The following is a 72,089-nucleotide window of genomic DNA, read 5'->3' on the forward strand; positions in this document are numbered from 1 at the left end:
GGTGTTCCCGGTATACGGAGGCTCCTGTGGGGTGTTCCCGGTATACGGAGGCTCCTGTGGGGTGTTCCCGGTATACGGTGCTCCTGTGGAGTGTTCCCGGTATACGGAGGCTCCTGTGGGGTGTTCTCGGTATGCGGTGGCTCCTGTGGGGTGTTCCCGATATACGGCGACTCTTGTGGGGTGTTCCCAGTATACGCAGGCTCCTGTGGGGTGTTCCCAGTACACAGAGGCTCCTGTGGGGTGTTCCTGGTACACGGCTGCTCTTGTGGGGTGTTCCCGGTTTACGGTGCTCCTGTGGAGTGTTCCTGGTATACGGTGGCTCCTGTGGGGTGTTCCCGGTATACGGTGCTCCTGTGGAGTGTTCCCGGTATACGGTGGCTCCTGTGGGGTGTTCCCGGTATACGGAGGCTCCTGTGGGGTGTTCCCGGTATACGGAGGCTCCTGTGGGGTGTTCCCGGTATACGGTGCTCCTGTGGAGTGTTCCCGGTATACGGAGGCTCCTGTGGGGTGTTCTCGGTATGCGGTGGCTCCTGTGGGGTGTTCCCGATATACGGCGACTCTTGTGGGGTGTTCCCAGTATACGCAGGCTCCTGTGGGGTGTTCCCAGTACACAGAGGCTCCTGTGGGGTGTTCCTGGTACACGGCTGCTCTTGTGGGGTGTTCCCGGTTTACGGTGCTCCTGTGGAGTGTTCCTGGTATACGGTGGCTCCTGTGGGGTGTTCCCGGTATACGGTGCTCCTGTGGGGTGTTCCCGGTATACGGTGCCCCTGTGGAGTGTTCCCGGTATACGGTGCTCCTGTGGGGTGTTCCCGGTATACGGAGGCTCCTGTGGGGTGTTCTCGGTATGCGGTGGCTCCTGTGGGGTGTTCCCGATATACGGCGACTCTTGTGGGGTGTTCCCAGTATACGCAGGCTCCTGTGGGGTGTTCCCGGTATACGGAGGCTCCTGTGGGGTGTTCCCGGTATACGGTGCTCCTGTGGAGTGTTCCCGGTATACGGTGCTCCTGTGGGGTGTTCCCGGTATACGGTGGCTCCTGTGGGGTGTTCCCGGTATACGGTGCTCCTGTGGAGTGTTCCCGGTATACGGTGCTCCTGTGGGGTGTTCCCGGTATACGGAGGCTCCTGTGGGGTGTTCCCGGTATACGGTGCTCCTGTGGAGTGTTCCCGGTATACGGTGCTCCTGTGGGGTGTTCCCGGTATACGGTGGCTCCTGTGGGGTGTTCCCGGTATACGAATAGCAAAAAAATACCCTTAATTTATCAGAATAACAGATAAAATACAGAATTTATTATTAATCCTCTAAAAACATGAAACAACCACAAACAGTTATACACAAACAACACTTGACCGTGCACTCTATGCCACCCTAACTCCAAATTGTCCTATACTGAATTCTACCTGTCAGCGGAGGTTGGCACCCTAAACATATAATACGAGAATGGCGCCCCCACTCCTCGACGGCTTGCCCTATGACTCCTTGCTTGCGCACTAATTGTAGTGTTTCAGACAAGAATACAGTCATGCATGACAGGAAAATATTTGGGACAACAAGACCTTTGTTTGATAAGGCAAAATAATGGAGGGTGCTAGAACACGGACACAGACAATGGTGCAAAACTAAAAAGTGCTTGTGAAAAAACAAAATGTGACAAAAACTGATGCTGTCCACTATTTGTTAGCCTGCCTAGCCTGTGGGGGTTGGCACCCTACTTGTCAGCGGATATGGCGCCCCCACTCGGCGGCGGCTGTCCCTAGGTTGACCCTACTGATAATTAGATGTCAACTGACCAGAGATATGTACGGTTATGCTCAAAGTGAAGTTTTGAATAAATATCACACTTTGGCCATATGGACCGAAAAAACAGCAATCAAATGATGATATCTTAAACGGCAACTAACTATATACATAGCTTGACAGCAAAAGATATAGGATGATACTTATGGTTGATGGGAAGTAACACGCCTCGACGCGTTTCACCTAATTGGATCATCAGGAGGCCATGATATGTGGATGCTGCATGGAATCAGAGTTTATCCCCTTATATACATCCAGAAATGATAAAGTGGGCAGTGCTAATAGAGAAACAGCAGAGCCAGATCACAGCCGCCATTTTGTTGTGGTGCTGGAACATATACTTAATTAGTGAAGCCCTTACAATGAAGGACACATAGAGCTATAGCCTTATGGGCAAAGGAATACTCTGGCGTCGCATTATCACGTGCCTTAGATACTGCAGTGGTTCGTCTATATAACACACATGATGATACCGGAACTGCTGCCGGCGTGCTTGTCAGCTGAACCGCACGCCGGGACGCCCATGCTGACCACAGATTCGCGCTCAGCCAGAGCGCTGTGTATGGATTCCGCATCAGGGTGCCGGAGGGAGGGAAGTCAGATGACTGCGCGTCATCATCCAGATGCGCACGCCCCCTACAGCCCACTGCGCATGACATTAACGCTCCAATGCCCGTCCCCGGTCCCAATCAGGAGCGCAGACATCACCTAGCAACCTGGGAAAAACAAATAGCGTGCGTATCAATCAGCCCGCACGCTGATGCGCATGTCAGCGCACATAGATATGCTAAGCATAAGTTACAGCTAAGAACGCTATTGTAGCCAGCGTGCTATGATTTTATTGTTCATATTTAACCATAGATGGAACGAATAGCAATACAACCACAGGCTGACTCACATAATTTTAATTTAAAGAAACTCAAATGTATATGTGATAAACAAAGCACCTAGATGTAAGCGAATGATCATGTGATTTAGCGGCTAGATAAAATAATGCTCAGGATAATAACGATAACCCACATTTGGAAGGGGGGATGCATATAAATGAGGAATACAATAATAAAAAGGAAAAGATGTAATTAAATTGGGAAACCCAAAAATGATAATAAATGATGATAACAGTCAATGCTGCAAGTCCCTATAACAAAAAGGGACGTAAACAATGAAGCATGGCTAGCTCTGTTACCAATACCCAATGATCGGTGCCCCAATGGAAAAACACCCTAAACAATTGAGGAAACACAACCAGCATTTATAAAAAGCAGGCATACGACACATTTTCGTTTAGACCCAGCGGGGCAATGCAATTAATGCGATGAATCCAAGCACATTCTTTCTGCAATAAGAATTTGTCAAAGTTTCCCCCTCTTGGGTTTGGAGTGTAAACATCTATGACGCAGAAGGAGATCTCATCCACCCTGCCACCATGAACATCATTTATGTGTCTAGCTATTGGGGTGTCCCGTTTGTGCTTAATGTCCCCCGCATGCTCGCCAACGCGCCGCCTCAACTCTCTTTTGGTCTTGCCAACATAGTCCTTGGGACAACTGCATGTGGCAATGTAGACGACCCCACTGGTTTTGCAGTTGGCGAAATCACGTAGGTAGAACCTCTTACCAGTCGTAGAGCTGGTAATATATTTACCCGGTCTCATAAGTTTACAGTTGACGCAGCCACCACACCTGAAAAACCCACATACTCTTCTATCAAGCCACGTACCTACCGACGTAGTACGTCTCTTGAAATGGCTATGCACCAAGTTATCCTTCAGCGATTTACCTTTTCTATATGTGACACGCGGGCTAGAGCCAACAAAGTCACTCAGATCAGGGTCATTTAGTAAGATGTCCCAGTATTTAGATAAAACCTTAATGACCCTTTCATTTTGGCAATCAAAAGTACCAATAACTCTAATAACATCATTGTTGACAGCAGGTGGCCTAGTGCTGGTTTGTAGCAGAGTAGTTCTATCTAATGATAGGGCATGTTCGTATGATGTCTCAATGACAGCTCGTGGATAACCCTTATCCAAAAATCTCCTCCTCATATCGAGGGATTGTTGTTTGAAGGTGTCTGCATCTGAACAGTTTCTTCTGAGCCTCATAAACTGCCCTTTGGGGATACCGCGTTTTAGAGGTCTCGGGTGATGACTGTCCCATCTCAAAAGGCTATTTGTGCTCGTTGGTTTACGATAGATTTGAGTTTTTAATGAACCATCATCTCGTTTCTCAATGAGCACATCCAAAAACGACAGACGTTTTTCATCAATTTCAAAGGTAAATTTCATGCCAATGTCATTGTTATTGAGTTCATGGACAAAATCAATAAATTCTTTCTTGCTCCCTTGCCATATGACGAACACGTCATCAATAAATCGATACCACACCCCCACAAGGTGATGCCACCATCTACTGTCATCAGAAAAGACCATGGTTTCCTCCCACCAGCCCAGGAACAGGTTTGCGTACGACGGGGCACAGGGGCTCCCCATCGCAGTGCCCCTGAGCTGGTGGAAGTACTTCCTGTCAAAAATAAAAAAGTTTTTGGTGAGTGTGAAGTATAGCAAGTCAATGACAAATTGGTTATGAGCCACATATTTAACTGCTCTTGATCTCAAAAAATGCCCCACTGCCTGTATCCCCAAAGCATGTGGAATGTTACTATATAAGGCTTCTACGTCTATAGAGGCCAGAAGAGAATTGTTGTCCAGATGCATCCCCTCGAGTTTTAAAAGTAAATCGGAGGTATCCCTTATATACGATGGAAGACTTAGTACAAATGGGTGAAGAATTTCATCGACATAAATGCCACAGTTTTGTGTTAGAGACTCAGATCCAGATACGATAGGACGTCCCTTTAATGGTTCCAACCCCTTATGCACTTTGGGAATAGTATAAAAAGTCGCAATAAGGGGATAAGTGGGCAATAAGAAATCAAATTCATTCTTTGATATAAGCTCATTTGTACTGGCTGTGTTCCTGGTATACGGTGGCTCCTGTGGGGTGTTCCCGGTATACAATGGCTCCTGTGGGGTGTTCTTGGTATACGGTGGCTCCTGTGGGGTGTTCCCGGTATACAATGGCTCCTGTGGGGTGTTCCCGGTATACGGTGCTCCTGTGGGGTGTTCCCGGTATACGGTGCTCCTGTGGGGTGTTCCCGGTATACGGTGCTCCTGTGGAGTGTTCCCGGTATACGGTGGCTCCTGTGGGGTGTTCTCGGTATATGGAGGATCCTGTGAGGTGTTCCCAGTATACAGCGTCTGGTGTGAGGTGTTTCCGGTATTCCGGCAGCTCCTGTGGGGTGTTCCCGGTATACGGAGGCTCCTGTGGGGTGTTCTCGGTATACGGAGGCTCCTGTGGGATGTTCCCGGTATACGGAGGCTCCTGTGGGGTGTTCCCGGTATACGGAGGCTCCTGTGGGGTGTTCCCGGTATACGGAGGCTCCTGTGGGGTGTTCCCGGTATACGGAGGCTCCTGTGGGGTGTTTCCGGTATTTCGGCAGCTCCTGTGGGGTGTTCTCGGTAAGCGGTGGCTCCTGTGGGATGTTCCTGGTATACGGAGGCTCCTGTGGGGTGTTCTTGGTATGCGGTGGCTCCTGTGGGGTGTTCCCGATATACGGCGACTCCTGTGGGGTGTTCCCAGTATACGCAGGCTCCTGTGGGGTATTCCCAGTATACAGAGGCTCCTGTGGAGTGTTCCTGGTACACGGCTGCTCTTGTGGGGTGTTCCCGGTTTACGACGCACTGATGCGGTCATATGACGTTACACATGAAACTTATTAGCTTTCGCTGTTGAACATAGTGCGAAATGTAAACCTGCTTCATGGCACTGCCGGACAGTCACCAGCAGAGGGCGGGCGTGTGCACAGAGGAGGGAAAGGAATGATGGGAACTGTAGTTTTCAGGGTATAGGAAGCTGGAAACTGAAACTAAACGTTATGTTGTCCATTGTCCACACCTCGTCTGGAGAAAGAAGAGCAGGGACAGGTAGGAAAACAATGTCCGAGGGTTACCGAACTCGCTGAGGTTTTATAGCCAGGTCCTGGCCCAACTAGAGGATAAGCTGCTGCCAATGTGCCAGATACAACAGGATGCCTTCACAGGGGAAGTCCTGGCCTCACCAGGAGGCAAACATGCACAGTATTAGGCCGGCGTCACACTAGCAGTATTTGGTCAGTATTTTACCTCAGTATTTGTAGCCAAAACCAGGAGTGGAACAAATAGAGGAAAAGTATAATAGAAACATATTTACCACTCCTGTATTTATCACCCACTCCTGGTTTTGGCTTACAAATACTGATGTAAAATACTGACCAAATACTGCTAGTGTGATGGCAGCCTTAGGCAGGTGGTTTTAACTCTTTAATGACCTGTGACATGCGTGGTGTGTGGAGTAGACTATGGAGATGAGCCTTTTCCATACCGGGCAGACGCCGGCTGTGTGATACAGTCACGACCTACCCGTAACATCAGCCAGCCATTGCAGCTAGGCCTCTATATAACATATGAATCTTTAAGTATCCCTCGACTGCTATGACAACCCATTTGCATCCTGCGATCGCGTTACATGGCGGGTCTGTGAGCATCGGAAGTGATTACCACTTCCTATTCTCTCACGGAAGGCTGCATCTAAGAGGTCAAACTGTTGCAATCGGAGATAGCTAGCAGTTACTCCAGAGTAATGCCTGTATAACACAGGTGGCACCCATGCTGTATAGAGTGGGTTCAAGAACTAAGACCACTCCATACAGTTCACACAGAAAAACCTACTGCAAATACTCAGTTTGTGAACAAGCCATTAGGGCCTTCACCTATGGCGGATGTCACCAATGACTGATTAGGAGTCACCAAAAGTTTAGACTCCCCGATATCCATAGTTCTCCCACATTGGACGGTCACCTGGTCACTGTGAAATTGGGGGGGATCTGACTACTTCAATCCAATGTGTTTGAGGGTCTATACAGTGCCACGGTAGTTCCTGCATACCCAGCCAGGCGATGCAAACCTTTGCCTATTTGCGTCATGTGTGTTAGGTCGTAAAAAGGACATCATGCCAGACGTACTAATCAAAAGAGGAGTTGAGTCCAACTATAGAGGTGGCCGCTGGACCAGAATCTTACAAATCTTTTTGCCTAAGGCCGGGGTCACACATGCGTGTTTTACGGACGTAAGAGCGCAGAAACTACGTCCGTAAAACTCGCATTACATGCGGCACAATTATTCTCAATGGGGCTGCTCCTATCAGCCGTATATTACGGTTCAGTATTATACGGCTTTCTACGGCCGTACAAAATCGCAGCATGCTGCGTTTGTCAGCGTATTGCGCAAAAAAAATCGCCAATGAAAGTCTATGGGGGCGAGAAAAATACGGATTCCACACGGACCAGCAGTGTGACTTGTGAGAAATACGCAGCGGTGTTAGTGAAAAGTCGGTAATTCAATTGCCGGCTTTTCATTTCTCCTGCACAAACCCGACAGGATATGAGACATGGTTTACATACAGTAAACCATCTCATATCCCCTTTTTTTTTGCATATTCCACACTACTAATGTTAGTAGTGTGTATGTGCAAAATTTCAGCGCTGTAGCTGCTAAAATAAAGGGTTAAATGGCGGAAAAAATTGGCGTGGGCTCCCGCGCAATTTTCTCCGCCAGAATGGTAAAGCCAGTGACTGAGGGCAGATATTAATAGCCAGGAGAGGGTCCATGGTTATTGGCCCCCCCGTGGCTACAAACATCTGCCCCCAGCCACCCCAGAAAAGGCACATCTGGAAGATGCGCCTATTCTGGCACTTGGCCACTCTCTTCCCACTCCCTGTAGTGGTGGGATATGGGGTAATGAAGGGTTAATGCCACCTTGCTATTGTAAGGTGACATTAAGCCAGATTAATAATGGAGAGACGTCAATTATGACACCTATCCATTATTAATCCAATTGTTTGAAAGGGTTAAAAAAACACACACACACATGATTTAAAAGTATTTTAATGAAATAAACACAGCGGTTGTTGTAATAATTTATTGTTCTCTCAATCCATTTCCAGGCCCTCGCTTGGCAAAATAATAAACGCACAAGATACATACCTTCTGGTGAACCGTCTCGTCCCACGAAGTAATCCATCTGAAGGGGTTAACTAATATTACAGGCAGGAGCCCTGCTAAATGCAGCTGTGCTCCGTGCTTGTAATTCCCCGGCGAATGAATGAAATGTAGGTCATTGACCTACATTTCCTTCAGTCGCGGTGATGCGCCCCCTGGTGGATGTCCTCATATGACCTGGAGCGTGGGAAAAAGTTCCCAGGCTGCAGTTCATGAGAACATCCAGCAGGGGCGCATCACCGCGACTGAATGTAAGTACAGATCCAGCTTTCCTTTCAGCACCCGGGGATTACAGGCACGAGCGAGTGGTTTATCGCAGCTCCTGCCTGTAATATTAGTTAACCCCTTCAGATGGATTACCTCGTTGGACGTGATAGGACATCAGAAGGTATGTATCTTGTGCGTTTATTATTTTGCCAAGCGAGGGTGTTCCTGATGGATTGAGAGAACAATAAATTATTACAACAACCGCTGTGTTTATTTCATTAAAATACTTTTTAATCATGTGTGTGTGTTTTTTAACCCTTTCCTACAATTGGATTAATAATGGATAGGTGTCATAATTGACGCCTCTCCATTATTAATCTGGTTTAATGTCACCTTACAATAGCAAGGTGGCATTAACCCTTCAATACCCCATATCCTACCGCTACAGGGAGTGGGAAGAGAGTGGCCAAGTGCCAGAATAGGCGCATCTTCCAGATGTGCCTTTTCTGGGGTGGCTGGGGGCAGATGTTTGTAGCCACGGGGGGCCAATAATCATGGACCCTCTCCTGGCTATTAATATCTGCCCTCGGTCACTGGCTTTACCAGTCTGGTGGAGAAAATTGCGCGGGAGCCCACGCCATTTTTTTCCACCATTTAACCCTTTATTTTAGCAGCTACAGCGCCCACATTTTGCACATACACACTACTAACATTAGCAGTGTGGAATATGCAAAAAAAAAGGGGATATGAGATGGTTTACTGTATGTAATCATGTCTCATATCCTGTCGGGTTTGTGCAGGAGAAATGAGAAGCCGGCAATTGAATTACCGGCTTTTCACAGATATCGCGCTGAAGTAAATATAAATACAGAATATATATATATGTGTCTCAATGACATATATATATATATACTGTATATATGTTTTCCCTAACATTTGAGCACATAAATCCATTAGATGTCGGTTTTGCAAGCCTGCGCGAAAATCTCGCAGTACGGATGCCATACGGATTACATACGGAGGATGCCATGCGCAAAATACGCTGACACACCCTGACTACGGATCAATATTTTGGGAACATTTCTCCGTATTACGGCCGTAGTACGGACGTATAATACGTGGCGTATTGTCTTACGCCAAGTGTGACCCCAGCCTAACTCTGCTTTATTATGTCTTCTCACACCACCTTGATAGCAAAGCCTCCTCCTGCTCCAGTCCTGAGCATCTATGCAGATGGAGTGCTGTGAACAACTGCTATGAAAACACATGAGCGCATGCGTTCATTTCTGGATGTCCAGGACCTACGCAGGCGCAGATTTAAGCTTGATTGTAAGTTGATCGATTCATTTTATTTGCACTTGTGCAGGTACGGAACAACTAAAAATTGGCGCATGTTCAGTCAGTTGGCATGGAAGTTTTTGACTAACGTGTCATGGTGTACTGTGAATCGTAGAGAGTCCATGTACTAGTGCAGTGTGTTGGGTTGGAAGTGGCTGAAGGACATGTCACATCATGTCAGCCACCATTTTCAGGACAGGAGCTGAGTTCCCGAGAACAACCTAAGTTGATAGAGGCCAACTCCTTTATGGTGACACAAAGACTGCTGTTAGTTGTTAATGACTTGTTGTTCGCAGATCATTTTAATCAGGAATCATTATTTCAGGTCTGGCTACTGTGGATCGTGTTCGGGAGAATTGACGCAGCTGAATGAACGAACAGGTGCCAGAGCTGTTGAGTCTTGCTTCAACGGTCGTGTAAATAGTCTTGGATACATCTTACAGGACTGAATTGTGGTAAAATTGCATCAACAAGTCTTATAAGTTTTCATTGACACCTGGACAAGTCGAGCGACTTACAGCTGAATACTGTCTTCACAATGGCTTTGGCTGATTTCCGAGAAGAACTGAACTGCTCCATCTGCCTAAACATCTATACAGATCCCGTCACCCTGAGATGTGGCCACAACTTCTGCTGGGTCTGTATTGACCGTGTACTGCTTACCCAGGAGGCATCCAGTGTTTATTCTTGTCCCGACTGCAGAACCGAGTTTCCTGAGCGTCCAGCGTTGCACAAAACCATAGCACTCCGTAACATAGCTCAGAGTTTTCAGTCTAAACAGGAGGTTGAGGAAACTTGTGGCATCTTGTGCACTTACTGTGAGTTCTCCGTACCTGCCGTTAAAACCTGCCTACATTGTGAAGCTTCTTTATGCAACAAACACTTAAAAAAACACAGCAACTCGAACGATCACGTCCTAGTAGAACCCACCACGACTCTGGAGAATAGAAAATGTACTACACATAAGAAGATGCTAGAGTACTACTGCGCCGAAGACTCGACCTGCATCTGTGTCACCTGCTGCCTAGTCGGAAAACACAAAGGACATGAGGTAGAACCAATTGACGAGGCATCTGAAAAAAAGAGAATGAAACTCCGAAACATCTTGGAGAAACTGACCTCAAAGCGAGTGGAGACTGTGAAACAAGTCCAAAACCTAGAAGGTCAAAAACAGAAAGTAAAAAAGAAGGCTTCCCGAGAATCGGAGAGGGTCAACTCACTCTTTAGAGAGATTGAGAAGCTTCTTGTAGAGCTAGAACAGAATGTTTTAGGTGAGATCTCAAGGCAGATGGATCAGGTGGAAACTGCAGTCTCTGAGCTAATCCAGCAGCTCGAATCACAGAAGGAAGAGTTGTCCAGGGAGATTTCCCACATTGAGGAGCTGTGTCTCCTGGCAGATCCACTAGCTCTCCTTCAAGAATATGAGAAATATGATTTACGTGGAGCTGCTGAAGAAGTTAATGAAGACCAAAAAGAAGACAGTAAATTGTCTGAATATGTGGGTGATCTGGATAAAAATGTAACCTCTTTGACATTACATACAGGTTTGGCAGATATAATGGCACATTTCAAGAAGGGTCTCTACATTGTGGAGGTTTCAGACCTCCTGCTAGATATCAACACAGTCGCCAGAGATGTTTGCATCTCAAGCGACCTGAAAACCGCTCGTTATTTGAGTAATCAGAAACATCCAGAATCTCCCGAGAGGTTTGAGGACTGTCAGGTTTTGAGCACCAGAACCTTTTCATCAGGCCGCCATTTCTGGGAAGTTGAAGTTAGCAAATCGGGGTACTGGATGATTGGGGTGTGTTACCCTAGTATAGGCCGAAAAGGGGATCAGTCGTACATTGGGAACAACGAGAAGTCCTGGTGTATATCCAGGTCCAAGTCAAAGAAGCATCATTATTCAGTGATGCATCACGGCAAGATTATCCATTTGCCTTGCAAGTTTTCCAGTCAGAGATTAGTGATATATCTGGATTACGAGGCTGGACAGTTGTCCTTTTACGAGCTATGTGAGCCGGTTAAACACCTGCATACTTTCACTGCCGCTTTTACCGAACCCCTTCATGCTGCCTTGTACATATGGACTGAATGGGTGGCGATCAGGAGCTAGATGGAAGGCTTTATTATAGAATTCAGGACTACAAAAATTTTCAGTCAGAAGATCCCTTCAGTGGTAAGCTCCACACTTTACGAAATCCCAAGGGAACCGGACACTTTGTGAAGAGACTGAAACCTCTAAAACTAGGCTGAGGTGCCCATTACTATCAACACAAAAGTGATACTAACCCTCAACGTCACATTTGAATTCGGAGAAATCGCTTGAGATTTGCGTTACAGATTTCCATCAATGGAAGAAATGGACACACAATGATGTCATCTTCTGGCGTGACTTATAAGTAGATATCTTGGATTGTTGATGTTTTCTTCCATAAACGTGATATACAGTGGGTACGGAAAGTATTCATACCTCTTTAAATTTTTCACTCTTTGTTTCATTGCAGCCATTTGGTAAATTCAAAAAAGTTCATTCTTTTCTCATTAATGTACACTCTGCACCCCATCTTGACTGAAAAAAACTGAAATGTAGTAATTTTTGCAAATGTATGAAAAAAAAGAAAAACTGAAATATCACATGGTCATAAGTATTCAGACCCTTGAGCTACTACAGCCATGAGTCTTCTTGGGAATGATTCAACAAGTTTTTCACACCTGGATATGGTGATCCTCTGCTATTCTTCCTTGCAGATCCTCTCAAGTTCCATCAGGTTGGATGGTGAACGTTGGTGGACAGCCATTTTCAGATCTCTCCAGAGATGCTCAATTGGGTTTAGGTGAGGGCTCTGGTTGGGCGAGTCAAGAATGGTGACAGAGTTGTTCTGAAGCCACTCCATTGTTATTTTAGCTGTGTGCTTAGGGTCATTGTCTTGTTGGAAGGTGAACCTTCGGCCAAGTCTGAGGTCCAGACCACTCGCGAACAGGATTTCATCCAGGATATCTATGTGCTTGGCAGCATTCATGTTTCCTTCAATGACAACCAGTCGTCCTGTCACTGCAGCTGAAATACACCCCCATAGCATGATGCTGCCACCACCATGTTTCACTGTTGGGATTGTATTAGGCAGGTGATGAGCAGTGCCTGGTTTTCTCCAAACATACTGCTTAGAATTATCACCAAAAAGGTCTATCTTTGTCTCATCTGAAAAGAGAATCTTATTTCTCATAGTCTGAGAGTCCTTCATGTGTTTTTTAGCAAACTGTTTGGGCTTTCATATGTCTTGCACTGGGAGAGACTTCCATCGGGCCACTCTGCCATAAAGGCCTGACTGGTGGAGGGCTGCTGTGATAGTTGACTTTGTGGAACTTTCTCCTTTCTCCCTACTGCATCTCTGGAGCTCAGCCACAGTGATCTTGGGGTTCTTCTTTACGTCTCTCACCAAGGCTCTTCTCCCATGATTGCTCAGTTTGGCTGGATGGCCAGGTCTAGGAAGACTTCTGATGGTTCCAAACGTCTTTCTTTTAAGGATTATGGAGGCCACTGTGCTCTTACGAACCTGGAGTACTGCAGAAATTCTGTTATAACCTTGGCCAGATCTGTGCCTTGCGACAATTCTGTCTCTGAGCTCCTTGGCCAGCTCCTTTGATCTCATGATTCTCATTTGGTCTGACATACACTGTGAGCTGTGAGGTCTTATATAGACAGATGCATGTCTTTCCAAATCAAGTCCTATCAGTTTAATTAAACACAGCTGGGCTCCAATGAAGGAGTAGAACCATCTCAAGGAATTTCACAAGGAAATGTACAGCATGTGACCTAAATATGAGTGTCCGAGCAAAGGGTCTGAATACTTATGACCATGTGATATTTCAGTTTCTCTTTCTTATTAAATTTGCAAAAATTACTACATTTCTGTTTTTTTTTTCAGTCAAGATGGGGTGCAGAGTGTACATTAATGAGAAAAAATTGAACTTTTTTGAATTTACCAAATGGCTGCAATGAAACAAAGAGTGAAAAATTTAAAGGGGTCTGAATACTTTCCGTACCCACTGTATACCTATCCACATGGGCGCTGGGGGCCTTACCACTAAGATGGAGGATCCTAAAGTACCCTGTGTGAATGGAGCAGTAGTGAGCATGTGCGACCACTGTCTATAGGAGTGGTGGTCACACATACTCACTATGGCACATTGGGGTCCCCGTTACTGGATCAGTAGGGATCTCTGCAGCAGGAAACCAAGTGATTACACATTTAAAGGGGTTGTCCGGCCTTGGGTTACAAGTCTGTAATCGTTCTACACTGACGAGCAAAAGGGTAACAATGCTTTGACCAGATGACTTTTAGGCTCCATATCTCACCATCCACTATTGCTTTGAACATGAGACCACCATCATTTTATAGACAATCATCTTGGCTATCTCACACATAAATGTGACTTCTGTTCTTGATCAGTGTCACGAATCCCTCCATGCTGCCACTATTTTGTCACGTACCCGCTCTCAGCACGCGACTTGGGGTTGCGCCTGCAAGTTTTAATCTAACTCCCCTCTCTCAATCCAGCTTTCAACCTCTGTCCTATGCTGTAATGGGAGCATAAATCACACACCGACCCAGGCCACACACCTGCTCAGACACGCTGCCACCACTCACCGAACACACGGGCTTCTGCACCCTGAGGGGGGGGGTGAATATGAACTGGATCACATCAGCTAGGCTATCCCTCAATCTGTGAACACCCCCCTTTGGGTGTAGGTCTAATTTATAGAGTCACCCTGGAGGTCAGATTTCTAGATCAGCCCCTCTTGTTGATATTTTAATTGCTTGTCTCTGATTGGACCATGGCCACTCCACCAATGAATATTTTCTTTTCTTCTGGGATTCCCTGTGTCAAAGTTTCTCACAGATAGATGTTGTTAGGCTGTAATTGACATCTCTCTTCAAAAGAGCCAAAGGTGTCAAGCGCTTCCTCTCCTTCCTGGTCCATAGCTAGGCCCCCTGGCGAGATTGGAGACAGAAGGCTGCTTTCTCAGGATAATACATATTAACACCTTGGTGAGACATGCAGCCTTCAGGGCAGATGCTATACCACTGTAAGTTACACATGTGAACCTATACATATTTCACTGCACACATATATATTTATACATATTTCACTACAATCAGATTCAGGCATGTCTCGACAGAAATCTGATGCCAAGTCTCTTCTGCCTGTTCCCAAAGTTGGTGCACACTGGTTGCCTCACTTGGGTATGTGTACAGCTGTTTCTTCACCTCTCCCCACTAGGGTTGGACCAGGTTGAGGTCTGGGGACTGTGGGAACAATCCAGCACCTCTGCTTCATTGTCATTGAGCCATTTCTTCTCCAATTTCGATGTGTCCTTCTGGTTGTTGTCCTGTTGGAACACTATGTTGCCCTTTTCAAACCCATAGTACTCGAGTGTATGAAGTAACTCGTAGGATACTCACATATAGCTCAGCAGTGAGACCACCATCAATCCTGGTCAAGTATCCAACGCCTTTGGCTGTGAAACAACCCCATTTCATCAGGCTTCTTCCACCAAACTTGACAGTTCTTACAATTTCTCAATCTTTCAGCCCCTTTTTGCCTTGCTTCTTCCAGATTTATCAGAGTCTCGTCTATTGATTTTCAGTTAATTGCTCTAAATCATCTGTTTCCATTCTTCTACTGTCCACTTTTCGTACGTTTTTGCAAACTCAAGCCGATGCTTGTTAACCCCTTCCCGACCTTTGACGCATACGCTGCGTCATGAAAGTCGGTGCCAATCCGACCTGTGACGCAGCGTATGCGTCATGGAGGGATCGCGCTCCTGCAGATCGGGTGAAAGGGTTAACTCCAATTTCACCCGATCTGCAGGAATCAGTGAAGTGGTGCTTCAGCCTAGGGGGGGTGGCTTCACCCCCTCGTGGCTACGATCGCTCTGATTGGCTGTTAAAAGTGAAACTGCCAATCAGAGCGATTTGTAATATTTCACCCAAAAAAATGGTGAAATATTACAATCCAGCCATGGCCGATGCTGCAATATCATCGGCCATGGCTGGAAAACCTAATCTTTCCCCCCCACACCCACCGATCTCCTCCCCAGTGCTCCGTTACGTGGTACGCCCCCCTAAGTCGTCCTGTCCGCTCCTCCGTCCTCCTGTCCGCTTCCCCCGTGCTCCGGTCCCCCCTCCCTGTGCTCCGGTCCCCCCCCCCGTGTTCCGATCACCCCCCTTCATACTTACCGGGCCTCCCGGTGTCCGTCCGGCTTCTCCGTGGGCGCCGCCATCTTCCAAAATGGCGGGCGCATGCGCACTGCGCCTGCCGAATCTGCCGGCTGGCAGATTCGTTTCAGATGTATTTTGATCACTGCGATATAGCCTATCACAGTGATCAAAATAAAAAAAATAGTAAGTGACCCCCCTTTATCACCCCCATAGGTAGGGACAATAATAAAAATAAATAAAATATATTTTTTTCTTTTTCTACTAGGGTTAGGGTTAGAACTAGGGTTAGAATTAGGAGTAGGGGTAGGGGTAGGGTTAGGGCATGTGCACACAGTGCGGATTTGGCTGCGAATCCGCAGTAAATTGCCGCGGATCCGCAGCGGATTGGCGCGGATCCGCAGCGGATTGGCCGCTGCGAATTCGTAGCAGTTTTCCATCAGGTTTACAGTACCATGTACACCTATGGAAAACCAAATCCGCTGTGCCCATGGTGCGGAAAATACCGTGCGGAAACGCTGTGTTGTATTTTCCGCAGCATGTCAATTTTGTGCGGTTTACGCAGCGTTTTACACCTGTTCCTCAATAGGAATCCACAGGTGAAATCCGCACAAAAAAACACTGGAAATCCGCTGTAAATCCGCAGGTAAAACGCAGTGCCTTTTACCTGCGGATTTTTAAAAAATGGTGCGGAAAAATCTCACACGAATCCGCAAAGTGGGCACATAGCCTTAGGGTTAGGGTTGGAATTAGAGTTAGGGTACCGTCTCACAGTGGCACTTTGATCGCTACGACGGTACGATCCGTGACGTTCCAGCGATATCCATACGATATCGCTGTGTCTGACACGCAGCAGCGATCAGGGACCCTGCTGAGAATCGTACGTCGTAGCAGATCGTTTGGAACTTTCTTTCGTCGCTGGATCTCCCGCTGTCATCGCTGGATCGTTGTGTGTGACAGCGATCCAGCGATGCGTTCGCTTGTAACCAGGGTAAACATCGGGTTACTAAGCGCAGGGCCGCGCTTAGTAACCAGATGTTTACCGTGGTTACCAGCGTAAAAGTAAAAAAAAAAAAAAATTGTACATACTCACATTCCGGTGTCCTTCAGGTCCCTTGCCGTCTGCTTCCCGCTCTGACTGTCTGCCGGCCGGAAAGTGAGAGCACAGCACAGCAGTGACGTCACCGCTGCGCTCTGCTCTCACTGTACGGCGTGCCTTCCCTTCCGAGCCATGCCGTGCGCCCAAACAGTGGTTTACCCCCACATATGGGGTATCATCGTACTCAGGACAAACTGGACAACAACATTTGGCGTCCAATTTCTCCTATTACCCTTGGGAAAATAAAAAACTCCGGGCTAAAAATCATTTTTGAGGAAAGAAAAATAATTTTTTATTTTCATGGCTCTGCGTTATAAACTTCTGTGAAGCACCTGGAGGTTTTAAGTGCTCACTATGCATCTAGATTAGTTCCTTGGGGGGTCTAGTTTCCAAAATGGGGTCACTTGTGGGGGAGCTCCAATGTTTAGGCACACGGGGGCTCTCCAAACGCGACATGGTGTCCGCTAAAGATTGGAGCCAATTTTTCATTCAAAAAGTCAAATGGCGCTCCTTCCCTTCCGAGCCCTGCCGTGCACCCAAACAGTGGTTTACCCCCACATATGAGGTATCAGCGTACTCAGGACAAATTGGACAACAACATTCGTGGTCCAGTTTCTCCTTTTACCCTTGGGAAAATAAAAAAATTGTTGCGAAAAGATCATTTTTGTGACTAAAAAGTTAAATGTTAATTTTTTCCCTCCATGTTGCTTCTGCTGCTGTGAAACACCTGAAGGGTTAATAAACTTCTTGAATGTGGTTTTGAGCACCTTGAGGGGTGCAGTTTTTATAATGGTGTCACTTTTGGGTATTTTCAGCCATATAGAACCCTCAAACTGACTTCAAATGTGAGGTGGTCCCTAAAAAAAATGGTTTTGTAAATTTTGTTGTAAAAATGAGAAATCACTGGTCAAATTTTAACCCTTATAACTTCCTAGCAAAAAAAAAAATTGTTTCCAAAATTGTGCTGATGTAAAGTAGACATGTGGGAAATGTTATTTATTAACTATTTTGTGTCACATAACTCTCTGGTTTAACAGAATAAAAATTCAAAATGTGAAAATTGCAAAATTTTCAAATTTTTCACCAAATTTCCGTTTTTTTTCACAAATAAACTCAGAAATTATCGACCTAAATTTACCACTAACATGAAGCCCAATATGTCACGAAAAAACAATCTCAGAACCGCAAGGATCCGTTGAAGCGTTCCTGAGTTATTACCTCATAAAGGGACACTGGTCAGAATTGCAAAAAATGGCAAGGTCATTAAGGCCAAAATAGGCTGGGTCACACTATATTGAAGTCAAGCAAGGGTTCTTCACATTTTTGTCGGGCCACTATTCCAGACTTGTTGCAAGTCAAATTTATGTATATGTATGAGATAGCCAAGATGATTGTCTATAAAATGATGGTAGTCTCATTTTCGGAGCAGTAGTGGATGTTGAGATATGGAGCCTGACATTCAGAAGGTCAAAACATTGTTACCCTTTTGCTCATAAGTGTATGTGACTGCAGACTTGTGAATACCTCACATTGTGCTGTAAGGATTCTCCGGGAGCAGGCGGTCTTATGACCACAAGTATAGAGGAAGGACTTGCCCACCTGGTTGGCACGTGACCGCATGTATTCCAATCACATACTTGCGGTCACATTCCCAGCACTGGAGAATCCTCACAGCACAATTTGAGGTTTCACAAGTCTGCAGTCACTCTAAAGCTGGAAAAACCCTTTAATAAATATGATAAATGTTGGTTATGGGACAACCCCTTTAAAGAGGACCTGTGCCTTGCGCCAACAATTGAGTTAGATACCTTGTAAAAAATCCCTGAGCTCCCCTGGTTCTTCTGCTCTTTTCCATTCTGCACTGTGTCGCTCCATTGAAGAGCTATTCACATTTGTTTCTTCTGGAGTACACTATGTGAAATCTCTGCTTTGCAGTCCAACTGGGCGTATGTTCAGAGTCGTCTTGGGAAACCTGCACTTTCACCCCTCCAAGACACTGCTAATCAAAGCTTGGCAGCTGATTTAGGGGTCTTATCAGAAGGCTCTGAAGAACTTCCCAGTTGGACTGCAAAGCAGAGATTACACATAGGGCGCTGCAGAAGAATCAAATGTGAATATCTCTGCAATGGTGTGACACAGAGCAAAAACGAAAAAAGTGGCAGAATCGGGAGCTCAGGAAGTTTTACAAGGTATTTAATTCATATTTTTAGAAATTGATTTGTTCTCTATAAGTAAGAGTTTAGTCATTAGCAGCTTGACAGGTCTATATTTCGGACTACTTTGGTGGATTCTTGGTGGTGGTTTTTAGGATGCTGTCATAATATGTACAGTGAGGCAATATTGGACCATTTATTTACCGTTAATTGGGTGAGGTTCGGTTTCTCAGTTTAGATAGTATTCTTTTACTTTTTTGGGAGTGGAACCACTTTGTTCTTTGAGCCCAAAAAGATATATCAGATATTTTTCTGAAAATCACAGTTAATTGCCTAGGACAACTACAATATCGGACTCTTTCTCTTCCGATAAGTGGTGTCAGAGGTGTCTGGTAACTGATCGTCTCTCCAGTTGTATAGAAATGCATTTTCTTAAGAGTATTTGAGACCGATAGTGAATGAACATGGCCAAAGATACCGTTGTAGTTACTCTTTAATAAAGTTTATTTTCATGCATCATGGTTTCATTTAGAGGGTCTTCTACCACCTTGGAGTCTGAAGGAGTGTACTGATAAGATGACCTATACTCTTCAAATATGCTATTGTTCTTTGAAGCCCTAATGTCATGCTGTGACAGTCTTTGGTAAGGAAGGGGGGCCTCAAACTGTCCCTGTAACTGGGACCCTAACGATCCCTGTCCCACGGGTACTCTTGAAGGTAGAGAGGTCCGAGTCATTTACAGGGTCCTCTACCACCTACCTGGTGTTTGTTGGGAGCTTGGGGTGCATGCGGTCCACATCTATCTGATATTTACTAGTGGTGAGCGAATATACTGGTTACTCGAGATTTTGCGAGCATGCTCGGGTGACCTCCGAGTATTTTTTAGTGCTCGGAAATTTAGTTTCATCGCCGCAGCTGAATGATTTACATCTGTTAGTCAGTATAAGTACATGTGGGGGTTGCTTGGGAATCCCCACATGTAATCAAGCTGGCTAGTAGCTGTAAATCATTCAGCTGAGGCGATGAAAACTAAATCTCCGAGCACTAAAAAATATTTGGAGGTCACCCGAGCATGCTCGCAAAATCTCGAGTAACGAGTATATTCGCTCATCTCTAATATTTACCTATCCTATAAATTGATGATAAACGTCCATCTTGGAAAAACCTCTTAAACAGTTCAAACAACTACGGAAAACTTTGACTACAATTTTTGGAATGAGCCAAATCATTACCTCTTCATTTATTACACTGATGTTACACTAAATATGCCAGATTTTGACACGATTTGTTAGCCAAGACAAAATATTTTTTTTTTTCAATGTCTTGGACTATACAGTTCCCTCTTGTAACTTTTATGTACAGATTTTTGTTTTACTATCTGCCTATGATAATGTGTACAAACTGTAAAGCGCTGCGTAATATGTTAGCGCTATATAAAAATAAAGATTATTATTATTTTATGATCCAATACTTTCAACTCAAGGTCAGACTGACCTTGGAATCTGATGGAGTGTACTGATAAGATGACCTATACTCTACAAATATGCTATTGCTCTTTGAAGCCCTAATGTCATGCTGTGACAGTCTTTGGTAAGGAAGGGGGGCCTCAAACTGGAACTGGGACCCTGAGGCCATGTGCACACGTTCAGTATTTTTCGCGCTTTTTTCGCTTTTTTTCTCTATAAAAACGTGATAAAAACGCGAAAAAAAACGCTAACATCTGCCTCCCATTATTTTCAGTGTATTCCGCCTTTCTTGTGCAAATGTTGCATTTTTTTCCGCGAAAAAATCGCATCGCGGAAAAAAAAAGCAACATGTTCATTAAATTTGCGGAATTGCGGGGATTCCGCACACCTAGGAATGCATTGATCTGCTTACTTTCTGCATGGGGCTGTGCACACCATGCGGGAAGTAAGCAGATTATGTGCGGTTGGTACCCAGGGTGGAGGAGAGGAGACTCTCCTCCACGGACTGGGCACCATATAATTGGTAAAAAAAAAAAGAATTAAAATAAAAAATAGTCCTATACTCACCTTCGATGTCTTCCCGCCTCTCAGCGATGCATGCTGCCGCTTCCGTTCCTATAGATGGTGTGTGTGAAGGACCTGCAATGACGTCGCGGTCACATGACCGCGATGACGTCGCGGTCACGTGACCGCGACGTCATCGAAGGTCCTGCACACACACCATCTATAGGAACGGAAGCCGCTGAGGAGATCGGCTGTCTGCAGGTGAGTATAACCATTTTTTTTAATTTTTTGTAAACACTATCTTTTACTATTGATGTTGCATAGGCTGCATCAATAGTAAAAAGTTGGTCACACTTATCAAGCACTATGTTTGACAAGTGTGACCAACCTGTCAATCAGTTTTCCAAGCGATGCTACAGATCGCTTGGAATACTTTAGCATTCTGCAAGCTAATTATTCTTGCAAAATGCTAAAAAAAAACGGGAAAAAAACGCAAAAAAAAAAAGCTGATTTCTTGCAGAAAATTTCCTGTTTTCTTCAGGAAATTTCTGCAAGAAATCCTGACGTGAGCACATACCCTGAGGGTATGTGCACACGTCAGGATTTCTTGCAGAAATTTTCGGACATTTCTGCCAGAAATCCGCATGAATTTTTTGCGTTTTTTGCGCTTTTTTTTTTTGCGGAATTTATGTGTTTTTTCCGGACACTCCAATTTCATGGGAAATCCGAAAAAAATCCGCAAAAATAATGAACATGTTGCTTCTTTTTCCGGAATGCGTTTTTTTTGCGGAAAAAAACCCGCAACATTTGCACAAAAAATGCGGAATGCATTCTAAATGATAGGATGCATAATGTATGCGTTTTTTTATGGGGTATTATAGCGTTTTTATTGGGGAAATCCGCAAAAAAACCGCAAAAAATCCTGAAGAAATCCTGACGCGTGCACATACCCTCACGATCCCTGTCCCATGGGTACTCTTGAAGGTAGAGCGGTCCGAGTCTCTGACCTTACTATGCTCCTGTTAAACCCTGATCTGTCCTCTCCCCGATCCATGAGGCATGGGACAGAAATGTAAGGTAAACAAGACACAAAGACAAAACAGGGATAACGGAAAACCTCTGTCATACAAAAGCACTAGCTATCAGTAGGGAGGAGGATAGGGACAGGGAGGAATAAACTAAATGGGACCAGGAGATAAACGCACACGTACTACAGTTACCACAGAGCATTACTACAACAACTCTACTCCAATCACGTAGCTTTAGCACACAGCACAGGAAGATGAATCTTTCACTGGCAGGAACAATAAGGTAATGACCAGATCAGATCAGAAGCAGCTGAAATGGAGTTGCATGTTTCTGACCAGCATAGAAAGGGTCATTAACCTCTTCAGCACCAGAGGTAACCACATCCATTTTGTATGGGACACAACTCACACCATCTCTGAAGAAGACCTGCAATTCAGTACCCTGATGTGACTGTCTAACTCCAGGTCTTCCAGGAGGACGTGACACCTTTGTGACGCCTAATATAAAAGAACTAAAACTTTAGCTGTTTGAACTTTGACTAGTGATAAAAATAATAAAGCCAAAGGCTTAATATAAGACTTTTTTCCTCTGTGTCCAGGAAGAACAGTTAATGTATGTCCTATATATAGAGGGTATTGTCCCTTCTGATTTCCAGACACCTTGGGGGTTATGTTTCCAACATGTAAAGCATCATTACCATCTATTTAGACAATAGGTGATAATTTTCAGATCCGCGGCGATCCGCAAGTTATCCAAAAATGGCATCTGAAATCTGCATGGGCGCCAACGCTCCTCTCTGTCTATGGACATGGTCGGAGGATCTTTCGACATTGCAAATCCCTAAATGCTATAAAACTGCATGGATTACTTCTTGTAGGGCCCATATATTGTTGTCTTTCCTATACACGTATTAGCAGTTGAATAGGTACGTATAGTACTCTTAATAATACTAGACAAATAAGCAAAGGAGCTACAGAGGTAGCATATGAAGGTGTCAAGGCCCTTCTGCCACATAAGACATAGCTCCCAACCGTCCCTCATTGTGCGGGACTGTCCCGGTTTTCAGCCTTTGCCCCGCTGTCCAGCACGGGACGCTCTGATCCCGCAGACAGCAGGAGAACGAGCCGACGCGCCCCCTTGTAAGCCATGCCCCGGGGCCCTTACCCTTCCGTATGGCTGCCTGCTTTCTGTGCACAGGACCTGTGATGAGGTCACAGGAGGGGAGGAGTCAGGGGTCACATGATCGGGACCTCCGTGGATTGCAGGACTCGGCTGCCTTTGCTTGTTGCCAACTTGCTACATGGTGCTGCAGCCGCAGGATAAGGTAAGTAACGCCTTGTGTGGGGTCAGGAGGTGTACAGTGTGGATGTAGCAGAGCCGTGTGTGTATGACCTGTATGGAGTGGAGCTGTGTGTGTACGATGTGTATGGAGCAGAGCCGTGTGTGTATGAGGTGTATGGAGCGGAGCCGTGTGTGTGCGAGGTGTATGGAGCGGAGCTGTGTGTGCGAGGTGTATGGAGCGGAGCCGTGTGTGTGCGAGGTGTATGGAGCGGAGCTCTGTGTGTGCGAGGTGTATGGAGTGGAGGCGTGTGTGTATGAGGTGTACGGAGCGGAGCCGTGTGTGCGCGAGGTGTATGGAGCGGAGCCGTGTGTGCGCGAGGTGTATGGAGCGGAGCCGTGTGTGTATGAGGTGTACGGAGCGGAGCCGTGTGTGCGCGGTGTATGGAGCGGAGACGTGTGTGTGCGGTGTATGGAGCGGAGCCGTTTGTGTATGAGGTGTACGGAGCGGAGCCGTGTGTGCGCGAGGTGTATGGAGCGGAGCCGTGTGTGCGCGAGGTGTATGGAGCGGAGCCGTGTGTGCGCGAGGTGTATGGAGCGGAGCCGTGTGTGCGCGAGGTGTATGGAGCAGAGCCGTGTGTGTGCGAGGTGTATGGAGCAGAGCCGTGTGTGTATAGTGTGGATGTAGCAGAGCCGTGTGTGTACGAGGTGTATGGAGCAGAGCCGTGTGTGTACGAGGTGTATGGAGCAGAGCCGTGTGTGTGCGAGGTGTATGGAGCGGAGCCGTGTGTGCAAAGTGTACGGAGCGCAGCCGCGTGTGTAGGAGTAGCTATGTGTGGCCATTATATGGTACGAAGTATCATGTGCGGCCAATATACAGTATGGAGCATCATGTGTGGTCATTATACAGTATGGAGCATCATGTGCGGTCATTATACAGTGTGGAGCATCATGTGCGGTCATTATACAGTGTGGAGCATCATGTGCGGTCATTATACAGTGTGGAGCATCATGTGCGGTCATTATACAGTATGGAGCATCATGTGCGGTCATTATACAGTATGGAGCATCATGTGGGGTCATTATACAGTATGGAGCATCATGCGCAGCCAATATACAGTATGGAGCATCATGTGCAGTCATTATACAGTATGGAGCATCATGTGTGGTCATTATACAGTATGGAGCATCATGTGCGGTCATTATACAGTATGGAGCATCATGTGCAGTCATTATACAGTATGGAGCATCATGTATGGTCATCATACAGTATGGAGCATCATGTGTGGCCATTATACAGTATGGAGCATCATGTGTGGTCATCATACAGTATGGAGCATCATGTGTGGCCATTATACAGTATGGAGCACTGTGTAGCCATATTTTTTTGTTTTTAATTATTGTATATGAAACAGTGTGATCAGCAGTGTTAAATGGGTGTGGTTGGGACGTGGATATGGGTGTGACTAATTATGAATGGGTGTGGTCAGAGGCGTGGCCTAAAATTTGCTGCAGCGCACGTTGCGCGCCGCAAACTTTGTCCCTCTTCCCCATCTTCAAAAGTTGGGAGGTATGAGAAGATCCAGTATTTTTAATGTCACATGAAGATTGAAGTGACTTGGGTGAGATTTTGCATTGTGGCCTGATAGATGAGCCTCAAACCATAAGGTAAATATTCCATGATTCTGTTCTGCTCTTTCCCCCTCAGAAAATGAAGTCACTTGCAAGCCTACAGTCAACAACCTTTCGTAACCCACTAGCACCTTTATGTGCTGACTTTTGTAATTTCATGAACAGCGTTGGAGGATTGACCTTTTTCCTATTGACAGGAACAGTATATCTCGCATACCTTGTCTATCAAGACTAATATGTGCCTAAACTCCTTGATATAACCAGGAACGCCCTCATTCATTCCACCTTCTAGAACGATGGAAGCCGTAGATCTGAAGGATGAGCTGACCTGCTTCATCTGTAAGTCCATTTTTAAGGACCCTGTCTCGCTGAGATGTGGACACAAGTTCTGTCGTGAGTGTGTCGATCGTCTGCTGGGTGAACAGGACTCCACTCGGAACTATAAATGCCCTCACTGCAATGAAAAATTTAGTGAGAGGCCATCGCCACAGGGGAACGTCACTCTCAGCAGCATAGCAGAACGTTTGTTGTCTACCAATCAAGAGCAGAAAGAGGTGGAAGAGGTGATCATCTGCGATTACTGCTTTCATTCGTCTGTAGCTGCCATTAAGTCCTGCCTACTGTGCGAAGCGTCTCTATGTGAGAATCACCTAAGACTCCACAGCAAGGCCCCAGAGCACATCTTATGCAATCCCACCTCATCCCCAAAGATCAAAAAATGTCCTATTCACAACGAAATCTTTAAGTATTACTGCTCCAAGGACAACGACTGCATGTCTTGCTCACTGGTCGGAAATCACAAAGGGCATGAGTTAGAGCTCCTACCTGATGCTGCATATAACATGAAGACAGAGCTACAAGATATCCAGGAGAACCTCTCTAAAATTAAAAATGAGGCTGAGGACAAACTCAAGATCCTACAAGACCGCAAGACAAAACTTCCAGAGAGAGCTGCTGAAATAAAAAAGAGACAAACGGACATCATACAAAACAATCGAAATCAGCTCGACCTGCTACAAATCCAAGTTCTAAGTGAGACCTCGTGTCAAGAAGAGAAAGCGTCGTTATCACTCTCTGATAAGATCCACCAACTAGAAGAAGACAGGGATGACCTGTCCACTGAAATGAGCAATATCAAGGAGATTTGCGTTATCACTGATCCATTAACAGTCTTACAAGAAGGTGCCTCCCATTTTCAGACTGAAGATACAAAAGATGAGGACAGTACCAATACAGATATCCATTCAGTTGCAAACTTGGCACCTACCCCTACCAGAAAAGTACATTCTAGGTCACACCGAACCAACAATGGGTCACATGAAAAAAACTATAAACCCAAGGTGGTCCTGTTAGGCCATGGCTTCAAGTTAACCACATCAGCCCACTATCCAGATATCCATTCAGTTGGAAACTTTGATGAAGGTCTGATCTGTGAGATGTTACACACTACGCTATCGGATATAGTGATGAGTATAAATAATGACCTTTACTGTCGTGAAGCTACTGGTTTGACACTGGACGCTCAAACGTCTTCTAATAATGTTTCCTTATCAGGTGACTTCAAATCGGCCTCCAGAACTGAGAACAATCAAAATCTTTATGAGCACCCTAAGAGATTTACCACCCATCCCCAGGTGTTAAGCACCATGAGTTTTTCAGGTCGGCAATACTGGGAGGTGGAAACCAGTGGGACAAATTACTGGATGATAGGGATGTGTTATCCCAGTATGGAGAGAAATGGGCCAAAGTCCTTTGTGGGGGCTAACTGCAAATCATGGGCTTTAAAGAGAGAATACAATCGGTATTCCGTGAGTCATGGTGGAAAAGTTGTCTTCTTGACAAAACAGAGTTCTGCGGAAAGAATCAGAATTTACCTGGATTATGAGGCCGGACGTCTATCGTTCTATGAGCTTTGTCACCCATTACAACATCTACACACCTTCAAGACCACCTTTACTGAGCCCCTCCATGTTGTCTTCTGTGTGTGGAACCAATCCTGGTTAAGACTCCGGAGCTAGAGATAACCTCATCATGACAGGAGAGCTACTACAAAATTCACAGTAATTATCGAAAACCCCAAATTGTCCTCCTTTCTCGGGTTGGAAAATATTTAATTCAGCGATTGACCGAACGAAGAGGGACTTGATAGAAGAGGGGCCTCATGGACTTAAAGCGGTGGTCTCAGTTCTGAATCTGGAGGTGAGCGGTGACGATGATGTTACGTCTACACTTCCGGTGTCATGAAAAGGACGAGTTCATAACGGTAAATTGGAGATCATGCATGAACCTTGTCAAGCATAAAGATACAGCGGCCACCTCAGATGGCTGGAGTGGTGCTAGACAATCCTCTTAGAGGGGATCTCCAGAATTAAGCCTTGGGTCACACCTGTTCACAGGTTGTATGCAATCTTAGAACTGAGCTCCTGGATGTGAAGTTGACTTGTGATACCACAATCGACCCATGCACAGCCAAAAGAAGCCAAAATTCTCTACTGTTCCTCTAAGCTCAACCTTTTTATCATTAAGGTTTTTTTTAGATTTTCTGGATATATAATTTTATAGCACTGTATGGTTTGTTTGTTTTTTAGTAATACTTCCAGACTAGATAGAGTACTATGATAAAATGTTGGCGGCCTACAGCCACCAATGGATGGGCAATACTGTTAACATTGAGTTCCCTGTTGAAATGTATGCAGTAAGCTCTAAATCTCCATCCTGAGGTTGCTACAGGAAGATCGTGGGGGATTAGGAATTATGTTTCAGATAAATTAACTTTGCAAATGAATAAAAATGATTCTATCTACAGTATCGTAAAAAACAAGTAGCATTTATTATAATAGTATATTGAGAATTCAAGCATCTAGAACCAAATAAATGGTACAGGAGGAGGGGTACTGTGCAGTGTGTATATACAGGACAGGAGGAGGGGTACTGTGCAGTGTGTATATATACAGGAGGAGCGGTACTGTGCAGTGTATACAGGACAAGAGGAGTGGTACTGTGCAGTGTATATATACAGGACAGGAGAAGTGGTACTGTGCAGTGTATATATACAGGAGGAGTGGTACTGTGCAGTGTATATATACAGGACAGGAGGAGTGGTACTGTGCAGTGTGTATATATACAGGAGGAGCGGTACTGTGCAGTGTATACAGGACAAGAGGAGTAGTACTGTGCAGTGTATATATACAGGACAGGAGGAGTGGTACTGTGCAGTGTATATATACAGGACAGGAGGAGTGGTACTGTGCAGTGTATATATACAGGAGGAGTGGTACTGTGCAGTGTACATATACAGGACAGGAGGAGTGGTACTGTGCAGTGTGTATATATACAGGAGGAGCGGTACTGTGCAGTGTATACAGGACAAGAGGAGTAGTACTGTGCAGTGTATATATACAGGACAGGAGGAGTGGTACTGTGCAGTGTATATATACAGGACAGGAGGAGTGGTACTGTGCAGTGTATATATACAGGAGGAGTGGTACTGTGCAGTGTATATATACAGGACAGGAGGAGTGGTACTGTGCAGTGTGTATATATACAGGAGGAGCGGTACTGTGCAGTGTATACAGGACAAGAGGAGTAGTACTGTGCAGTGTATATATACAGGACAGGAGGAGTGGTACTGTGCAGTGTATATATACAGGACAGGAGGAGTGGTACTGTGCAGTGTATATATACAGGAGGAGTGGTACTGTGCAGTGTATATATACAGGACAGGAGGAGTGGTACTGTGCAGTGTATATATACAGGACAGGAGGAGTGGTACTGTGCAGTGTATATATATATAGGACAGGAGGAGTGGTACTGTGCAGTGTATATATACAGGAGGAGTGGTACTGTGCAGTGTATATATACAGGACAGGAGGAGTGGTACTGTGCAGTGTATATATACAGGACAGAGAAGTGGTACTGTGCAGTGTATATATACAGGACAGGAGGAGTGGTACTGTGCAGTGTATATATACAGGAGGAGTTGTACTGTGCAGTGTATATATACAGGACAGGAGGAGTGGTACTGTGCAGTGTATATATACAGGACAGGAGGAACGGTACTGTGCAGTGTATATATACAGGAGGAGTGGTACTGTGCAGTGTATATATACAGGACAGGAGGAGTGGTACTGTGCAGTGTATTGTTATGATCCTGGTGGTAAGGAACACATGAACTGACCTGATGGGTAAACCAAAAATAAGGACAAGCTCTGGGAATGTGGGAACTTTACTGACCGCAATCCTGATCCTATAAAAAACACACTATAGGCAGCCGAGGAGCGTTCCTAACTCGGCCTAGACGCCTCGTTCACAGCCTGAGAAACTAGCTACCCCTAGAGAAAAACAAAGCCTCACTTGCCTCAGAGAAATTTTCCCCAAAGTGTAAGCAGCCCCCCACAAATAATAACGGTGAGTTTAACGGGAAAACACAAACATAGAAATGAAAATAGGTTTTAGCAAATGAGGCCCGCTAATAACTAAATAGTCAGAAGATAGCAAGGAATCTGTGCGGTCAATATAAAATACTACAAAAGTATCCACGCAGAGAATACAAAAAGACCGCCACACCGACTCACGATGTGAGGGGCGCAACTCCGCACCCCAGAGCTTCCAGCTAGCAATCAAATAGCATATAAGCAAGCTGGACTGAACTCATAATATACTGACAAAACATTTTCAAATAGCAATGAGCAAAAATGGACTAGCATGAACTTAGCTTCTCACGAGGAGACAGGTCACAAGGGAAGTCCCAGAGAGATCTGAACCAGTACTGAATACAACGACAGCAGGCAACAAGTAAAGGTCCAGATGGAGTTAAATAGGCAGCAAGCCTAGCAGGAAACGAGGCAGCTGGAGTCCAGCTACAGACCAGCCGTAACACTAAAAGCCACCAGAGGGAGCCCATGAACAGAACTCACAAAGTACCACTCATGACCACAGGAGGGAGCCCGAGAATGGAATTCACAACAGTGTATATATACAGGAGGAGTGGTACTGTGCAGTGTATATATACAGGACAGGAGGAGTGGTACTGTGCAGTGTATATATACAGGAGGAGTGGTACTGTGCAGTGTATATATACAGGACAGGAGGAGTGGTACTGTGCAGTGTATATATACAGGACAGGAGGAGTGGTACTGTGCAGTGTATATACAGGACAGGAGGAGTGGTACTGTGCAGTGTATATATACAGGACAGGAGGAGTGGTACTGTGCAGTATATATATACAGGAGGAGTGGTACTGTGCAGTGTATATATACAGGACAGGAGGAGTGGTAATGTGCAGTGTATATATACAGGACAGGAGAAGTGGTACTGTGCAGTGTATATATACAGGAGGAGTGGTACTGTGCAGTGTATATATACAGGACAGGAGGAGTGGTACTGTGCAGTGTATATATACAGGACAGGAGGAGTGGTACTGTGCAGTGTATATATACAGGACAGGAGGAGTGGTACTGTGCAGTGTATATATACAGGACAGGAGGAGTGGTACTGTGCAGTGTATATATACAGGACAGGAGGAGCGGTACTGTGCAGTGTATATATACAGGACAGGAGGAGCGGTACTGTGCAGTGTATATATACAGGACAGCAGGAGCGGTACTGTGCAGTGTATATATACAGGACAGGAGGAGCGGTACTGTACAGTGTATATATACAGGACAGGAGGAGTGGTACTGTACAGTGTATATATACAGGACAGGAGGAGTGGTACTGTACAGTGTATATATACAGGACAGGAGGAGTGGTACTGTGCAGTGTATATATACAGGACAGGAGAAGTGGTACTGTGCAGTGTATATATACAGGAGGAGTGGTACTGTGCAGTGTATATATACAGGACAGGAGGAGTGGTACTGTGCAGTGTATATATACAGGACAGGAGTAGTGGTACTGTGCAGTGTATATATACAGGACAGGAGGAGTGGTACTGTGCAATGTATGTATACAGGACAGGAGGAGTGGTACTGTGCAGTGTATATATACAGGAGGAGTGGTACTGTGCAGTGTATATATACAGGACAGGAGGAGTGGTACTGTGCAGTGTATATATACAGGACAGGAGGAACGGTACTGTGCAGTGTATATATACAGGAGGAGTGGTACTGTGCAGTGTATATATACAGGACAGGAGGAGTGGTACTGTGCAGTGTATATATACAGGACAGGAGGAACGGTACTGTGCAGTGTATATATACAGGAGGAGTGGTACTGTGCAGTGTATTGTTATGATCCTGGTGGTAAGGAACACATGAACTGACCTGATGGGTAAACCAAAAATAAGGACATGCTCTGGGAATGTGGGAACTTTACTGACCGCAATCCTGATCCTATCAAAAACACACTATAGGCAGCCGTGGAGCGTTCCTAACTCGGCCTAGACGCCTCGTTCACAGCCTGAGAAACTAGCTACCCCTAGAGAGAAACAAAGCCTCACTTGCCTCAGAGAAATTTTCCCCAAAGTGTAAGCAGCCCCCCACAAATAATAACGGTGAGTTTAAGGGGAAAACACAAACATAGAAATGAAAATAGGTTTTAGCAAATGAGGCCCGCTAATAACTAAATAGTCAGAAGATAGCAAGGAATCTGTGCGGTCAATATAAAATACTACAAAAGTATCCACGCAGAGAATACAAAAAGACCGCCACACCGACTCACGATGTGAGGGGCGCAACTCCGCACCCCAGAGCTTCCAGCTAGCAATCAAATAGCATATAAGCAAGCTGGACTGAACTCATAATATACTGAGAAACATTTTCAAATAGCAATGAGCAAAATTGGACTAGCATGAACTTAGCTTCTCGACGAGGAGACAGGTCACAAGGGAAGTCCCAGAGAGATCTGAACCAGTACTGAATACAACGACAGCAGGCAACAAGTAAAGGTCCAGATGGAGTTAAATAGGCAGCAAGCCTAGCAGGAAACGAGGCAGCTGGAGTCCAGCTACAGACCAGCCGTAACACTAAAAGCCACCAGAGGGAGCCCATGAACAGAACTCACAAAGTACCACTCATGACCACAGGAGGGAGCCCGAGAACGGAATTCACAACAGTGTATATATACAGGAGGAGTGGTACTGTGCAGTGTATATATACAGGACAGGAGGAGTGGTACTGTGCAGTGTATATATACAGGACAGGAGGAGTGTACTGTGCAGTGTATATATACAGGACAGGAGGAGTGGTACTGTGCAGTGTATATATACAGGACAGGAGGAGTGGTACTGTGCAGTGTATATACAGGACAGGAGGAGTGGTACTGTGCAGTGTATATATACAGGACAGGAGGAGTGGTACTGCAGTGTATATATACATGACAGGAGAAGTGGCACTGTGCAGTGTATATATACAGTACAGGAGGAGCGGTACTGTGCAGTGTATATACAGGACAGGAGGAGTGGTACTGTGCAGTGTATATATACAGGACAGGAGGAGTGGTACTGTGCAGTGTATATATACAGGAGGAGTGGTACTGTGCAGTGTATATATACAGGACAGGAGGAGTAGTACTGTGCAGTGTATATATACATGACAGGAGGAGTGGTACTGTGCAGTGTATATATACAGGACAGGAGGAGTGGTACTGTGCAGTGTATATTCAGGACAGGAGGAGTGGTACTGTGCAGTGTATATATACAGGAGGAGTGGTACTGTGCAGTGTATATATACGGGACAGGAGGAGTGGTACTCTGCAGTGTATATATACAGGACAGGAGGAGTGGTACTGTGCAGTGTATATATACAGGACAGGAGGAGTAGTACTGTGCAGTGTATATATACAGGACAGGAGGAGTGGTACTGTGCAGTGTATATATACAGGAGGAGTGGTACTGTGCAGTGTATATATACAGGACAGGAGGAGTGGTACTGTGCAGTGTATATATACAGGACAGGAGGAGTAGTACTGTGCAGTGTATATATACAGGACAGGAGGAGTGGTACTGTGCAGTGTATATTCAGGACAGGAGAAGTGGCACTGTGCAGTGTATATATACAGGACAGGAGGAGTGGTACTGTGCAGTGTATATATACAGGACAGGAGGAGTGGTACTGTGCAGTGTATATATACAGGAGGAGTGGTACTGTGCAGTGTATATATACAGGACAGGAGGAGTGGTACTGTGCAGTGTATATATACAGGAGGAGTGGTACTGTGCAGTGTATATATACAGGACAGGAGGAGTGGTACTGTGCAGTGTATATATACAGGACAGGAGGAGTGGTACTGTGCAGTGTATATATACAGGAGGAGTGGTACTCTGCAGTGTATATATACAGGACAGGAGGAGTGGTACTGTGCAGTGTATATATACAGGACAGGAGGAGTAGTACTGTGCAGTGTATATATACAGGACAGGAGGAGTGGTACTGTGCAGTGTATATTCAGGACAGGAGAAGTGGCACTGTGCAGTGTATATATACAGGACAGGAGGAGTGGTACTGTGCAGTGTATATATACAGGACAGGAGGAGTGGTACTGTGCAGTGTATATATACAGGAGGAGTGGTACTGTGCAGTGTATATATACAGGACAGGAGGAGTGGTACTGTGCAGTGTATATATACAGGAGGAGTGGTACTGTGCAGTGTATATATACAGGACAGGAGGAGTGGTACTGTGCAGTGTATATATACAGGACAGGAGGAGTGGTACTGTGCAGTGTATATATACAGGACAGGAGGAGTGGTACTGTGCAGTGTATATATACAGGAGAGCAGGAGCGGTACTGTGCAGTGTATATATACAGGAGGAGTGGTACTGTGCAGTGTATATATAGGACAGGAGGAGCGGTACTGTGCAGTGTATATATAGGACAGGAGGAGTGGTACTGTGCAGTATATATATACAGGACAGGAGGAGTGGTACTGTGCAGTGTATATATACAGGACAGGAGGAGTGGTACTGTGCAGTGTATATATACATGACAGGAGAAGTGGCACTGTGCAGTGTATATATACAGGACAGGAGGAGTGGTACTGTGCAGTGTATATATACAGGACAGGAGGAGGGGTACTGTGCAGTGTATATATACAGGACAGGAGGAGCGGTACTGTGCAGTGTATATATACAGGACAGGAGGAGTGGTACTGTGCAGTGCATATATACAGGACAGGAGTAGTGGTACTGTGCAGTGTATATATACAGGACAGGAGGAGTGGTACTGTGCAGTGTATATATACAGGACAGGAGGAGTGGTACTGTGCAATGTATGTATACAGGACAGGAGGAGTGGTACTGTGCAGTGTATATATACAGGAGGAGTGGTACTGTGCAGTGTATATATACAGGACAGGAGGAGTGGTACTGTGCAGTGTATATATACAGGACAGGAGGAACGGTACTGTGCAGTGTATATATACAGGAGGAGTGGTACTGTGCAGTGTATATATACAGGACAGGAGGAGTGGTACTGTGCAGTGTATATATACAGGACAGGAGGAACGGTACTGTGCAGTGTATATATACAGGAGGAGTGGTACTGTGCAGTGTATTGTTATGATCCTGGTGGTAAGGAACACATGAACTGACCTGATGGGTAAACCAAAAATAAGGACATGCTCTGGGAATGTGGGAACTTTACTGACCGCAATCCTGATCCTATCAAAAACACACTATAGGCAGCCGTGGAGCGTTCCTAACTCGGCCTAGACGCCTCGTTCACAGCCTGAGAAACTAGCTACCCCTAGAGAGAAACAAAGCCTCACTTGCCTCAGAGAAATTTTCCCCAAAGTGTAAGCAGCCCCCCACAAATAATAACGGTGAGTTTAAGGGGAAAACACAAACATAGAAATGAAAATAGGTTTTAGCAAATGAGGCCCGCTAATAACTAAATAGTCAGAAGATAGCAAGGAATCTGTGCGGTCAATATAAAATACTACAAAAGTATCCACGCAGAGAATACAAAAAGACCGCCACACCGACTCACGATGTGAGGGGCGCAACTCCGCACCCCAGAGCTTCCAGCTAGCAATCAAATAGCATATAAGCAAGCTGGACTGAACTCATAATATACTGAGAAACATTTTCAAATAGCAATGAGCAAAATTGGACTAGCATGAACTTAGCTTCTCGACGAGGAGACAGGTCACAAGGGAAGTCCCAGAGAGATCTGAACCAGTACTGAATACAACGACAGCAGGCAACAAGTAAAGGTCCAGATGGAGTTAAATAGGCAGCAAGCCTAGCAGGAAACGAGGCAGCTGGAGTCCAGCTACAGACCAGCCGTAACACTAAAAGCCACCAGAGGGAGCCCATGAACAGAACTCACAAAGTACCACTCATGACCACAGGAGGGAGCCCGAGAACGGAATTCACAACAGTGTATATATACAGGAGGAGTGGTACTGTGCAGTGTATATATACAGGACAGGAGGAGTGGTACTGTGCAGTGTATATATACAGGACAGGAGGAGTGTACTGTGCAGTGTATATATACAGGACAGGAGGAGTGGTACTGTGCAGTGTATATATACAGGACAGGAGGAGTGGTACTGTGCAGTGTATATACAGGACAGGAGGAGTGGTACTGTGCAGTGTATATATACAGGACAGGAGGAGTGGTACTGCAGTGTATATATACATGACAGGAGAAGTGGCACTGTGCAGTGTATATATACAGTACAGGAGGAGCGGTACTGTGCAGTGTATATACAGGACAGGAGGAGTGGTACTGTGCAGTGTATATATACAGGACAGGAGGAGTGGTACTGTGCAGTGTATATATACAGGAGGAGTGGTACTGTGCAGTGTATATATACAGGACAGGAGGAGTAGTACTGTGCAGTGTATATATACATGACAGGAGGAGTGGTACTGTGCAGTGTATATATACAGGACAGGAGGAGTGGTACTGTGCAGTGTATATTCAGGACAGGAGGAGTGGTACTGTGCAGTGTATATATACAGGAGGAGTGGTACTGTGCAGTGTATATATACGGGACAGGAGGAGTGGTACTCTGCAGTGTATATATACAGGACAGGAGGAGTGGTACTGTGCAGTGTATATATACAGGACAGGAGGAGTAGTACTGTGCAGTGTATATATACAGGACAGGAGGAGTGGTACTGTGCAGTGTATATATACAGGAGGAGTGGTACTGTGCAGTGTATATATACAGGACAGGAGGAGTGGTACTGTGCAGTGTATATATACAGGACAGGAGGAGTAGTACTGTGCAGTGTATATATACAGGACAGGAGGAGTGGTACTGTGCAGTGTATATTCAGGACAGGAGAAGTGGCACTGTGCAGTGTATATATACAGGACAGGAGGAGTGGTACTGTGCAGTGTATATATACAGGACAGGAGGAGTGGTACTGTGCAGTGTATATATACAGGAGGAGTGGTACTGTGCAGTGTATATATACAGGACAGGAGGAGTGGTACTGTGCAGTGTATATATACAGGAGGAGTGGTACTGTGCAGTGTATATATACAGGACAGGAGGAGTGGTACTGTGCAGTGTATATATACAGGACAGGAGGAGTGGTACTGTGCAGTGTATATATACAGGAGGAGTGGTACTCTGCAGTGTATATATACAGGACAGGAGGAGTGGTACTGTGCAGTGTATATATACAGGACAGGAGGAGTAGTACTGTGCAGTGTATATATACAGGACAGGAGGAGTGGTACTGTGCAGTGTATATTCAGGACAGGAGAAGTGGCACTGTGCAGTGTATATATACAGGACAGGAGGAGTGGTACTGTGCAGTGTATATATACAGGACAGGAGGAGTGGTACTGTGCAGTGTATATATACAGGAGGAGTGGTACTGTGCAGTGTATATATACAGGACAGGAGGAGTGGTACTGTGCAGTGTATATATACAGGAGGAGTGGTACTGTGCAGTGTATATATACAGGACAGGAGGAGTGGTACTGTGCAGTGTATATATACAGGACAGGTGGAGTGGTACTGTGCAGTGTATATATACAGGACAGGAGGAGTGGTACTGTGCAGTGTATATATACAGGACAGGAGGAGTGGTACTGTGCAGTGTATATATACAGGAGAGCAGGAGCGGTACTGTGCAGTGTATATATACAGGAGGAGTGGTACTGTGCAGTGTATATATAGGACAGGAGGAGCGGTACTGTGCAGTGTATATATAGGACAGGAGGAGTGGTACTGTGCAGTATATATATACAGGACAGGAGGAGTGGTACTGTGCAGTGTATATATACAGGACAGGAGGAGTGGTACTGTGCAGTGTATATATACATGACAGGAGAAGTGGCACTGTGCAGTGTATATATACAGGACAGGAGGAGTGGTACTGTGCAGTGTATATATACAGGACAGGAGGAGGGGTACTGTGCAGTGTATATATACAGGACAGGAGGAGCGGTACTGTGCAGTGTATATATACAGGACAGGAGGAGTGGTACTGTGCAGTGCATATATACAGGACAGGAGGAGTGGTACTGTGCAGTGTATATATACAGGAGGAGTGGTACTGTGCAGTGTATATATACAGGAGGAGTGGTACTGTGCTGTGTATATATACAGGACAGGAGGAGTGGTACTGTGCAGTGTATATATACAGGGCAGGAAGAGTGGTACTGTGCAGTGTATATACAGGACAGGAGGAGTGGTACTGTGCAGTGTATATATACAGGACAGGAGGAGTGGTACTGTGCAGTGTATATATACAGGAGGAGTGGTACTGTGCAGTGTATATATACAGGACAGGAGGAGTAGTACTGTGCAGTGTATATATACATGACAGGAGGAGTGGTACTGTGCAGTGTATATATACAGGACAGGAGGAGTGGTACTGTGCAGTGTATATTCAGGACAGGAGGAGTGGTACTGTGCAGTGTATATATACAGGACAGGAGGAGTGGTACTGTGCAGTGTATATATACAGGACAGGAGGAGTGGTACTGTGCAGTATATATACAGGACAGGAGGAGTGGTACTGTGCAGTGTATATATACAGGAGGAGTGGTACTGTGCAGTGTATATATACGGGACAGGAGGAGTGGTACTCTGCAGTGTATATATACAGGACAGGAGGAGTGGTACTGTGCAGTGTATATATACAGGACAGGAGGAGTGGTACTGTGCAGTGTATATATACAGGAGGAGTGGTACTGTGCAGTGTATATATACAGGACAGGAGGAGTGGTACTCTGCAGTGTATATATACAGGACAGGAGGAGTGGTACTGTGCAGTGTATATATACAGGAGGAGAGGTACTGTGCAGTGTATATATACAGGAGGAGTGGTACTGTGCAGTATATATATACAGGAGGAGTGGTACTGTGCAGTGTATATATACAGGACAGGAGGAGTGGTACTCTGCAGTGTATATATACAGGACAGGAGGAGTAGTACTGTGCAGTGTATATATACAGGACAGGAGGAGTAGTACTGTGCAGTGTATATATACAGGACAGGAGGAGTGGTACTGTGCAGTGTATATTCAGGACAGGAGAAGTGGTACTGTGCAGTGTATATATACAGGACAGGAGGAGTGGTACTGTGCAGTGTATATATACAGGACAGGAGGAGTGGTACTGTGCAGTGTATATATACAGGAGGAGTGGTACTGTGCAGTGTATATATACAGGACAGGAGGAGTGGTACTGTGCAGTGTATTTATACAGGAGGAGTGGTACTGTGCAGTGTATATATACAGGACAGGAGGAGTGGTACTGTGCAGTGTATATATACAGGACAGGAGGAGTGGTACTGTGCAGTGTATATATACAGGACAGGAGGAGTGGTACTGTGCAGTGTATATATACATGACAGGAGAAGTGGCACTGTGCAGTGTATATATACAGGACAGGAGGAGTGGTACTGTGCAGTGTATATATACAGGACAGGAGGAGGGGTACTGTGCAGTGTATATATACAGGACAGGAGGAGCGGTACTGTGCAGTGTATATATACAGGACAGGAGGAGTGGTACTGTGCAGTGCATATATACAGGACAGGAGGAGTGGTACTGTGCAGTGTATATATACAGGAGGAGTGGTACTGTGCAGTGTATATATACAGGAGGAGTGGTACTGTGCTGTGTATATATACAGGACAGGAGGAGTGGTACTGTGCAGTGTATATATACAGGGCAGGAAGAGTGGTACTGTGCAGTGTATATACAGGACAGGAGGAGTGGTACTGTGCAGTGTATATATACAGGACAGGAGGAGTGGTACTGTGCAGTGTATATATACAGGAGGAGTGGTACTGTGCAGTGTATATATACAGGACAGGAGGAGTAGTACTGTGCAGTGTATATATACATGACAGGAGGAGTGGTACTGTGCAGTGTATATATACAGGACAGGAGGAGTGGTACTGTGCAGTGTATATTCAGGACAGGAGGAGTGGTACTGTGCAGTGTATATATACAGGACAGGAGGAGTGGTACTGTGCAGTGTATATATACAGGACAGGAGGAGTGGTACTGTGCAGTATATATACAGGACAGGAGGAGTGGTACTGTGCAGTGTATATATACAGGAGGAGTGGTACTGTGCAGTGTATATATACGGGACAGGAGGAGTGGTACTCTGCAGTGTATATATACAGGACAGGAGGAGTGGTACTGTGCAGTGTATATATACAGGACAGGAGGAGTGGTACTGTGCAGTGTATATATACAGGAGGAGTGGTACTGTGCAGTGTATATATACAGGACAGGAGGAGTGGTACTCTGCAGTGTATATATACAGGACAGGAGGAGTGGTACTGTGCAGTGTATATATACAGGAGGAGAGGTACTGTGCAGTGTATATATACAGGAGGAGTGGTACTGTGCAGTATATATATACAGGAGGAGTGGTACTGTGCAGTGTATATATACAGGACAGGAGGAGTGGTACTCTGCAGTGTATATATACAGGACAGGAGGAGTAGTACTGTGCAGTGTATATATACAGGACAGGAGGAGTAGTACTGTGCAGTGTATATATACAGGACAGGAGGAGTGGTACTGTGCAGTGTATATTCAGGACAGGAGAAGTGGTACTGTGCAGTGTATATATACAGGACAGGAGGAGTGGTACTGTGCAGTGTATATATACAGGACAGGAGGAGTGGTACTGTGCAGTGTATATATACAGGAGGAGTGGTACTGTGCAGTGTATATATACAGGACAGGAGGAGTGGTACTGTGCAGTGTATTTATACAGGAGGAGTGGTACTGTGCAGTGTATATATACAGGACAGGAGGAGTGGTACTGTGCAGTGTATATATACAGGACAGGAGGAGTGGTACTGTGCAGTGTATATATACAGGACAGGAGGAGTGGTACTGTGCAGTGTATATATACAGGACAGGAGGAGTGGTACTGTGCAGTGTATATATACAGGAGAGCAGGAGCGGTACTGTGCAGTGTATATATACAGGAGGAGTGGTACTGTGCAGTGTATATATAGGACAGGAGGAGTGGTACTGTGCAGTATATATATACAGGACAGGAGGAGTGGTACTGTGCAGTGTATATATACAGGACAGGAGGAGTGGTACTGTGCAGTGTATATATACATGACAGGAGAAGTGGTACTGTGCAGTGTATATATACAGGACAGGAGGAGGGGTACTGTGCAGTGTATATATACAGGACAGGAGGAGCGGTACTGTGCAGTGTATATATACAGGACAGGAGGAGTGGTACTGTGCAGTGCATACATACAGGACAGGAGGAGTGGTACTGTGCAGTGTATATATACAGGACAGGAGGAGTGGTACTGTGCAGTGTATATATACAGGACAGGAGGAGTGGTACTGTGCAGTGTATATATACAGGACAGGAGGAGGGGTACTGTGCAGTGTATATATACAGGACAGGAGGAGCGGTACTGTGCAGTGTATATATACAGGACAGGAGGAGTGGTACTGTGCAGTGTATATATACAGGACAGGAGGAGGGGTACTGTGCAGTGTATATATACAGGACAGGAGGAGGGGTACTGTGCAGTGTATATATACAGGACAGGAGGAGCGGTACTGTGCAGTGTATATATACAGGACAGGAGGAGTGGTACTGTGCAGTGCATATATACAGGACAGGAGGAGTGGTACTGTGCAGTGTATATATACAGGAGGAGTGGTACTGTGCAGTGTATATATACAGGAGGAGTGGTACTGTGCTGTGTATATATACAGGACAGGAGGAGTGGTACTGTGCAGTGTATATATACAGGAGGAGTGGTACTGTGCAGTGTATATATACAGGACAGGAGGAGTGGTACTGTGCAGTGTATACACTCACCGGCCACTTTATTAGGTACACCATGCTAGTAACGGGTTGGACCCCCTTTTGCCTTCAGAACTGCCTCAATTCTTCGTGGCATAGATTCAACAAGGTGCTGGAAGCATTCCTCAGAGATTTTGGTCCATATTGACATGATGGCATCACACAGTTGCCGCAGATTTGTCGGCTGCACATCCCAAAGATGCTCCATACAAGGCAGGATGGATCCATGCTTTCATGTTGTTTACGCCAAATTCTGACCCTACCATCCGAATGTCGCAGCAGAAATCGAGACTCATCAGACCAAGCAACGTTTTTCCAATCTTCTACTGTCCAATTTCGATGAGCTTGTACAAATTGTAGCCTCAGTTTCCTGTTCTTAGCTGAAAGGAGTGGTACCCGGTGTGGTCTTCTGCTGCTGTAGCCCATCTGCCTCAAAGTTCGACGCACTGTGCGTTCAGAGATGCTCTTAGGCCTACCTTGGTTGTAACGGGTGGCGATTTGAGTCACTGTTGCCTTTCTATCAGCTCGAACCAGTCTGCCCATTCTCCTCTGACCTCTGGCATCAACAAGGCATTTCCGCCCACAGAACTGCCGCTCACTGGATTTTTTTTCTTTTTCGGACCATTCTCTGTAAACCCTAGAGATGGTTGTGCGTGAAAATCCCAGTAGATCAGCAGTTTCTGAAATACTCAGACCAGCCCTTCTGGCACCAACAACCATGCCACGTTCAAAGGCACTCAAATCACCTTTCTTCCCCATACTGATGCTCGGTTTGAACTGCAGGAGATTGTCTTGACCATGTCTACATGCCTAAATGCACTGAGTTGCCGCCATGTGATTGGCTGATTAGAAATTAAGTGTTAACAAGAAGTTGGACAGGTGTACCTAATAAAGTGGCCGGTGAGTGTATATACAGGACAGGAGGAGTGGTACTGTGCAGTGTATATATACAGGACAGGAGGAGTGGTACTGTGCAGTGTATATATACAGGACAGGAGGAGTGGTACTGTGCAGTGTATATATACAGGACAGGAGGAGTGGCACTGTGCAGTGTATATATACAGGAGGAGTGGTACTGTGCAGTGTATATATACAGGACAGGAGGAGTGGTACTGTGCAGATTATATATACAGGTCAGGAGGAGTGGTACTGTGCAGTGTATATATACAGGACAGGAGGAGCGGTACTGTGCAGTGTATATATACAGGACATGAGGAGCGGTACTGTGCAGTGTATATATACAGGGCAGGAGGAGTGGTACTGTGCAGTGTATATATACAGGACAGGAGGAGAGGTACTGTGCAGTGTATATATACAGGAGGAGTGGTACTGTGCAGTGTATATATACAGGACAGGAGGAGTGGTACTGTGCAGTGTATATATACAGGGCAGGAGGAGTGGTACTGTGCTGTGTATATATACAGGAGTAGTGGTACTGTGCAGTGTATATATACAGGACATGAGGAGTGGTACTGTGCAGTGTATATATACAGGGCAGGAGGAGTGGTACTGTGCAGTGTATATATACAGGGCAGGAGGAGTGGTACTGTGCAGTGTATATATACAGGACAGGAGGAGCGGTACTGTGCAGTGTATATATACAGGAGGAGTGGTACTGTGCAGTGTATATATACAGGACAGGAGGAGTGGTACTGTGCAGTGTATATATACAGGACAGGAGGAGTGGTACTGTGCAGTGTATATATACAGGACAGGAGAAGTGGTACTGTGCAGTGTATATACAGGACAGGAGGAGTGGTACTGTGCAGTGTATATATACAGGACAGGAGGAGTGGTACTGTGCAGTGTATATATACAGGAGGAGTGGTACTGTGCAGTGTATATATACAGGAGGAGTGGTACTGTGCAGTGTGTATATACAGGAGGAGTGGTACTGTGCAGTGTGTATATACAGGAGGAGTGGTACTGTGCAGTGTATATATACAGGAGGAGTGGTACTGTGCAGTGTATATATACAGGAGGAGTGGTACTGTGCAGTGTATATATACAGGAGGAGTGGTACTGTGCAGTGTGTATATACAGGAGGAGTGGTACTGTGCAGTGTGTATATACAGGAGGAGTGGTACTGTGCAGTGTGTATATACAGGACAAGAGAACTTATTTTGCAGTGTGTATACAGCTCTGGCAAAAATTAGGAGACCACTGCACAGTTTTATAAAAATCATCTTCTCTCCATGTCTGACAGCCATTCCATTCCAGTGTCAGTTGAATTGCCGCCAGAGGACACCTCATTCTACTTATTGAGCTTCTGATTAGGTGATCAGTCTGTGAGACAGCGTAGCATCAGTGATGTCAGCGCAGTCACTGATGCTGCCGCCGGCAGCTTCTCATTCATTCCCCAGTAGTTCACTGCCGGGACTGTCGCATTAGCGCTGCTCGTGGTTGTAAACTGTATATCCCCTACATACGGATTATGGCGTGGGACTGAACGCCGGACAGGTATGGTATATTGTTGGTTTGTTATTTGTTTCATTTATTACAGGAAATCGAGGGTGTCGCATGAATTAGCAGTAACAATAAAATGGTCAAACTTGTGTTCATTGTTTTATTTCATTAAAATACTTTTTTCTGGCTATGTCTTTATTAACCCTTTACCTGCTATAGGATTAGTAATGGATAGGTGTCTTATTGACGTCTCTCCATTAATAAGCCGGGCTTGATGTCACCTTACAATGCAAAGTTAACATCAACCTCACAACTATTACCCCACTTGCCACCGCTACAGGGCAAGTGGGAAGTGCGAGGCTAAGTGCCGGAATTGGTGCATCTTACAGATGCGCCTTTTCTGGGGCAGCTGAGAGCTGGTGTTTTAGCCGAGAGGGCCAATATCTATGGCCCCTTCCTAGGCTATTAATAGCCCGCAGCTATGTATATATGTTTTATTCTATGTATACAGTACAGACCAAAAGTTTGGACACACCTTCTCATTTAAAGATTTTTCTGTATTTTCATGACTATGAAAATTGTAAATTCACACTGAAGGAATCAAAACTATGAATTAACACATGTGGAATTATATACTTCACAAAAAAGTGTGAAACAACTGAAAATATGTCTTATATTCTAGGTTCTTCAAAGTAGCCACCTTTTGCTTTGATGACTGCTTTGCACACTCTTGGCATTCTCTTGATGAGCTTCAAGAGGTAGTCACTGGGAATGTTTTTCACTTCCCAGGTGTGCCCTGTCAGGTTTAATAAGTGGGATTTCTTACCTTATAAATGGGGTTGGGACCATCAGTTGTGTTGTGCAGAAGTCTGGTGGATACACAGCTGAATAGTCCTACTGAATAGACTGTTAGAATTTGTATTATGGCAAGAAAAAAACAGCTAAGTAAAGAAAAACGAGTGGCCATCATTACTTTGAGAAATGAAGGTCAGTCACTTTGAAAGTGTCCCCAAGTACAGTGGCAAAACCCATCAAGAACTACAAAGAAACTGTCTCACATGAGGACCGCCCCAGGAAAGGAAGACCAAGAGTCACCTCTGCTTCTGAGGATAAGTTTATCCGAGTCACCAGCCTCAGAAATCGCAGGTTAACAGCAGCTCAGATTAGAGACCAGGTCAATGCCACACAGAGTTCTAGCAGCAGACACATCTCTACAACAACTGTTAAGAGGAGACTTTGTGCAGCAGGCCTTCATGGTAAAATAGCTGCTAGGAAACCACTGCTAAGGACAGGCAACAAGCAGAAGAGACTTGTTTTGGCTAAAGAACACAAGGAATGGACATCAGACCAGTGGAAATCTGTGCTTTGGTCTGATGAGTCCAAATTTGAGATCTTTGGTTCCAACCACCGTGTCTTTGTGCGACGCAGAAAAGATGAACAGATGGACTCTACATGCCTGGTTCCCTGTTATGATCCTTAGTGGTTGAGGATCACAAATTACTCCAGCTAAGTAACAAACATAGGACAAGCTCTAGGGAGGTGGCAAACTGGACTGACCGCAAATCTGAACCTATCCAAACACACTAGAAGTAGCCGGTGAACGTGCCTAAAAATCCTAGACGTCTCGAGCCAGCCTGAGGAACTAACTACCCCTAGAGAGAAAGAAAGACCTCTCTTGCCTCCAGAGAAATAATCCCCAAAGATATAGAAACCCCCAACAAATAATAACGGTGAGGTAAGAGGAAGGCACATACACAGGGGTGAAAGCAGATTCAGCAAATGAGGCCCACTAATACTAGATAGCAGAAAATAGAAAAGGGAATCTATGCGGTCAGTAAAAAACCCTTACAAAATATCCACTCTGAGATTTCAAGAACCCCCGCATCAACTAACGGTGTGGGGGGAGAAACTCAGTCCCCTAGAGCAACCAGCAAGCGAAGAAATCACATTTTAGCAAGCTGGACAAGAAACATGATGAATGCTGATAATCAAAAAATGATCAAACAAAAACTTAGCTTGTCTTGGAGAGACTGGGAGCAAGGTAGTCACAAGGAATCTGAAGAGCACTGAATACATTGAGAGCAGGCAAGGAACTGAGTATCCAGGTGAGCTAAATAGGAAACCAACCAAGGATAACGAACCAGCTGATGCTGCAACCTGCAGAAAGACAACACTACACAGTACCGCTTGTGACCACTAGAGGGAGCCCAAAAATAGAGTTCACAACAGTTCCCACCGTGAAGCATGGAGGAGGAGGTGTGATGGTGTGGGGGTGCTTTGCTGGTGACACTGTTGGGGATTTATTGAAAATTGAAGGCATACTGAACCAGCATGGCTACCACAGCATCCTGCAGAGGCATGCTATTCCATCCGGTTTGCGTTTAGTTGGACCATCATTTATTTTTCAACAGGACAATGACCCCAAACACACCTCCAGGCTGTGTAAGGGATATCTGACCAAGAAGGAGAGTGATGGGGTGCTACACCAGATGACCTGGCCTCCACAGTCACCAGACCTGAACCCAATCGAGATGGTTTGGGATGAGCTGGACCGCAGAGTGAAGGCAAAAGGGCCAACAAGTGCTAAGCATCTCTGGGAACTCGTTCAAGATTGTTGGAAGACCATTCCCGGTGACTACCTCTTGAAGCTCATCAAGAGAATGCCAAGAGTGTGCAAAGCAGTCATCAAAGCAAAAGGTGGCTACTTTGAAGAACCTAGAATATAAGACATAATTTCTGTTGTTTCACACTTTTTTGTTAAGTATATAATCCCACATGTGTTAATTCATAGTTTTGATGCCTTCAGTGTGAATTTACAATTTTCATAGTCATGAAAATACAGAAAAATCTTTAAATGAGAAGGTGTGTCCAAACTTTTAGTCTCTACTATACATATATATATATATATCTAGATTTTCTATTCTAACTCGTCGGTGTGATTTTTATGAATTACCGGATGGCACTCGCATTTGGTACCAGGAGCGGCATAAGGTCACCGAGGAGAGGTGTGAATGACAGGCCAAGAAACATGAAAGCTGGGATTAAAAATCTTGGTTATTCCACCAAACATTGATTTCTGTACTGTTCCTGAGGTAAAACATTAGTATTGCTGTTTCTATATGATTATGAACGTGTTTCCTTCGCATTCTTTCAGGCCTGAGGGCAGTGGGCGATGTATTGTGTGGAGATTCGGAGACATGGCAGATTACTATTACATAATGACGTCACTTTGCTGCCACCTAGTGGTCAGAGCTGCACACGCAACTAATACTAGTAAGGGTCCTCACGCATGCGTAGAGGAAATGGAACGCTATCTTGCGACCTGTCACCGCCGTCGGAATCGTATGGAACGCTGATTGCGCAGGCGCAGTGATGTCCAGCATGGAGGCGCTGCTGAAGAAGGAACTGAGCTTGTCCCGGGTGCAGCCGTCCGGTCACAGCGGGGGCGGCTGCATCAGTCAGGGCCGGAGCTATGACACCGACCGCGGCTGCCTCTACGTCAAATACAACCACAAGGCCGAGGTTATAATAGCGCTGCGCTGTATATGGGGGTTATAGCGCCATAATGGCCTGGTGGTCAGTGAGTGCAACTACAACACCCAGCGTGCACCGGGACAGCGTGTCCCAGGGTCTATACGGATCATGGGGGTCTCATCCCTGGTATTAGTGAGGGTCTCTGTGCTGATAGTGGGGTCACACCTGTGTAATGTGGGGTCTTAGTGAGGTACGAGGGTCTCTGTGCCCGGGGGTCTGTACTGATAGTGGGGTCACACCTGTGTAATGTGGGGTCTTAGTGAGGTACGAGGGTCTCTGTGCCCGGGGGTCTGTACTGATCGTGGGGTCACACCTGTGTAATGTGGGGTCTTAGTGAGGTACGAGGGTCTCTGTGCCCGGGGGTCTGTACTGATAGTGGGGTCACACCTGTGTAATGTGGGGTCTTAGTGAGGTACGAGGGTCTCTGTGCCCGGGGGTCTGTACTGATAGTGGGGTCACACCTGTGTAATGTGGGGTCTTAGTGAGGTACGAGGGTCTCTGTGCCCCGGGGTCTGTACTGATAGTGGGGTCACACCTGTGTAATGTGGGGTCTTAGTGAGGTACGAGGGTCTCTGTGCCCAGGGGTCTGTACTGATAGTGGGGTCACACCTGTGTAATGTGGGGTCTTAGTGAGGTACGAGGGTCTCTGTACCCGGGGGTCTGTACTGATAGTGGGGTCACACCTGTGTAATGTGGGGTCTTAGTGAGGTACGAGGGTCTCTGTGCCCCGGGGGTCTGTACTGATAGTGGGGTCACACCTGTGTAATGTGGGGTCTTAGTGAGGTACGAGGGTCTCTGTGCCCGGGGGTCTGTACTGATAGTGGGGTCACACCTGTGTAATGTGGGGTCTTAGTGAGGTACGAGGGTCTCTGTGCCCCGGGGGTCTGTACTGATAGTGGGGTCACACCTGTGTAATGTGGGGTCTTAGTGAGGTACGAGGCTCTCTGTGCCCGGGGGTCTGTACTGATAGTGGGGTCACAGCTGTGTAATGTGGGGTCTTAGTGAGGTACGAGGGTCTCTGTGCCCGGGGGTCTGTACTGATAGTGGGGTCACACCTGTGTAATGTGGGGTCTTAGTGAGGTACGAGGGTCTCTGTACCCGGGGGTCTGTACTGATAGTGGGGTCACACCTGTGTAATGTGGGGTCTTAGTGAGGTACGAGGGTCTCTGTGCCCGGGGGTCTGTACTGATAGTGAGGTCACACCTGTGTAATGTGGGGTCTTAGTGAGGTACGAGGGTCTCTGTGCCCGGGGGTCTGTACTGATAGTGGGGTCACACCTGTGTAATGTGGGGTCTTAGTGAGGTACGAGGCTCTCTGTGCCCCGGGGGTTTGTACTGATAGTGGGGTCACACCTGTGTAATGTGGGGTCTTAGTGAGGTACGAGGGTCTCTGTGCCCGGGGGTCTGTACTGATAGTGGGGTCACACCTGTGTAATGTGGGGTCTTAGTGAGGTACGAGGCTCTCTGTGCCCCGGGGGTTTGTACTGATAGTGGGGTCACACCTGTGTAATGTGGGGTCTTAGTGAGGTACGAGGGTCTCTGTGCCCGGGGGTCTGTACTGATAGTGGGGTCACACCTGTGTAATGTGGGGTCTTAGTGAGGTACGAGGGTCTCTGTGCCCGGGGGTCTGTACTGATAGTGGGGTCACACCTGTGTAATGTGGGGTCTTAGTGAGGTACGAGGGTCTCTGTGCCCGGGGGTCTGTACTGATAGTGGGGTCACACCTGTGTAATGTGGGGTCTTAGTGAGGTACGAGGGTCTCTGTGCCCGGGGGTCTGTACTGATAGTGGGGTCACACCTGTGTAATGTGGGGTCTTAGTGAGGTACGAGGGTCTCTGTGCCCGGGGGTCTGTACTGATAGTGGGGTCACACCTGTGTAATGTGGGGTCTTAGTGAGGTACGAGGGTCTCTGTGCCCGGGGGTCTGTACTGATAGTGGGGTCACACCTGTGTAATGTGGGGTCTTAGTGAGGTACGAGGCTCTCTGTGCCCGGGGGTCTGTACTGATAGTGGGGTCACACCTGTGTAATGTGGGGTCTTAGTGAGGTACGAGGGTCTCTGTGCCCGGGGGTCTGTACTGATAGTGGGGTCACACCTGTGTAATGTGGGGTCTTAGTGAGGTACGAGGGTCTCTGTGCCCCGGGGGTCTGTACTGATAGTGAGGTCACACCTGTGTAATGTGGGGTCTTAGTGAGGTACGAGGGTCTCTGTGCCCGGGGGTCTGTACTGATAGTGGGGTCACACCTGTGTAATGTGGGGTCTTAGTGAGGTACGAGGGTCTCTGTGCCCGGGGGTCTGTACTGATACTGGGGTCACACCTGTGTAATGTGGGGTCTTAGTGAGGTACGAGGGTCTCTGTGCCCTGGGGGTCTGTACTGATAGTGAGGTCACACCTGTGTAATGTGGGGTCTTAGTGAGGTACGAGGGTCTCTGTGCCCGGGGGTCTGTACTGATAGTGGGGTCACACCTGTGTAATGTGGGGTCTTAGTGAGGTACGAGGGTCTCTGTGCCCGGGGGTCTGTACTGATAGTGGGGTCACACCTGTGTAATCTGGGGTCTTAGTGAGGTACGAGGCTCTCTGTGCCCGGGGGTCTGTACTGATAGTGGGGTCACACCTGTGTAATGTGGGGTCTTAGTGAGGTACGAGGGTCTCTGTGCCCGGGGGTCTGTACTGATAGTGGGGTCACACCTGTGTAATGTGGGGTCTTAGTGAGGTATGAGGGTCTCTGTGCCCTGGGGTCTCTGTACTGATAGTGAGGTCACACCTGTGTAATGTGGGGTCTTAGTGAGGTACGAGGGTCTCTGTGCCCCGGGGGTCTGTACTGATAGTGGGGTCACACCTGTGTAATGTTGGTTCTTAGTGAGGTATGAGGGTCTCTGTGCCCGGGGGTCTGTACTGATAGTGGGGTCACACCTGTGTAATGTGGGGTCTTAGTGAGGTACGAGGGTCTCTGTGCCCCGAGGGTCTGTTCTGATAGTGGGGTCACACCTGTGTAATGTGGGGTCTTAGTGAGGTACGAGGCTCTCTGTGCCCCGGGGGTCTGTTCTGATAGTGGGGTCACACCTGTGTAATGTGGGGTCTTAGTGAGGTACGAGGGTCTCTGTGCCCCGGGGGTCTGTTCTGATAGTGGGGTCACACCTGTGTAATGTGGGGTCTTAGTGAGGTACGAGGGTCTCTGTGCCCCGGGGGTCTGTTCTGATAGTGGGGTCACACCTGTGTAATGTGGGGTCTTAGTGAGGTACGAGGGTCTCTGTGCCCCGGGGGTCTGTTCTGATAGTGGGGTCACACCTGTGTAATGTGGGGTCTTAGTGAGGTACGAGGGTCTCTGTGCCCGGGGGTCTGTACTGATAGTGGGGTCACACCTGTGTAATGTGGGGTCTTAGTGAGGTACGAGGGTCTCTGTGCCCGGGGGTCTGTACTGATAGTGGGGTCACACCTGTGTAATGTGGGGTCTTAGTGAGGTACGAGGGTCTCTGTGCCCCGAGGGTCTGTTCTGATAGTGGGGTCACACCTGTGTAATGTGGGGTCTTAGTGAGGTACGAGGCTCTCTGTGCCCCGGGGGTCTGTACTGATAGTGGGGTCACACCTGTGTAATGTGGGGTCTTAGTGAGGTACGAGGCTCTCTGTGCCCCGGGGGTCTGTTCTGATAGTGGGGTCACACCTGTGTAATGTGGGGTCTTAGTGAGGTACGAGGCTCTCTGTGCCCCGGGGGTCTGTACTGATAGTGGGGTCACACCTGTGTAATGTGGGGTCTTAGTGAGGTACGAGGGTCTCTGTGCCCGGGGGTCTGTACTGATAGTGGGGTCACACCTGTGTAATGTGGGGTCTTAGTGAGGTATGAGGGTCTCTGTGCCCCGGGGGTCTGTACTGATAGTGAGGTCACACCTGTGTAATGTGGGGTCTTAGTGAGGTACGAGGGTCTCTGTGCCCCGGGGGTCTGTACTGATAGTGGGGTCACACCTGTGTAATGTTGGTTCTTAGTGAGGTATGAGGGTCTCTGTGCCCGGGGGTCTGTACTGATAGTGGGGTCACACCTGTGTAATGTGGGGTCTTAGTGAGGTACGAGGGTCTCTGTGCCCCGAGGGTCTGTTCTGATAGTGGGGTCACACCTGTGTAATGTGGGGTCTTAGTGAGGTACGAGGGTCTCTGTGCCCGGGGGTCTGTACTGATAGTGGGGTCACACCTGTGTAATGTGGGGTCTTAGTGAGGTACGAGGGTCTCTGTGCCCCGGGGGTCTGTTCTGATAGTGGGGTCACACCTGTGTAATGTGGGGTCTTAGTGAGGTACGAGGGTCTCTGTGCCCCGGGGGTCTGTTCTGATAGTGGGGTCACACCTGTGTAATGTGGGGTCTTAGTGAGGTACGAGGGTCTCTGTGCCCCGGGGGTCTGTTCTGATAGTGGGGTCACACCTGTGTAATGTGGGGTCTTAGTGAGGTACGAGGGTCTCTGTGCCCCGGGGGTCTGTTCTGATAGTGGGGTCACACCTGTGTAATGTGGGGTCTTAGTGAGGTACGAGGGTCTCTGTGCCCGGGGGTCTGTACTGATAGTGGGGTCACACCTGTGTAATGTGGGGTCTTAGTGAGGTACGAGGGTCTCTGTGCCCGGGGGTCTGTACTGATAGTGGGGTCACACCTGTGTAATGTGGGGTCTTAGTGAGGTACGAGGGTCTCTGTGCCCCGAGGGTCTGTTCTGATAGTGGGGTCACACCTGTGTAATGTGGGGTCTTAGTGAGGTACGAGGCTCTCTGTGCCCCGGGGGTCTGTACTGATAGTGGGGTCACACCTGTGTAATGTGGGGTCTTAGTGAGGTACGAGGCTCTCTGTGCCCCGGGGGTCTGTTCTGATAGTGGGGTCACACCTGTGTAATGTGGGGTCTTAGTGAGGTACGAGGCTCTCTGTGCCCCGGGGGTCTGTACTGATAGTGGGGTCACACCTGTGTAATGTGGGGTCTTAGTGAGGTACGAGGCTCTCTGTGCCCCGGGGGTCTGTTCTGATAGTGGGGTCACACCTGTGTAATGTGGGGTCTTAGTGAGGTACGAGGGTCTCTGTGCCCCGGGGGTCTGTTCTGATAGTGGGGTCACACCTGTGTAATGTGGGGTCTTAGTGAGGTACGAGGGTCTCTGTGCCCCGGGGGTCTGTTCTGATAGTGGGGTCACACCTGTGTAATGTGGGGTCTTAGTGAGGTACGAGGGTCTCTGTGCCCCGGGGGTCTGTTCTGATAGTGGGGTCACACCTGTGTAATGTGGGGTCTTAGTGAGGTACGAGGGTCTCTGTGCCCGGGGGTCTGTACTGATAGTGGGGTCACACCTGTGTAATGTGGGGTCTTAGTGAGGTACGAGGGTCTCTGTGCCCGGGGGTCTGTACTGATAGTGGGGTCACACCTGTGTAATGTGGGGTCTTAGTGAGGTACGAGGGTCTCTGTGCCCGGGGGTCTGTACTGATAGTGGGGTCACACCTGTGTAATGTGGGGTCTTAGTGAGGTACGAGGGTCTCTGTGCCCGGGGGTCTGTACTGATAGTGGGGTCACACCTGTGTAATGTGGGGTCTTAGTGAGGTACGAGGGTCTCTGTGCCCCGGGGGTCTGTACTGATAGTGGGGTCACACCTGTGTAATGTGGGGTCTTAGTGAGGTACGAGGGTCTCTGTGCCCGGGGGTCTGTACTGATAGTGGGGTCACACCTGTGTGATGTGGGGTCTTAGTGAGGTACGAGGGTCTCTGTGCCCCGGGGGTCTGTACTGATAGTGGGGTCACACCTGTGTAATGTGGGGTCTTAGTGAGGTACGAGGCTCTCTGTGCCCGGGGGTCTGTACTGATAGTGGGGTCACACCTGTGTAATGTGGGGTCTTAGTGAGGTACGAGGCTCTCTGTGCCCGGGGGTCTGTACTGATAGTGAGGTCACACCTGTGTAATGTGGGGTCTTAGTGAGGTACGAGGGTCTCTGTGCCCCGGGGGTCTGTACTGATACTGGGGTCACACCTGTGTAATGTGGGGTCTTAGTGAGGTACGAGGGTCTCTGTGCCCGGGGGTCTGTACTGATAGTGGGGTCACACCTGTGTGATGTGGGGTCTTAGTGAGGTACGAGGGTCTCTGTGCCCTGGGGGTCTGTACTGATAGTGGGGTCACACCTGTGTAATGTGGGGTCTTTGTGAGGTACGAGGGTCTCTGTTCCCCAGGGGTCCGGCTCTGATCTCCCTCGGTTTTCCTCACAGGCCAGACAGATGTTTGAGGGGGAGCTGGCGAGTCTGGAGGCCCTTCATCAGACTGGCACCATCAAGGTTCCCAATCCGATAAAGGTGATAGATCAGCCAGGAGGGGGCGCCGCGCTGGTGATGGAGCACATGAACATGAGGAGCCTCAACAGGTGAGAAGGGCGACGGGTCAGCGCTGGGGGCTTCTATGTACTAGGGTAGTGGGCACGCCTCATGCAGGACATGATCCACACTGGTAAGGTGGTCCCTGGTGCTACGGGGCATGTATAGAATCCTATGAGTAGTGGGCATGCCTCACACATGGTAAGGTGGTCCCTGGTGCCGCAAGGCATGTATAGATTCCTATGAATAGTGGGCATGCCTCACACATGGTAAGGTGGTCCCTGGTGCTACGGGGCATGTATAGATTCCTATGAGTAGTGGGCATGCCTCACACATGGTAAGGTGGTCCCTGGTGCCGCGGGGCATGTATAGATTCCTATGAGTAGTGGGCATGCCTTTCACATAGTAAGGTGGTCCTTGGTGCTGCGAGGCATGTATAGATTCCTATGAATAGTGGGCATGCTACACACATGGTAAGGTGGTCCCTGGTGCCGCGGGGCATGTATAGATTCCTATGAATAGTGGGCATGCCTCACACATGGTAAGGTGGTCCTTGGTGCTGCGAGGCATGTATAGATTCCTATGAATAGTGGGCATGCCTCACACATGGTAAGGTGGTCCCTGGTGCTACGGGGCATGTATAGATTCCTATGAATAGTGGGCATGCCTCACACATGGTAAGGTGGTCCCTGGTGACGAGGGGCATGTATGGATTCCTATGAATAGTGGGCATGCCTCACACATGGTAAGGTGGTCCCTGGTGCCGCGGGACATGTATAGATTCCTGTAAGTAGTGGGCATGCCTCACATATGGTAAGGTGGTCTCTGGTGACGAGGGGCATGTATGGATTCCTATGAGTAGTGGGCATGCCTCACACATGGTAAGGTGGTCCCTGGTGCTGTGGGGCATGTATAGATTCCTGTGAGTAGTGGGCATGCCTCTCACATAGTAAGGTGGTCTCTGGTGACGAGGGGCATGTATAGATTCCTGTTAGTAGTGTGCATGCCTCTCACATAGTAAGGTGGTCCCTGATGCTGTGAGGCATGTATAGATTCCTGTTAGTAGTGGGCATGCCTCACATATGGTAAGGTGGTCTCTGGTGACGAGGGGCATGTATGGATTCCTATGAGTAGTGGGCATGCCTCACACATGGTAAGGTGGTCCCTGGTGACGAGGGGCATGTATGGATTCCTATGAATAGTGGGCATGCCTCACACATGGTAAGGTGGTCCCTGGTGACGAGGGGCATGCTTTTGCAGTACTAGACTGCCGTAGACGTGCCCCTCTTATGACATTGGGTGGGATTCGTGTCCCCTCACTCTTCCTGTATTGCAGGCACTCGGCGGCGTTGGGGGAGCAGTTGGCCGATCTCCACCTGCACAACCAGCGGCTGCGGGAGAAGCTGGACCGAGACAGCGGCATTGTGGGTAATTAGCTGCGGAGGGGTTCATATACTTATCCCATATCATATTCCTGTCCTGAGGGTTCACTTTCTTTTTCCCATAAGGTAAAGGGGCGGGGCAAGCGGTCGTGGCACACGTGGACAAGTTCGGCTTTCACGCGGTGACCTGCTGTGGATCCATCCCCTTGGTGAGAGCCTGAGATATATACGTGTGTGCGGCCAATCAGATCACTGTGTCCTCTACCCCTCCCCCGAGCACTAAGTTGATAGCTGCAGATGTTTGATTGACAGGTGAATGATTGGCAGGAGGACTGGGTCGCCTTCTATTGCCGGCAGCGGATCCAGCCACAGATGGCGCTGTTGGAGGAGTCGTCCGGGGACCGCGAGGCTCGGGAGCTTTGGGCGCAATTACAGGTGAGGCTCCGCCTACTGAGGTCGGCTCCTCCCTCTCCAAGTATGAGTGGCAGTTACCTTCTTATCAGCTCTCCATATACTGACGTCCTGGATACACAGTAGATAACCTGGAAAAATAGAGCTCAGCAGAGTAGAGATTGCGTCGTAGAGCGTGGCGGAGTAGAGGTTTCAGCAAAGAGTATGGAGGAATAGAGGTAGCTAAGTAGAGCGCGGCAGAGTAGAGGTTGCGGCGTAGAGCACGGCGGAGCAGAGGTTGCGGCGGAGCAGAGTGTCACGATAATGTAAAATGCCATATTGTGAGTTTAGTTTCAGAAGGTTACAGACATGCTGTGGGTCATTCCGACCCCCCCTCTTTTCACTCTGCCTGCTGCCTATGTGTGTAATTCAAAACCCTCACTAGAATCACTGAAGTTTTATGGCTTTTAGCTGCACCAGACTCTGTGAAAACTACTCATTCCCTCCTCCCGCATAATACCAGCCAAAACTGGTATAGCCACTTCCAAACTGCAGGCATTTCTTTGTTCTATTAACGGGATATATAGGGGCACCGATCTGGGCTAGGGATATAACAATAATCTATTCCGTATGTCCATCGATAGATCTATCACTCACTGAAAGCGCTAGCAGCTAAACGCAACCAGAGCAAAGCGTGGACTTCTCCTTAAGAAGTTCATATAATTGCGCCGTGCTTAAAGAATCGCCCCGACGTGGTGCACCTCGGAAACCTGGTCTAGTTCGTATATGAGATTTATACAGCGAGATATGCATAAAAATAGTTTTCATATACTAAGAAAAGGGGAGGTTTCAGTTTCAGGCCCCAGGTGATGTCACCGCAGTGGGAGTGCCTGGGTTTTGAGCTAGGAATACCTTAGTGAGACAGCATTCTTGCATTGTCTTTGTGTCCGGGGTCCAGCTGCGTACAGATGTGATATGCATCTAGATGTGTGCATCCTACAAAGCCCACAGCCTGCCATGATGATATGAAATGATCTGAACCTCCTGTAAGTGTTCTTTTCAATTTTAATCCCATTTTATTTGTAATTTGTATTTGTACATATGATATTGTCTCCTTTATCATTTATTTTTATACTTTGTAAACACTGCCTACCTTTTTTGGAGTAAAAATTACAATTTGTTAGCTTGTTTTTCCTTGCTTTAAATGAACTGTTGCGTCCTCTGAAGTGAATTACGCTACTGATTTGGGTTGGCTCCGGACTCGTTAACAATTAAGAGAATCGGAGCTGGTGGCAGCATACTTTGTCCTGTGCGTTTGGGAGGCTTTGTAGCGACGGTGGCTTTGATAATTATTGTTCCCGCCTGAGTGGGAGTAGTTATATCACCCTCACTGCAGCGGGCCCAATAGCCAGTACATAGCAGGCAGCCCTTCTGGTGACTAATTACCCTAGGTGCAGTACTCTGACGGACCTGAAGGTAAAGGGGGCACCAGAGAGCTGCAAGTTCCAAACCGGAACTGGGAAGCGGGATATAGATAAATTCCCTTCAGAAAGAACCAGGGGCAACCAAACAACCCCGGTTCGTGACAAATTGGTGTGAGTGGTGGGGATGATAAAGGCATCTTCCCCGTGAACCGTTTGGTGGGATCCCTGATGTAGCACGGTGGGATTCGTGACACCGAGGTTGCGGCGAAGAGCACGGCAGAGCTGCTGCGGAGTGAAGTTGTGGTGTAGAGCATGGCCGAGCGGAGTTTTGGCGTAGCGCGGGGCTGCATTGTAGTGGGTGGTGGGTCAGAGCTGCAGTGTAGAGCACGGCGGAGCAGAGTTTGCTGCGAAGAGCTCGGCATAGAGCATGATGCAGCATAGAGCATGGTGGAGCAGACTTGCGGCGTAGAGCACGGTGGAGTAAAGGTTGCGGCATAGAGCATGACGGAGCAGAGCTGCGGTTTAGAGCACAGTGGAGTAGAGGTTGGGGCGTAGAGCGTGGTGGAGCAGAGTTGCTGCGTATAGCACGGTGGATTAGAGGTTGGGGTGTACAGCGTGATGGAGCAGTGTTGCGGCGTAGAGCGCGGTGGAGCAGAGTTGCGGCGTAGAGCGTGGTGGAGCAGAGTTGCGGCGTATAGCACGGTGGAGTAGAGGTTCCGGTGTAGAACACGGTGGACTAGAGGTTGGGGCGTAGAGTGTGGTGGATCAGAGTGGCGGAGCAGAGTTGCGGCGTATAGCACGGTGGAGTAGAGGTTCTAGTGTAGAACACGATGGACTAGAGGTTGGGACGTAGAGCGTGGTGGAGCAGAGTTGCGGCGTAGAGCACTGTGGAGTAGAGGTTGCGTGTAGAACATGGTGGAGTTGAGTTTGGGGCGTAAAGTGTGATGGAGCAGAGTTGCGGCGTAGAGCGTGGTAGAGCAGAGTTGGGGTGTAGAGCGTGGTGGAGCAGAGTTGCGGAGTATAGCACAGTGGAGTAGAGCACGGCGGAGTAGAGGTTGAGGTGTAGAGGCACGACGGAACAGAGTTGCGGTGTATAGCACGGTGGAGTAGAGGTTGCCGCGTAGAGCACGGCGGAGTAGAGATTGGGGTGTAGAGCACGGCGGAGCAGAGTTGCGGTGTAGAGTACGGTGGCGTAAAGGTCAGGGTGTAGAGCACAGTGGAGGAGAATTGTGGCGTAGAGCGCTGCGGTGTACTGTTATATCGGAGCATAGACGCGATCAGAGCGGAGTTGTAGCAGAGCTGCGGCGTTAAGCGCGGCGTTGCAGATTGTAGCGGAGCTGTGGTGTTGAGCTTGGTGGAGCAGAGTTGCAGCATGGAAGCGCAGTGGTGCAGAGCGCAGCAGAGCTTCGGCTTAGAGCGTGGTGGGCAGAGCCTCTGACTGTTCTCAGCTTTGTCCCTTGTGTCTTGTCACTCAGCTGCAGGTTCCGCGGTTCTTCTCGGGGGTGGAGGTGGTCCCGGCGCTTCTCCACGGGGACCTGTGGGGCGGGAACGTGGCAGAGCTGGACACGGGGCCGGTGATCTTTGACCCTGCCTGCTTCTACGGACACTGGGAGTTCGAGCTGGCCATCGCCGGCATGTTCGGAGGGTTCGGATCGTCCTTCTACTCCGCCTACCACCAGACGTTGCCCCAGACCTCCGGCCTGGAGAAGCGGCTGAAGCTCTACCAGCTCTTCCACTACCTGAACCACTGGAACCACTTTGGCAGTGGCTACAGAGGGTCCTCGCTGGGCATCATGAGAAGCCTCCTGAAGTGAGGGGTCCCGGGGCCACACACTGCACCATTAGACACTCGGCTCCTAGGTTGCTCCAGGTGGACCCCGCTTCTAGAAAACTCTTAAGACCACCACTGATCACCGGAGCGGAGGGGCGTAAGCTCTGAGCATGGGCTAGACTGAAACTTGTCAAAAGTTTTCTAAAAGTTCAGTTACTGTTTAAAGGGGACACGCGGACCAGAACTGATAATGCCAAGTACAGGGGCAGAGGGGGAGGAGCAAGACACAGCCACTCCCCCATCGCAACTGCCTGCACGGGTTCCTCCATTAAAGGGGATTCTGTAACAGCATTTATCACTTAGGCAGATGATGAGGGGATAAGGGGGTGTTCCCGAAAACGAGGGTCCCCTATGTGGAAGGAGCGTTAGTGCGCATGCGCAGCCATATCTTCACTGTCTATGGGATTGGTGGTCGCGCATGCGCATTGCTGCCCCCATAGAGGTGTATAGCGTGGTGGTCACGCATGCGCACTGCTGCCCCATAGAGGTGTATAGCGTGGTGGTCGCGCATGCGCACTGCTGCCCCATAGAGGTGTATAGCGTGGTGGTCGCGCATGCGCATTGCTGCCCCCATAGAGGTGTATAGCGTGGTGGTCACACATGCGCATTGCTGCCCCCATAGAGGTGTATAGCGTGGTGGTCACGCATGCGCACTGCTGCCCCATAGAGGTGTATAGCGTGGTGGTCGCGCATGCGCATTGCTGCCCCCATAGAGGTGTTGCACTTTTAGTTTTCAGAGTTAAGTTTTGTTTTAGTCACTGACTAATGTGATGACCATTAAAGCTCCCGCTCTGCGCTTCTGCTGCTGCTTCATGTCTGTGTTTTTTCACATTGATGGCCCCTGAAAGGTGCAGTCACCAGGGGCCCATACACCGAGGCACACACCGTAGCGGCAGAGGTTGCTGATTGGCGCGGCTTGTCTCTGCACATGATTTCCTCCCTCTCCCCCCAAGGCTGGTGTCCCTAGTTATCTGGAGGGGATGGTCTTCTTATTGCCCCTTTGTCTGACATGTGGGGGCCATAATACACCTCACTCACTTCTGGACTATCAGATGCCGGAGTGATGGATGATCGCTGTCCCTGTGATTTGATCAGAAGAAGAGAGAAACATACTGAATTTTTTTTATCCTTGACCCCTGTACGAATCACACCCAACCCTTGAGCCTACCTCACCCAAACTGGCCAGGACAGCAGTGCACAACAGCATGCGCAAGAGCCAGAAGACAGCAGTGCACAACAGCATGCGCAGGATTTAGGACAGGCGCAGGATGGTTTGGAGTATGGCCAGCTCTGACTTTTATTCCTAGTGGCTCCACCTACTTGACTCTGCAGAGGTCATTTACATATGGCGCGTACTGGATGACAAGGTGAAGTGCGGGGTTTATTTTTACCTTTTGGTGTTGGAAATCTTTGATCCTTCTTCACCTGTGAGCGGTCCCAGCGTTGCCCCCTGTTCCCCAGGATTCCTGTACTATGGCTCCAGCACAACCGGTGTCAATGTCTACATCCGGCCCAGCCTGCATGTGTCTGAGTATATGTGAGGACATTGATGTGGATTGTGATAAAGGTTTTTATTTTCTCCCAAGTGAAGATCCAGAACACATTCATAAATAGTCCCATCCGTTGTACACGCGGATCTGTGGGAGGCCAGTGTGGCAGACGATGACCATGGGCCTGTTCTTTTTGACCCTTCTACTTCATAAGGCCCCTAGGAGTACGACGACGAATAGCAGTGGTCTTCTTAATAAGGGTATGAGGATATAATCACGCTGAACTTTGAAATAACATAAAAATCTGGACTAAAACCTTGTATTCATCCTCCAATGTGTTTTATATGGGTGAATGATCACTTAAAGGGGAGCTGTTACTTTTAATAAATATCTATTTTTTTTAGCTGGTGTAAATACCGCTGTTCTCCTTAATCCGGCGTAGTTTTTCTTTTTTTCCTGGGCTTCTCTGTCCCTGAGATATGGCCCCATCTTTCCTGCATGTAAATCTAGTATTACTAGCAGAGTGGGCGTGGTCACCTGCTCCTCTCTATGGGCGTCGACTTTAGGACCACACCCACTTAGCTTAAAACTCTTAATTTAGTTACAGGGAAAAGAGGGCCATATCTCGGGAACTGAGAGGCGCAGGAACAAAAGAAAAACATCACCGGATTCGGGAGAACAGCGGCATTTATACCAGGGACAAATGTTACATATTTATGACAAATGACAGGTCCTCCTTAAAGGTAATTTTCACCTTAATATGTGAAGATTCCTTGTCCTGTCTTCCCTCAGGTCAGTGTCATGTTGAGCTGGTTGCTAAGTACATGCTGCCTGACAACAGAAACTGGTAGCTATGCAGTGTTTTCCTTAGCAACCACCTTGTACTATATCATCATCTCTGCACTAATGAAATTTTGAGCATAGATTTGGGTTTAGATGACGGCCAAGGTGATCTTTAGCAAATACTGAGCTGATTGTTATGTACATAAAGCCTGACAACCCCACACAGTGGTTGTTAGGCAGCATTTCCTTAGCAACCATTTTGTAATTCCTCATTTTCTGTAAATGGTGACCCCATATCTCTTCACGAAAGACTCCCAAGGGGAAATATGGGCTAAGCCGTGGGTTTAGGTGATGGCCTCCTCCACTGGAAGCATTTGACTACTCGAATTGCAGTCTTTGGCCATATTCCTGTCACCGCGGCCTACGAGGTGGCGGAATAGGCAGAAAATGGTGCAAGGTAAGAAATCTGAGCCCCCCTTCCCGGTCATGGGCGGCCCTCCATTCCACCACATTCACATCCCAGGGGTTATAGGCTATAAATATAAAGAAGAAAGCAAGCAGAGATTTTACAACTGGTGAGGAAATGCCAGCCGCTGTAGCTCATCGCAACCAATCAGAGCACAGCTTTCAAATTGCAATTAGCTGTAGTAAAATGAAAGCTGTGCTCTGATTGGTTGCCATGGGTAGCAGGCGTGGGGCTCGGTACCTGGGGGAATACGTCGCTCAGGTGGTGGAGGACGAGTCCGGATATTTCCGGCACATTCCTGGTGGGATTCGGAGAATCTAATTACAGATATTTCCGAATTTAGCAACAACAACTGCAACCTCCAAATAATCTGAGGACTCCTCACAGGAATGTGACAGCTGCCCCCGGACCCCGAGACTCTGATACCAGAGGGACCCCCGGCCTAAATATACACACCGCGTGTGAAAGGGTCACGTATCTAATCCTCTCCTGTGTGATACCGTCTGCTGAGCCGTGTATCTAATCCTATACTGTGATACTAACTGCTGAGCTGTGTATCTAATCCTCTCCTGTGTGATACTGACTGCTGAGCCGTGTATCTAATCCTCTCCTGTGTGATACTGACTGCTGAGCCGTGTATCTAATCCTCCCGTGTGATACTGTCTGCTGAGCTGTGTATCTAATCCTATCCTGTGTGATACTGACTGCTGAGCCGTGTATCTAATCCTATCCTGTGTGATACTGACTGCTGAGCCGTGTATCTAATCCTCTCCTGTGTGATACTTCCCCCTGAGCCGTGTATCTAATCCTCTCCTGTGTGATATCGTCTGCTGAGCCGTGTATCTAATCCTATACTGTGATACTAACTGCTGAGCTGTGTATCTAATCCTCTCCTGTGTGATACTGACTGCTGAGCTGTGTATCTAATCCTCTCCTGTGTGATACTGACTGCTGAGCTGTGTATCTAATCCTCTCCTGTGTGATACTGACTGCTGAGCTGTGTATCTAATCCTCTCCTGTGTGATACTGACTGCTGAGCTGTGTATCTAATCCTCTCCTGTGTGATACTGACTGCTGAGCCGTGTATCTAATCCTATCCTGTGTGATACTGACTGCTGAGCCGTGTATCTAATCCTATCCTGTGTGATACTGACTGCTGAGCCGTGTATCTAATCCTCTCCTGTGTGATACTGACTGCTGAGCTGTGTATCTAATCCTCTCCTGTGTGATACTGTCTCCTGAGCCGTGCATCTAATCCTATCCTGTGATACTGACTGCTGAGCCGTGTATCTAATCCTATACTGTGATACTGACTGCTGACCGTGTATCTAATCCTATCCTGTGTGATACTGACTGCTGAGCCGTGTATCTAATCCTCTCCTGTGTGATACTGACTACTGAGCCGTGTATCTAATCCTCTCCTGTGTGATACTGACTGCTGAGCTGTGTATCTAATCCTATCCTGTGTGTTACTGTCTGCTGAGCCGTGTATCTAATCCTCTCCTGTGTGATACTGACTGCTGAGCTGTGTATCTAATCCTATCCTGTGTAATACTGACTGCTGAGCCGTGTATCTAATCCTCTCCTGTGTGATACTGACTGCTGAGCCGTGTATCTAATCCTATACTGTGTGATACTGACTGCTGAGCCGTGTATCTAATGCTATCCTGTGTGATACTGACTGCTGAGCCATGTATCTAATCCTCTCCTGTGTGATACTGACTGCTGAGCCGTGTATCTAATCCTATCCTGTGTGATACTGACTGCTGAGCCGTGTATCTAATCCTCTCGTGTGATACTGACTGCTGAGCCGTGTATCTAATCCTATCCTGTGTGATACTGCTGAGCCGTGTATCTAATCCTCTCCTGTGTGATACTGACTGCTGAGCCATGTATCTAATCCTCTCCTGTGTGATACTGACTGCTGAGCCGTGTATCTAATCCTAGCCTGTGTGATACTGACTGCTGAGCTGTGTATCTAACCTCACCACGTGTGATACTGTGCTGCGCCATGTATCTAATCCTATCCTGTGTGATACTGACTGCTGAGCCATGTATCTAATCCTATCCTGTGTGATACTGACTGCTGGGCCGTGTATCTAATCCTCTCCTGTGTGATACTGACTGCTGAGCCGTGTATCTAATCCTCTCCTGTGTGATACTGACTGCTGAGCTGTGTATCTAACCTCACCACGTGTGATACTGTGCTGCGCCATGTATCTAATCCTATCCTGTGATACTGACTGCTGAGCCGTGTATCTAATCCTATCCTGTGTGATACTGTCTGCTGAGCCGTGTATCTAATCCTCCCCTGTGTGATACTGTCTGCTGAGCCGTGTATCTAATCCTCTCCTGTGTGATACTGTCTGCTGAGCCATGTATCTAATCCTATCCTGTGTGATACTGTCTGCTGAGCCGTGTATCTAATCCTCTCCTGTGTGATACTGACTGCTGAGCCGTGTATTTAATCCTATCCTGTGTGATACTGACTGTTGAGCCGTGTATCTAATCCTATCCTGTGTGATACCGTCTGCTGAGCCGTGTATCTAATTCTCTCCTGTGTGATACTGACTACTGAGCCGTGTATCTAATCCTCTCCTGTGTAATACTGACTGCTGAGCCGTGTATCTAATCCTCTCCTGTGTGATACTGACTGCTGAGCCGTGTATCTAATCCTATCCTGTGTGATACTGACTGCTGAGCTGTGTATCTAATCCTCTCCTGTGTGATACCGTCTGCTGAGCCGTGTATCTAATCCTATACTGTGTGACACTGACTACTGAGCCGTGTATCTAATCCTCTCCTGTGTGATACTGACTGCTGAGCCGTGTATCTAATCCTATCCTGTGTGATACTGACTGCTGAGCTGTGTATCTAATCCTCTCCTGTGTGATACTGTCTGCTGAGCCGTGTATCTAATCCTCTCCTGTGTGATACTGACTGCTGAGCCGTGTATCTAATCCTCTCCTGTGTGATACTGACTGCTGAGCCGTGTATCTAATCCTCTCCTGTGTGATACTGACTGCTGAGCCGTGTATCTAATCCTATCCTGTGATACTGACTGCTGAGCCGTGTATCTAATCCTATCCTGTGTGATACTGTCTGCTGAGCCGTGTATCTAATCCTCCCCTGTGTGATACTGTCTGCTGAGCCGTGTATCTAATCCTCTCCTGTGTGATACTGACTGCTGAGCCGTGTATCTAATCCTCTCCTGTGTGATACTGACTGCTGAGCCGTGTATCTAATCCTATCCTGTGATACTGACTGCTGAGCCGTGTATCTAATCCTATCCTGTGTGATACTGTCTGCTGAGCCGTGTATCTAATCCTCCCCTGTGTGATACTGTCTGCTGAGCCGTGTATCTAATCCTCTCCTGTGTGATACTGTCTGCTGAGCCATGTATCTAATCCTATCCTGTGTGATACTGTCTGCTGAGCCGTGTATCTAATCCTCTCCTGTGTGATACTGACTGCTGAGCCGTGTATTTAATCCTATCCTGTGTGATACTGACTGTTGAGCCGTGTATCTAATCCTATCCTGTGTGATACCGTCTGCTGAGCCGTGTATCTAATTCTCTCCTGTGTGATACTGACTACTGAGCCGTGTATCTAATCCTCTCCTGTGTAATACTGACTGCTGAGCCGTGTATCTAATCCTCTCCTGTGTGATACTGACTGCTGAGCGGTGTATCTAATCCTCTCCTGTGTGATACCGTCTGCTGAGCCGTGTATCTAATCCTATACTGTGTGACACTGACTACTGAGCCGTGTATCTAATCCTCTCCTGTGTGATACTGACTGCTGAGCCGTGTATCTAATCCTATCCTGTGTGATACTGACTGCTGAGCTGTGTATCTAATCCTCTCCTGTGTGATACTGTCTGCTGAGCCGTGTATCTAATCCTCTCCTGTGTGATACTGACTGCTGAGCCGTGTATCTAATCCTCTCCTGTGTGATACTGACTGCTGAGCCGTGTATCTAATCCTCTCCTGTGTGATACTGACTGCTGAGCCTGGTGCTGTCTACAGTCAGGAGTTGGGGGTCCCATGTTGTGACTCCCTCTGTAGATATCCCTGGTGGGTTGTGGTATGCAGCTCTCTTCTGGAGCAATGCGACATGGATTCTTTGGAATGAGGTCAGACTGTTGGGGGTCACCGGGGGTCTCCGAGAATGTCCTGTCCATATAAATACCTGATCATTCTCTGACTGACACCATCTGATGGCTTTAAAGGAACAGAGTCTTGAAATTATCATCGCTGCTGGCACCGCGGCCCTCCTCACCCCTATATACAGCAGGACAGAAATGTGCCACCTCACCTGTCTGGCCAACTGCGCCATGATGGCACAATATTAGACTGCCCTTGACAGACCGGGAATCACCACATATGGGGGGAAGAAAATATCAGGATTATGTGAGGGTCTCAGTGGGGTCAACTGAATACAGAGGAGAGATCAGGAGGACAGGAGACTTATAGAGGGGAGATCAGGAGGACGGGAGACATCTATAGAGAGATCAGGTGGACAGGAGACATATATAGAGGGGAGATCAGATGGACGGGGACATATATAGAGGACAGATCAGGAGGACGGGAGACATATATAAAGAGGAGGACAGGAGACATAGAGGAGAGATCAGAAGGACAGGAGACATATATAGAGAGATCAGGAGGACGGGAGACATGTAGAGGAGAGATCAGGAGGACAGGAGACGTATAGAGGGGAGATCAGGAGGACAGGAGACATGTAGAGGAGAGATCAGGAGGACAGGAGACGTATAGAGGGGAGATCAGGAGGACAGAAGACATGTAGAGGAGAGATCAGGAGGACGGGAGAAATATATAGAGGGGAGGACAGGAGACATATAGAGGAGAGAACAGGGGGACAGGAGACATATATAGAGGAGAGATCAGGGGGACAGGAGACATATAGAGGAGAGATCAGGAGGACGGGACACATGTAGAGGAGAGATCAGGAGGACGGGAGACATGTAGAGGAGAGATCAGGAGGACAGGAGACATGTATAGAGGGGAGATCAGGAGGACGGGAGACAGAGGGGAGGACAGGAGACATATATAGAGGGGAGATCAGGGGGACAGGAGACATATATAGAGGAGAGATCAGGGGGACGGGGGACATATATAGAGGGGAGATCAGGAGGACGGGAGACATACTGTATATAGAGGAGAGATCAGGAGGACGGGAGGCATATATAGAGGAGAGATCAGGAGGACAGGAGACATATAGAGGAGAGATCAGGAGGACAGGAGACATATAGAGGAGAGATCAGGAGGACGGGAGACATGTAGAGGAGAGATCAGGAGGACAGGAGACATGTATAGAGGGGAGATCAGGAGGACGGGAGACATATATAGAGGAGAGATCAGGGGGACGGGGGACATATATAGAGGGGAGATCAGGGGGACAGGAGACATATATAGAGGGGAGATCAGGAGGACGGGAGACATATATAGAGGAGAGATCAGGAGGACGGGAGACATAAAGAGGAGAGATCAGGTGGACGGGAGACATATATAGAGGGGAGATCAGGAGGACAGGAGACATATATAGAGAGATCAGGAGGACGGGAGACATGTAGAGGAGAGATCAGGAGGACAGGAGACATGTATAGAGGGGAGATCAGGAGGACAGGAGACATATATAGAGGGGAGATCAGGAGGACGGGAGACATATATAGAGATCAGGAGTACGGGAGACATATATAGAGGAGAGATCAGGAGGACGGGAGACATATATAGAGGGGAGATCAGGAGGACGGGAGACATATATAGAGATCAGGAGGACGGGAGACATATATAGAGGAGAGATCAGGAGGACGGGAGACATATATAGAGGGGAGATCAGGAGGACAGGAGACATATATAGAGAGATCAGGAGGACGGGAGACATGTAGAGGAGAGATCAGGAGGACAGGAGACATGTATAGAGGGGAGATCAGGAGGACAGGAGACATATATAGAGGGGAGATCAGGAGGACGGGAGACATATATAGAGATCAGGAGTACGGGAGACATATATAGAGGAGAGATCAGGAGGACGGGAGACATATATAGAGGGGAGATCAGGAGGACGGGAGACATATATAGAGATCAGGAGGACGGGAGACATATATAGAGGAGAGATCAGGAGGACGGGAGACATATAGAGGAGAGATCAGGAGGACGGGAGACATATATAGAGGAGAGATCAGGAGGACGGGAGACATATATAGAGGAGAGATCAGGAGGACGGGAGACATATATAGAGGAGAGATCAGGAGGACGGGAGACATATAGAGGGGAGATCAGGAGAACGGGAGACCTATATAGAGGAGAGATCAGGAGGACAGGGGACATGTAGAGGAGAGATCAAGAGGACAGGAGACATATATAGAGGAGAGATCAGGAGGATGGGAGACATATATAGAGGGGAGATCAGAGGGACAGGAGACATAGAGAGATCAGGAGGACGGGATACATATATAGAGGAGAGATCAGGGGGACGGGAGACATATATAGAGGGGAGATCAGGGGGACAGGAGACATATATAGAGGAGAGATCAGGAGGACATAGACATATATAGAGGAGAGATCAGTAGGATGGGAGACATATAGAGATCATCAGGAGGATGGGAGACATATATAGAAGAGAGATCAGGAGACATATATAGAGATCAGGAGGACAGGAGACATATACAGAGGGGAGATCAGGAGGATGGGAGACATATAGAGGGGAGGATGGGAGACAGGAGAGATCAGGAGGACGGGAGGCATATATAGAGGAGAGATCAGCGGGACGGGAGACATATAGAGGAGAGATCAGGAGGACAGGAGACATATATAGAGGAGAGATCAGGAGGACAGGAGACATGTAGAGGAGAGATCAGGAGGACGAGAGACATATATAGAGGAGAGATCAAGGGGACGGGAGACGTATATAGAGGGGAGATCAGGGGGACGGGAGACATATAGAGGGGAGATCAGGAGGGCGGGAGACATATAGAGGGGAGATCAGGTGGACGGGAGACATATATAGAGGAGAGATCAGGAGGACAGGAGACATATATAGAGGGGAGATGAGGGGACAGGAGACATATAGAGGAGAGATCAGGAGGACGGGAGACATAAATGGAGAGATCAGGAGGACGGGAGACATATATAGAGGAGAGATCAGGTGGACGGGAGACATATATAGAGGAGAAATCAGGAGGATGGGAGACATATATATAGGAGAGATCAGGAGGACGGGAGACATATATAGAGGGGAGATCAGGAGGACGGGAGACATAGAGAGGGGAGATCAGGTGGGCGGGAGACAGAGTAGAGATCAGGAGGACAGGAGACATATATAGAGGGGAGATCAGGAGGACAGGAGACATAGAGGAGAGATCAGGAGGACAGGAGACATATATAGAGGGGAGATCAGGAGGACAGGAGACATAGAGGAGAGATCAGGAGGACAGGAGACATATATAGAGGGGAGATCAGGAGGACAGGAGACATAGAGGAGAGATCAGAAGGACAGGAGACATATAGAGAGATCAGGAGGACGGGAGACATGTAGAGGAGAGATCAGGAGGACAGGAGCCGTATAGAGGGGAGATCAGGAGGACAGGAGACATGTAGAGGAGAGATCAGGAGGACGGGAGAAATATATAGAGGGGAGGACAGGAGACATATATAGAGGAGAGATCAGGGGGACAGGAGACATCTATAGAGGAGAGATCAGGGGGACAGGAGACATGTAGACGGGAGATCAGGAGGACGGGAGACATATACAGAGGGGAGGATGGGAGACATATAGAGGGGAGGACAGGAGACATATATAGAGGAGAGATCAGGGGGACAGGAGACATATATAGAGGAGAGATCAGGGGGACAGGAGACATATATAGAGGAGAGATCAGGGGGACAGGAGACATATACAGAAGAGATCAGGAGGACGGGAGACATACTGTATATAGAGGAGAGATCAGAAGGACAGGAGGCATATAGAGGAGAGATCAGGAGGATGGGAGACAGGAGAGATCAGGAGGACGGGAGACATATTGGGGAGAGATCAGGAGGACGGGAGACATGTAGAGGAGAGATCAGGAGGACAGGAGACATGTATAGAGGGGAGATCAGGAGGACAGGAGACATGTAGAGGAGAGATCAGGAGGACAGGAGACATATATAGAGGGGAGATCAGGAGGACAGGAGACATATATAGAGGAGAGATCAGGAGGATGGGAGACATATATAGAGGGGAGATCAGGGGGACAGGAGACATATATAGAGGAGAGATCAGGAGGACAGGAGACATAGAGGAGAGATCAGGAGGATGGGATACATATATAGAGGAGAGATCAGGGGGACGGGAGACATAGAGGGGAGATCAGGAGGATGGGAGACATATAGAGGAGAGATCAGGAGGATGGGAGACATATATAGAGGGGAGATCAGGGGGACAGGAGACATATATAGAGGAGAGATCAGGGGGACAGGAGACATAGAGAGATCAGGAGGACGGGATACATATATAGAGGAGAGATCAGGGGGACGGGAGACATAGAGGGGAGATCAGGAGGATGGGAGACATAGAGGAGAGATCAGGAGGATGGGAGACATATATAGAGGGGAGATCAGGGGGACAGGAGACATATAGAGGAGAGATCAGGAGGACAGGAGACATAGAGGAGAGATCAGGAGGATGGGAGACATATATAGGAGAGATCAGGAGGACGGTAGACATATATAGAGGGGAGATCAGGAGGACGGGAGACATAGAGAGGGGAGATCAGGTGGGCGGGAGACAGAGTAGAGATCAGGAGGACAGGAGACATATACAGAGGAGAGATCAGGAGGACGGGAGACATATAGAGGAGAGATCAGGAGGACGGGAGGCATATATAGAGGAGAGATTTGCGGGACGGGAGACATATAGAGGAGAGATCAGGAGGACAGGAGACATATATAGAGGAGAGATCAGGAGGACAGGAGACATATAGAGGAGAGATCAGGAGGACAGGAGACATATATAGAGGAGAGATCAGGTGGACGGGAGACATATATATAGGAGAGATCAGGAGGACGGTAGACATATATAGAGGGGAGATCAGGAGGACGGGAGACATAGAGAGGGGAGATCAGGTGGGCGGGAGACAGAGTAGAGATCAGGAGGACAGGAGACATATACAGAGGAGAGATCAGGAGGACGGGAGACATATAGAGGAGAGATCAGGAGGACAGGAGGCATATATAGAGGAGAGATTTGCGGGACGGGAGACATATAGAGGAGAGATCAGGAGGACAGGAGACATATATAGAGGAGAGATCAGGAGGACAGGAGACATATAGAGGAGAGATCAGGAGGACAGGAGACATATATAGAGGAGAGATCAGGAGGACAGGAGACATATATAGAAGAGAGATCAGGAGGAGAGGAGACATATACAGAGGGGAGATCAGGAGGACGGGAGACATATAGAGGGGAGGATGGGAGACAGGAGAGATCAGGAGGACGGGAGACATATAGAGGAGAGATCAGGAGGACGGGAGGCATATATAGAGGAGAGATCAGCGGGACGGGAGACATATAGAGGAGAGATCAGGAGGACAGGAGACATATATAGAGGAGAGATCAGGAGGACAGGAGACATGTAGAGGAGAGATCAGGAGGACGGGAGACATATAGAGGGGAGGACAGGAGACATATATAGAGGAGAGATCAAGGGGACGGGAGACATATATAGAGGGGAGATCAGGGGGACGGGAGACATATATAGAGGGGAGATCAGGAGGACGGGAGACATATATAGAGGAGAAATCAGGAGGATGGGAGACATATATAGAGGAGAGATCAGGAGGACGGGAGACATATATAGAGGAGAGATCAGGAGGACGGGAGACATATATAGAGGAGAGATCAGGAGGACGGGAGACATAAATGGAGAGATCAGGAGGACGGGAGACATATATAGAGGAGAGATCAGGTGGACGGGAGACATATATAGAGGAGAAATCAGGAGGATGGGAGACATATATATAGGAGAGATCAGGAGGACGGGAGACATATATAGAGGGGAGATCAGGAGGATGGGAGACATAGAGAGGGGAGATCAGGTGGGCGGGAGACAGAGTAGAGATCAGGAGGACAGGAGACATATATAGAGGGGAGATCAGGAGGACAGGAGACATAGAGGAGAGATCAGGAGGACAGGAGACATATATAGAGGGGAGATCAGGAGGACAGGAGACATAGAGGAGAGATCAGAAGGACAGGAGACATATAGAGAGATCAGGAGGACGGGAGACATGTAGAGGAGAGATCAGGAGGACAGGAGACATATACAGAGGGGAGATCAGGAGGACGGGAGACATATAGAGGGGAGGATGGGAGACAGGAGAGATCAGGAGGACGGGAGGCATATATAGAGGAGAGATCAGCGGGACGGGAGACAAATATAGAGGAGAGATCAGGAGGACGGGAGACATATATAGAGGAGAGATCAGGTGGACGGGAGACATATATATAGGAGAGATCAGGAGGACGGGAGACATATATAGAGGGGAGATCAGGAGGACGGGAGACATAGAGAGGGGAGATCAGGTGGGCGGGAGACAGAGTAGAGATCAGGAGGACAGGAGACATATATAGAGGGGAGATCAGGAGGACGGGAGACATATATAGAGGGGAGATCAGGAGGACAGGAGACATAGAGGAGAGATCAGAAGGACAGGAGACATAGAGAGATCAGGAGGACGGGAGACATGTAGAGGAGAGATCAGGAGGACAGGAGCCGTATAGAGGGGAGATCAGGAGGACAGGAGACATGTAGAGGAGAGATCAGGAGGACGGGAGAAATATATAGAGGGGAGGACGGGAGACATATACAGAGGGGAGATCAGGAGGACGGGAGACATATAGAGGGGAGAGATCAGGGGGACAGGAGACATATATAGAGGAGAGATCAGGGGGACAGGAGACATATATACAGAAGAGATCAGGAGGACGGGAGACATACTGTATATAGAGGAGAGATCAGGAGGATGGGAGA

The 72,089-nt window shown here is 47.7% G+C and overlaps 3 protein-coding genes across 10 annotated transcripts; all 3 read left to right on the forward strand.

Annotated features, from left to right (window-relative positions):
* Window positions 1-5,701: 5,701 nt before the first annotated feature.
* Window positions 5,702-11,903, forward strand: LOC143766717 (E3 ubiquitin/ISG15 ligase TRIM25-like). 2 transcript variants are annotated; one of them, XM_077254574.1, is made up of 2 exons: window positions 5,702-5,780; window positions 9,763-11,903. In XM_077254574.1, exon 2 carries the CDS (start codon window positions 9,976-9,978, stop codon window positions 11,551-11,553), a length of 1,578 nt encoding a protein of 525 aa, XP_077110689.1. In that variant the 5' UTR covers window positions 5,702-5,780; window positions 9,763-9,975; the 3' UTR covers window positions 11,554-11,903. The 2 variants fall into 2 exon arrangements, with proteins under 2 accessions (XP_077110689.1, XP_077110690.1); XM_077254575.1 differs by lacking the exon at window positions 5,702-5,780 and adding an exon at window positions 9,335-9,428.
* A 13,165-nt stretch (window positions 11,904-25,068) lies between these two features.
* On the forward strand, window positions 25,069-27,619 carry LOC143766718 (E3 ubiquitin/ISG15 ligase TRIM25-like). The gene has a single exon (XM_077254576.1). It carries the CDS (start codon window positions 25,119-25,121, stop codon window positions 26,838-26,840), a length of 1,722 nt encoding a protein of 573 aa, XP_077110691.1. The 5' UTR covers window positions 25,069-25,118; the 3' UTR covers window positions 26,841-27,619.
* Window positions 27,620-46,746: 19,127 nt separating this feature from the next.
* Window positions 46,747-59,118, forward strand: LOC143766719 (ketosamine-3-kinase-like). 7 transcript variants are annotated; one of them, XR_013213623.1, is made up of 7 exons: window positions 46,769-46,969; window positions 53,188-53,339; window positions 54,626-54,717; window positions 54,798-54,880; window positions 54,984-55,106; window positions 57,961-58,894; window positions 58,941-59,118. XR_013213623.1 is itself a non-coding variant. In XM_077254577.1 (6 exons), exons 1-6 carry the CDS (start codon window positions 46,820-46,822, stop codon window positions 58,297-58,299), a joined length of 939 nt encoding a protein of 312 aa, XP_077110692.1. In that variant the 5' UTR covers window positions 46,747-46,819; the 3' UTR covers window positions 58,300-59,118. The 7 variants fall into 7 exon arrangements, 1 of the variants encoding a protein (XP_077110692.1); XR_013213624.1 differs by having other exon boundaries at window positions 57,961-58,848; window positions 58,895-59,118; XR_013213625.1 differs by having other exon boundaries at window positions 57,961-58,848.
* The last annotated feature ends 12,971 nt before the right edge of the window (window positions 59,119-72,089 follow it).

Source organism: Ranitomeya variabilis, chromosome 4 (genome assembly GCF_051348905.1).
Source record: "Ranitomeya variabilis isolate aRanVar5 chromosome 4, aRanVar5.hap1, whole genome shotgun sequence".
Classification (NCBI taxonomy): domain Eukaryota; kingdom Metazoa; phylum Chordata; class Amphibia; order Anura; family Dendrobatidae; genus Ranitomeya; species Ranitomeya variabilis.

Excerpts from the sequence above, each read along its gene's own strand:
- LOC143766719 (XM_077254577.1), top strand. The coding sequence starts at position 46,820 with ATGTCCAGCATGGAGGCGCTGCTGAAGAAGGAACTGAGCTTGTCCCGG. Across the intron at positions 46,970-53,187 it reads AATACAACCACAAGGCCGAG|GCCAGACAGATGTTTGAGGG; the intron begins GTTATAATAGCG and ends TTTTCCTCACAG. Across the intron at positions 54,881-54,983 it reads GCTGTGGATCCATCCCCTTG|GTGAATGATTGGCAGGAGGA; the intron begins GTGAGAGCCTGA and ends TTTGATTGACAG.
- LOC143766717 (XM_077254574.1), top strand. The coding sequence starts at position 9,976 with ATGGCTTTGGCTGATTTCCGAGAAGAACTGAACTGCTCCATCTGCCTA.
- LOC143766718 (XM_077254576.1), top strand. The coding sequence starts at position 25,119 with ATGGAAGCCGTAGATCTGAAGGATGAGCTGACCTGCTTCATCTGTAAG.